Source organism: Sesamum indicum, linkage group LG4 (genome assembly GCF_000512975.1).
Source record: "Sesamum indicum cultivar Zhongzhi No. 13 linkage group LG4, S_indicum_v1.0, whole genome shotgun sequence".
Lineage (NCBI taxonomy): Eukaryota > Viridiplantae > Streptophyta > Magnoliopsida > Lamiales > Pedaliaceae > Sesamum > Sesamum indicum.
This window is the reverse complement of record NC_026148.1, coordinates 10,241,020-10,311,334: the sequence shown is the minus strand read 5'-3', so window position 1 is coordinate 10,311,334 and position 70,315 is coordinate 10,241,020. Positions and strand designations below refer to the sequence as shown.

Here is a 70,315-nt window from a genome sequence, read left to right as displayed (position 1 = left end):
AATAGAATTACAAACGTGAGAGCACAAAGGCACAAACAGAATAAGGAAAACAGAGGTGGGGGCTGTGTTCTTGGCGAGCTCAGGAGGAGACCAAAGTGCCCCACTTCAGGTCCCTCTGCCATTCTTTCTTTCTTTGTGGGAGGAGAATTTAATCACAGCTCCCCACATCCGCCTCTCTTCTTCTGTTGCTGATTCTCTCTCTCTCTCTCCTCTTCCCCGCCGCCCCCCCCCCCAAGGTTAGAAATATCCGTACACTGTCCCTCCATTTTCTTTGCATAAACTATGGAAAAAGTTTGCTTCTTTGCATGTTTTTGACAAAATTATGGATCTGGGAGGTGTTTCTTTTAGTCTAAATTTTGGTGGGTTTTCCTTGAGTTTCGTCTTTCTAGGCGGATTTCTTTCTCGGACTTCGTTATTTTGCTGTGCTGTCTGTGCCGTTAATTTTTTGTTTGGGGTTTCTTGTACTCGGTGTAATTGGTTTTGTAGTCTTTGATAGTTGTAAACTCCTGTGCTTTTGCATCTGGGTTTTATGAAGTTGTTGTTTCCATTTGTTTTGAGTGCTCAGTTTGAATTCTTTGTCCTTTGCGTTCATGAACTTTAAGTTTTTAAGTCTGCATCCCTATGTTGTTCAGTTAGAAATTTATGATGCAATGTGAACAAGACTGGAGTTTTCGTGTTTTCTGACAGTGAATTCTTGCACCTGCTGAATTTTCAGATCCAGGTAACTTCGGATGAAGTGAAGATATTTGAAGATATGAGTTACCTCTTATGGTTTCGTGAGGTTGATCTGATGAATACTTGTCTAGGCACATGGTATTACTTTTCCACATGGCTACCATTTTCAAAATCCACCAACTAGCATAAGAAGCTTCTGAGTCTTGTGACCTGGACTACGGTTTTGTATGTGTATATATTTGAGCAGAATCAAATATTTTGACTTGAATATATGCATAGCCTCTTGTGGTAAAGAGATTTTCTACTAATTAGGTTGTGACCGGAGGTTGCGGAACCATAAATCTGAGTTCTTGATAGGTGTTTCTGTATTGCTTGGGGGGCTGAAGCTTCGTATGGCTGTTGCTAAGAGCGGCAGCTATACTGGATTTTCATTTCCTTCTTGCAGTTGTTATGGAGACCCCAGCTTGAGAGAAAGTATTTTAGGTGCTAATGAGACAGGGAATCTGACTGACAAATATGTTCTTGGAGAACAGTTGGGCTGGGGACAATTTGGCATTATAAGGGAATGCATTGATAAGTTCAGTGGTGAAGTTCTAGCTTGCAAATCTATTGCTAAAGATAGGTTAGTCACTCGGGAAGATGTCCGCGGCATCAAGCTTGAGATTGAAATTATGACTCGGCTGTCGGGGCACCCTAACGTGGTAGATCTCAAAGCTGTTTATGAAGAGGAAACTTACGTACATCTAGTGATGGAGCTTTGTGCAGGGGGGGAGCTTTTCCACAAGTTGGAAAAGCATGGAAGGTTCTCTGAGCCTGAGGCCCGGGTTCTTTTCAGACACCTGATGCAAGTGGTGATGTATTGCCACGACAAGGGTGTTGTTCATAGAGATTTGAAGCCTGAAAACATACTCTTGTCCACAAAGTCCTCTTCGTCCCCAATAAAATTGGCTGATTTCGGTCTCGCAACCTACATCAGGCCTGGTAGAGTGCCATGTTCCCTGATATCCCTTGCTATTGTTTAATATGAATCATGGTCCTAATAATTTGCTTTTACCCAAACAGGACAGAGTTTGCATGGCACAGTTGGCAGTCCATTCTATATAGCTCCTGAGGTTCTGGCAGGAGGCTATGATCAGGCTGCCGATGTGTGGAGTGCTGGTGTGATTCTTTACATTCTTCTGAGTGGGATACCACCATTCTGGGGGAAAACAAAGTCACGGATATTTGATGCTGTTAGGGCTGCAGACTTACGGTTTCCATCTAATCCCTGGGATTTTATATCAGATTCAGCAAAGGGATTGATAAAAGGAATGCTTTGTACAGACACTTCCAAAAGGCTTACAGCTCAGCAGGTTCTAGGTAGGTTATATATCCTGTTTTCCCTGAATGATACGTAGCCAGTTGTAGTATCGAAATATTTTTAGTTTCAAAGTTTTATGTGATATTCCTTATTCTCTGGCTAAAAGAAACCAATCAATAGGAATAAGTAATTGTAGCATGAATGTTAATATAAAACGACTTATATATTCCACACAAGCTGTTTTGCAGGTCATGCAAACTAATTAAATCTATCCTCGGAATTCAGTCAGATCTCATGCATACTGACTTGGCACATGCTTAATTTATTTGTAATGACCCATCAAAAAAAGGAAAGAAATTGCCCACGAGAATTCCCAGGCAACAGATATTAACTTCAAACTTCTCTTATTATTCCTTATTTGATCAAACCAAGAAAGATTACACCGCAAAGAAAATGATTAATAAACCGGAGAAATAAAAGAGACAACATAAAATGCGTTTGCCTGAAGATGTTGTGCTTCTTTTAGCAAGTAAATAAAAAGTCTTCAGAGGTTCATTATGTTTGACTTAGATAACACCATAACTTTGTTGATATGAACCACGTGTTCTTCCTTCTAAAACTGTCACTGCATATACTTCATCATTCTTGTCTTTTATTGGATCTATAATACTTTAATGTACATATGACGTATCATTTATTTGGCTCGCAAAGAGACGCTTCATCATAAATGAATCGCTGCTGCATGTGCTTTCCTATTTGCTATTGTCAACACCTCTAGCCTAACGATGGCAACCTTTTACAGATCACTCCTGGGTGAGTGACATGCTGCCACTTTCCAGTGATCCACGTATACCTGGTGACCAAAGTTCTGGATTGGATTTGGGGCAAGCTTGTTTATCCCCCTCTCTAATGGCCAGGAGTCAGGATATTAGCTTTGGAACAGGATCACCCATAAGGAGTGAGGTTCAATCATCACTATTAACTTGCAAATCATCATTTTCTGCTTTCCTGGCGGATCCATCGACACCCTTGTTGGAAGCTGGTGGGTTTTCTTTTCATAGTAGTGCTGGATCAACTACCCTGGAATTTTCCACTCCCGTCCTCGCACTACCAAGTTTTGCATTCTTCAGCTCGGTCTGTGGGGTTGAACCAGAAAATGCTCTGCATCCCCCGACGATTTCATCTAGAATAGACTTAGTTCCTAGAGGTAATTACTTTTGCTCGATATGTCAACTTGGGTAGTCTTTTATTATATACAATAAATAAAAATAACACCAAATTCTCGTAAATCTTTATGCAGCAGGTGACGTAGTTGAGGATAGAAAGGGTGGATCTGGTGATGCTAGATTGTCAGGCATCCACGGTAAGAGGAACCACACCATCGGCCTTGGTGAATTCGAGCACCTTGATCTTGTTGTGACAGAATCAGTGATTCGATGGGCATCGTGCACTCATCTTCCAACAGCTACCTCATTTAGGTCTTCGCTCGTCTGCTAAAAAACAGAAGCAACTAATCTTTGTATCTGCTTTAACCTCGTGATGGGGTTAGATTCGCTCCCCTTTCATCTTGGTGTTCATGAACTAATGTAGAGCACAAAGTTTCAAGGAGCTTGCATGCAGAAACATTCTTAGTCAGGTATGGTTAAGTCTAGAAGCAAGAAGACATCCCCTTCTCCCCTTTTGTGTCTACGTCTTTTCATTGTCAAGAAAAGACGCTCGTCAACAGCCTTTCCACTTGTACAGAATGTGGTCCATCTAGAGTACTTTTCTCCCCCGTGTTAGGTGTCTAAATTCTTACTTGTTCTCATCCCTCGTAATGTGAAACGATGTTGGTTCTTCCCCTACGGTAGTATAATTTCCCCGTTCGTTCTTGAATTTGCAGTTTCATATGTAATGTAGCAAATGACTAAATTCGAGCTCTGTGTATTCATGAGTCGAGCAATCTAGTTTCTTCGCTTCAGTCTCTGAGCTTCATATTGCTGCATATTCCTCAACTGTATCAAGAACAAGGAAACATGGGGAACATCAATGGTGTTTGTTTACTTTTAGGAAAGTAGACATGTCTGTAGAAAGAAGTCATTACCAAAGTTAAATGTGGATTAGAGACAGGATTGTTTGACTTTAGAAAACAGTAGGAACGGCTAGTGGCGGGGCCATACAAGTTGGAGCACAACCTGCCCATCCATCCTCCACAATTATGATGTCTGAAACACTTCTCTCTGTGTCCCCTGCCTACAAAAAAAAATAAAAAAATTAATTGTATCAGAAATAGTCAAAAACATCATGAATGTTTCTCTACTAATTCAGAATTTTTTAAGTTATTTATCATATTTATCGTGTTATTGATTTAATTAAACTACACTTGATTTGGATAAAAAAAGTTCTAGAGTCAGCAAGTGGGTGATGACTGTTAAATTTTCTCAGTGGTTATTTGCTTATCAGTTTTCACCAGCAATCCAATAAAATTTTCAATCTTTGTGCTCTCTGTTTGTGATTAAAAGGCAAAACCACTTACTCCATTACGGCAAAAGGAACCTGCAAGTTGTGATTAACGGTCAAAATTATGCTTAATTGTTCTCCAAGACAAGCAGCAATCCGACATAGCCCCTGCCTGTTCTACCAGACATCCGAACATCTGCAGTTGGTGACGATGTTTTTCCCAAATCAAATTTAAGAATAAATTATATTGATATCTCTTAAAATTCATAATAATTTAAGATGTTTATTGTTAGTAAAAAATTATAATTATCTCCTTTCATTTAGATTTTGGTGAAAATTCTATGTGAACTTTCAATTTATTCTTTCATTAACGAGAAAATTATATTTACCCGAATTTATCAAATTTTTTGAATAAAAATGCCCTTCAAACTTAATTGTAAATTCTTTTCATATTCATTACAAAAATCCATCAATGATGGGACAGTACACATCTTGATGAATTTCTGCAGATTCCATATTTGCATACTCAGATAATTCATAAGTGAAGGGGTATATTATAGCCACATCTAATAAGGCTTAAAATAATTATATATACCTTTTTCATTATTTGAGAAATTAGAAATATTCCTAAATTAACGTCTGTCTAACAATGAGTCCTTATGTTAGCCTCAATTAGATTTCTATCCAACTCTTGTGGTAAATCGGTCAAAATGCCATTTTGGGTTATAAATTATTAGTTTATATTATTTTTTAAAATTATCTGAAATATTTTTATGTACTTATAGTCTTATGGATTATTTACTTTATGGGCTACATAATTATTTTTTATTTGAAGGAATTATTTATAATTTTTTAAATAATAAAGACATATTTATAATTATGACAAATATTAGAAGAGATAACTGCAATTTACCATAAATAAAAAAAGAAATTGTGTAAAGGACAATCTCAAATAGTCCAAGATAAGGACCGAACTCGTGTACTCAAATTGGCCTCATATCGAACTCTCACTTAAATGGAAGCCACAAAAATTCCCAACATTTAACTAAGTTATGAAAATCACTACACTATACTCTTCATATTTGTTACAACGAAACCAACATAAACTACAAGAACCAAATAATGGGGTGCCAAATTCACAGTCTGAATCCTCAACTTCTATCCAACAAGATCAATATTCAATCAAAACAATCGGCACGTTCTTCGTTCCGACCAAATTCTCAACTCCTCAGAACAACCCTTCTCTCGTCTTACAACAATCTAAACGAGCAGCAGCTAGTTTCGACAGCCACAATCAAGCAACCGCAAATCCCAGAATCTGATGTGTACAATGTTAAGTTCCAGACTCTAGGAGCTTGTAAACTCGGTATTTCTAGATACCCTGATTTTGAGTACAATGCTAAAGGAGGTTCAGGGTCTGGGACAGCTGCTAAAATCTTGGATAGTGGTGAAGTTTCTGTTGATTTTGACGTAAAACAACTATATATTCCTCCGTTGTCAGCTGCCACAACTAAGTTCTTGGGGTTGCCATTGCCACCATTTCTGAAGATTGAGATTGTCCCGGAGAATTTTCATGGAAAAATCAACCAAGAATCTGGCAAGGTAGTAGATTAGATAGATATGGTTGATTGATGATTCTGAATTGTATTCTACAACTCTTGGTAAAAAATAAATTAGAGTTATTGTGAACGTAGAGGCAGTTCTTGCATTCGATTATCCTTCTTGATGTCTTATAATTTCTTAACAGCTTGAGCTGTTCTTGTAGGTTGACCTCAAGTTCAGGGCGAAATTCTGCTTTTCAGTGGGGAGCGTGTACAAAGCTCCTGCTCTACTAGTAGAGACAGTATTGACATCCGAAGAATCAAAGGGAAAGATGAGAGGAGGAAGAGGCGACCGACTTGATAAAGACGGTGTTTGCAGGCTGGTTGGAGTGGCAACAGTTGAGCCAATTGATGACTTCTTCATGGATACATTCCTCAGCCTTCCTACTGAGTGCCTTGCAAATCTCAATGCCATAATCTCATTTTCAAGCACTGTATAGATACTTTAGAACCACTGAATTCTCCAAATTTAGATACAATTGAGTTTGTCTCCTTTTGACTCAGAAGGGAGAGAGCATCTGAATGTAGAAGATATATATCAATAAATACTCATGTACCAATATTCATGAAATGATACAAAGATTTGGAATATTTCTCCAACCAAGTGGTCCTTCCATGCCATCTAAGATCCTATGTCTAATCTTTGCAGTACTAAAACAACAGTAACAATAATCTCTGTGGGTAACTCCTTGTCTCCCTGTATGGGTTCAAATTCTCGTTGATATCGAAGCTTTAGCAGTTCTTCAGTCGGCAATAGGCAAAAGAAAAAAAACTTACATCCAGTATGGCAGCATAGGATTTTTGAGATACCGAAGGATATGGTGATTGTCACTCAAATGCAAGTCTTTGGGTGCCAACGAAAGAAGCGTATAGACCCTTCTTTTCTAACAACTCCGAGTGAGTTCCTAGCTCTGAAATCTTCCCATCAGAGCATAGAGCAATCTGATCGGCATTCTGAACCGTACTTAGTCTATGAGCAATCACCAGAGTTGTTCTTCCCTTCATTAGACGATTCAAAGCGTCTTGAACCAGACGTTCACTGACTGTATCCAGAGCACTGGTAGCCTGTAACACAGTCACGGCGAATTAGGCGGACAAGGTCTAAAGCATTTGATTGATATATTGTTAGAACTACCCGAGCTGCTTGAAACTAAAGAGAAGCGAGATAAAGATAAATTGCCCTGACATGGTCCGGATTGAGAAACATTTATAAAATTTAACATGTAACTGGGAACTGTTATCTTCCAGCAGAGACAGCAATAAGTGATCCTCATTGAGAAAAGACCCTTTACCATGATCGTTTGTATCTACTTTTTTTTTTTTGTGGTTGATTGGAAAAAACACACAAAAAGAATATTTAGTTATACCCGCTGACCAAAACCAGTCTGGCCCTGATAGTTTGATACTGAATGAACTCAGATGGGTATGTGGCATGATACATACCTCATCAAGAATCAAGATTGGAGCATTCTTGAGAAGAGCCCTTGCGATGGCAATTCTCTGGAAATGAGAAGATGGGATTAGCATATGAGTCCGAGATAGAGTGTGTGTGTGTGAGAGAGAGCAAATAAGTTGATAGTACCTGCCTCTGTCCTCCACTTAACAACCCTCCACGCTCACCAACTAATGTGTCATAACCCTGTAGAAGGATGAACGATTAGCAGAAACATGAGAAGTGACCATGTAGACTATTGAGAGGTACCAGACATGGCTCACCTGTGGCAAGGAAATTATAAATTCATGAGCATTAGCTGCTTTAGCAGCTTTTATCACATCGTCCTTGGAAACATAATCATCTGGGAGGCCATAAGCAATATTTTCTCCAACAGAAACAGAGAAAAGAACAGGTTCCTACAGCAGTTAGAAAATAGACTCATATCAGTAAAGCAGGAGATATGGTTGTTCTCGATGAAACGATCACTTATATAACTCTTCTCTCTGAATTAGTTAAACTTATCATCCATGAAATTATCCATGAGCGTCTGTGTGGATTTGTGTCCTTAGATTATAGCACTTTCACTTCCTCCACCAAGTTCTGATGGCAGATACGGGAAGTATATCGACAACAGATTCAGATGCATTATGCTTTAAGGTAAAACTTAAAACACCCAATGAGAAAAGATCCAGAGAATTACTTGATTCACTATGGAAACCACCCGAGCCCATTCACTCTTATCAAATGACCGTAGATCCTCTCCAGCAACGGTTATGCGACCTCTGGTTGGCTGCAAAATCGAAATTTGTTCTCCAGTTATTGACCAACGGTAATGTAAATTCTATCCAGCAACTGAAACTGATGGGACATAACCTCATAAAACCGAGCTAACAGCTGAACTACTGTACTTTTGCCGGCACCACTTGGACCAACAAGAGCAGTAACAGTTCCACATTTTAATGTCAGATCAAGACCTTGCAGGATTTCTACATCAGGTCTTAAAGGATATGAGAAATGAACATCTGCAAGACAATAAATTTGTGAAAAGAGTCAAACAAGGTGTGCATTTTTTCAGAAAGAAAATCCATTCTACACTGTGCAACCAAGTGTGATTCTCAAAAGAAATTAAGAGTTCTGCAAAAAATCTGAGATCACACAAAATGTCTCTGTTGATCTGATGAACAAAAAAATTCCAATCATAATCTTATTGTTTCAGCATCACAAGTTACTTTATCAAGTTTGTAAGAAACAGTTTGTCACTTTTGGTCTACCAAGCCAATTATGTCCTTGTTCCAAGCATCATCACTAAATCTCACAGCATGAAATACATCTAAAATGTATCAATGCTTACCTTCAAGGCGAATATCACCAGACCGTGCCAAGCTACGCACATTATTAGCAGATTTTAGGGAAGACATGTACCCTCCACTCTTCGTTTGCGTTCCCCCATTGGAACCGTTGATCAAAAGAGCTTCAAGGTTTGGATCAGGCAACTTCCTTCTCTTCAAGTCTTTTTCTAAAGCATAAGCTAGTGCTTCATCAATTTCAGCACCAGATAAAACAGAGTTAATTCTTTCAGCAGCAGCAAAGGCTCCACGAAGATCTCCAAAGGTGTTAACTACCCCTTGAACCTGGAAGAAATAGTTTATTTTTCAGTATTTGAAGGACCAGTATAAGAACAGATGAATGCAGCACAAAAGAGTACTCACAGCAAATGTTAATGTAAAAGTGTATCCGATAAAGGACACCATAGTTCCAACTGCAAGTTCCCCCTACACACAATAGATCAAAATTTGAATAGCCGCTCAAGCATAAGATAACACATCTAAGCCTGAAGGAGATCCACTGGCTAGCGATTGCACGATCAGGATTCCCCATATAAAAGATCTTAATGGGAATATTTTACATAAAGAATGAACAACATCCGTTCGGCTTCAAGAGAGAACAAGTATTTAAAATTTGGAAAAGTAGAAAATCTATAAATTCTTACAGCTTTTACTTTGCTTCCTCCGAGACAATACAGGGCCATTAAAGACACATAGACAGCAACTCTAGTGAGAGATTCATTGATGGACTTAAACATCCCGAGTGTTATCCCACTACTCTCGTACTCAAGAACCTGACAAGTTCGAATCGCATGCTTAGGCACCTAGAATCTGAACTTTAATAGTAGCATCGAATGTAATCTTATCTTGCTTTAGTAGCATTCAGAAACATATGTCGCAGGTTCTCTACCTGTCGACCAAAGAGAGCCATTTGGCGTTTTTCACCCCCAAATGATCTTACCTGCAAGAATTTGACTAGAATTAGCTGATACAGTATCCTATCAGATGCTATTAAGGGCCAAAAAGAAAGGAGACGTTATGCATGTACAAAGATAAGAGGAGCTTACAGTACGTATAGCAGCGAAAGTTTCAGTAACACAATCAGCTATTGTGGCTTGGGCAGATCCATGAGCTTTGAAGACATTTACAGTTGTTCTCTTATAGATAGCTACAAAATCCATACATGTTAATGGAGTGCTGTGGAAAATGATAAAAATCTAGGGAAACAAAGACCGCACTTCTTTTTAAACTATAACTAGACAGATAAGATCCACTTATTTAAACTTTCAGTTTCTTCTCCGAAGATCACTACAGAACACAAGTACAGGCTTCTGAAATTATGCACAAATGGGAAAATCTGGCCAAGCTGCTCACATGGTAAAAAGATATTTTGTTTAGGGCAAGGGCAGATAACTAGCACTCACTTTTCCCCAGTGGATGTGCAATGAAGCATTAACTTCTTGAACAGAAGTGCGAAAATATTGGTGAGATATTATTTGCTGATAGGAAGAAATGAATGGTGTCCTTTAGTTTATTTTCAGTGCAGGAACAGACAAAAAAACAATGATTCTTAGCATCCACACCAAAAAGATAGTCTGCTAATCACGATTTGAACTTATTCCAGAGAGAGAAAAAGAACACACTCTATGAGAAACATTTACCAACTAGTATAGATACTGTAAGCATAAGTAGGCCTAAAACTGGTGCCAGCTGGACGGAAAGAGCAAAGAGTAAGCACAGAGTGCCAATGACCTGCAAAGGAAAGGATAAACAAGATTCAAGTAAAAAGGTTGGCGCAAAAAGTTTACTAAACAGTATGATACTAGCAGTTGTATTTCGGAACTCAACCTTTCAGAAACTTCCAGAATATATTCAGAAAATAAGTGGTTTTAACAACTTAGTCTCTGATCAAAGAAAAGGTCGGAAATGGTATCAATATTAACATAAAGCTCACTTTTGCTTAATGTAGAGTAGCTTGCCTCAGAAATTGCCCTGAAACCACGATCTCGTGATACATTTTCACTCACAATGTTCTTCAGAGAACCCAAATCAGTTGTCAATAAAGCAGTTAGTTCACCAACCTACAAGAAGTACACTGAAAATCAGTGAACATACTAAGGGGACTGCAGGTATGGAGAGTAGACCATACAAAAGGCGAGACACTAAAGCAAGGAATATATAGATATACCATAGCATTCAAATAAGCAAAGAGATTTTAACTAATCTTTTATGAACGCACCATATAGAGGAATCTAATTTTCTATTTTAGAAATTGAAGTTTATGCTAAGGTTCTCAATTTATCTTGGCATTTATTGTATACGATAACTTGAATCATAAAAATCCTGCTGTATACAATGTTATTTGCAAACTACTTAAAGCATATTTAAGTAACCAAGAACCTGCTCTCTGGTGTTATTTACTAATTAGTAGCTCCACCTGAAGTCCTAACAGACCAGTGAAGTGGTTTCTTCAATTCACAATAACTTAGCCTCCTACCAGAATCCACTGAAGTCACAATGTCGAGACAATATAAGGTGAACACATATGAAAGATCTAAATTTGGTGGTCTAGAAAGTCATTGCATTTGCAATTCAAGTTTTTCAAAAGAGACATTAGCTAAAACGAACCATCGACACTGCCTCTTAAGAATAACAAGGATACTTATCAATCATCTGCCAGAATATATACATTGAGTAAAGAGTCATGTATGGAATAAACCTGTTATGAGATAATGAAGAGATGAATAATTAGACTAGTATAATACAGAAGAATCTTGAGTACCTTGTGCCTGTCAAAAAACTCCACCTGCAAAACAAATTAAAATATTTATCAGAATATGAACAGAAAACAAAATTAGCTGCACTATGTCATATACAAATTATAAGAGAGCAAAAGTATTGAATAATCAAAGCTCATTTCTTCAGTCACTGAATAAGTATAGAAAATTAATTTGTCCAAGAGTCAGAGGCCACTAATACTAAATTAGAAATTCCACGATGGCATCCTGTTGCTATTCTAGTAATGGTTGCTTTAGTATAGATAATGTCTGTTATGCATTTAATAACTCAGACACCTATGCATCTAAGCATCTGAATAGTTAACAGAAAATTCGATTTCGGGGAGAAATGATTTCGGGCAGAATACCAAAACAAAATTTTTACTCAACATAATGAAATTTACAATGTATATACGTGAAGCATGTTTTCATATAATACAAAAATGCTTAAGAGTAGCAAGCTAACATGATCTCAGGTAAAGGAAAATAGATGCATCAGTCATCATAAAAAAAAATGATTGTACCTTCTGAATCAACACCCTTTGAAATATTTGAGCTCTTAAGCTTGACATAACCTTCTCCCATATGCAATTCATGTTTATCACGAAAATAATTGTAAAAATGGGCTCCAACGTATACAGAATTCCCACTTTACTCAGCAGTTGCCACATAGGTTCTGGTCTTGCCCCAATTAGTACTTCGAAAAATCTACCTGTGATAACATTAGGAATTCATCTTCTTCAGTCGCAATGATTACTAGAGCAATAATAAGATGTTAAAAAGTTAAAAAATATGCACACACAATACAAGTTATCCCAGAACGTACAACTCCAACATACCAGAAAATATAGGCATGGCGAGAGTACAAGTGGTACAGCCCAAAAGAGTGAGAACCGAGACCAAGACTCTCCATTTATGCCGCGAAACAAGCTTCCACAACAGCCCCCATCTTATCACATCAATGGGCTGCATCTCCACAACCTCAGAACTGTCGATTTTCGGATCACTCTCCGACACGATAGCGTCGAAAGCGGGGCCCGAGACATAGGCGCGGCTGATGATTCCTGATGCTGTTCTTGATCTCTGTCCAGCTTTCGCCCAAGAAATCGAAGAGGGCAAGAAGGAAACTCTCTGAGCGGTGGGATTGTTGGCTAGTTTGAGCTTCAATCTCTGGGTTCTGCAGTTGGGGAAGTGTTTTGGGGAGTAGAAGTTGAGGGGAGGAGCAACGGGAGTGGCTGAAGCAGCTGCCATTTTCTGGTGGTTGGTGTAGCGCGTACTCCATGGCTTTATATAGGCATCCAAACAGGGGGAGTTGTGAATGCGTGTAAGAGAAAAAAAATTCTTGTTATCTTTAAAATTTTGGATAAATCTTTCATCATCTTTTTCTGATTATTATTATTATTATTGTTATTAATGCATGGGAAATTTAACCAAAATACATTTGAATGCATAAAAAATTGGGTGAATTACAATCAGCTTTTCCATAATTTGATATATTTTTATTTGAAAAATTATAATCACGCTCATATTTGATAAATTTATATAATCATTGAATGGAAGCCTAAAATTATTAATTTTGCTCTTATTATATTTAAAAAAATGAAAATGGATGATGTAGATGGAAATATTTGAAAAAAAATATAAAAATATATTGTCCACTTAGTTCATTTTGATCACAAAAATATTTTGGTCAGTTCATTATAAAATAAAATCTAATGAAGCCCAATAAATTGGGCTAATTATTGGAAGACTGAAAAATCAGAAATATCGATAATTTCTCTAATAATAATGGGTATTAATAATTATGCCAAAAGTCATGGACTTATTGTAATTTACCTGAAAATATTTTATTTATGAGCTTGGGATATTTTATTTAATTTTATTTAAAAACAAGTAATTAATATGGTCAAATGCAATTAATTATGATAAAATAAAATTATTATGTTGTGATTTCATTCTTAAAATATAACTAAAAAATCACATTTCAGTCACATGCAATAAGATGGTCAAAAGTTTGAAAAATATGTAATTAATATGGTTTTTTCTCTAATTAATTATGGGCTATTACATTTTGTGTACTGCAGTCCGTAATGCTTGTAGGTGATTTCCACTATTATTTTTTGGGTTTTAAGTCTTATTTTTTCAGGACTAAAGTATGATTGAGACCACTTGTATGTCCATATATTTAATAATTTAATTAATTAGGTCAGATTCTACCCGTTAAAATTAAAATATTTTAATTTGATGTGTATGTTATGAAGGAGAGGATATGATAAAATGTATTTGAATTACATAAATTAAATAATTAAAAGAATATACATTTATACAAAATATAATTTATTAAATAATCGAGTATCTTCAAATTAAAAGATTGATTTGATTTATTAATATTCTTTTTTCATAGAAAAATGAGAAAATACGCTAAGGGATGGATAAACATGATCTACCATATGTATTATGGGTTGCTCGATCAAATGGAATGGTTTGAATAAAAAACTATATACTTATATTTATAAAATTTAAACTCATAATCTTTTAATTAATTTTTTTTTTCCAAATTAACTGCTGGAGAAAGATGTGGTTGATCCCAGAAAATAATACTTATAAAGGGAAGTTTGAGGAATCTCTATAAATTGTGGTTGTTTGCGTAATTAAAAATAATTTTAGATAATTATACTAATCATTATATTTAAATTAATTTATAACTTACAATTATTATAATTGCTTAATATTTATATTCATGTACATATTTAAATTTGACAAATAAAATTTAGTATATTAGTCTTTCTAATGTAATTACTTTTTTTTATTTTTATATGTATTTTGATGTTTAATATATATATATATATATATATTGTTACTTTACAAATTAAAGTTCCCAACAATTGATTTGATAATTAATCTTTATGAAAATATAGGTACTTATCATCTTATGCCACCTTTCACGTATAGCATTAATATAAATAATTGAACTGTAAAAATCAGTTATATGATTAATATTTTGGCTCTATAGTATTTAATACTTACAACTTTATTGATATAATATGAGTATTCAAAAATTATATTTAAGGTCCATTAATGGTACGGATCATACATTAAATATAAAATTACCGTACATTTGTATGTAATTTGATCAAAGTTTAATCAATTAAAAATAAATATTATATTTAAAATCAAGAACTCAAATTTCCCATTTAATTGAAAATTGTAGGTTTTATGAATATTGTAATACATTGTGTGTGAGTGTCTTGTTGACGAATTCACAAAGCTCTCTCCTCCCACTCCAAAGTTGTTGCTGGCACATCTTAGCGGAAAAGGAAAAGGGAAAGGCTTTTTGCCAATTGTAAAGCATTGGATGGGAATGAACTGGAGAGGAGGAGTTGGGAACAGTTGTACCTGAAAATCTCTCGATCAGTACAACCCTCTCTTCGTTGCCTTCTCGTGCACCATTGTGTTCACACGCCCAAAACAAGAATTAGAAGGAAATACTGCTGTTAGGGACCCCTTTTGAATTATCAACAATCACCCTGGCCTTGATCGTTTTACCTATACATAGTTATTTTTTCCCAGTCAATGGGAAGTTGGTGAATTGAGAATCATATCTTTGTTTGATCAGTAAGTAGAGAAGTTGAAGCTTTCAAAAGCCCATTATTTCTCTGAGTTTTACTTCCTTTTCTTGGTCTCTGGCTCTGATTATAGTCACAAATCTGATGGAACGGAGGCGGTTTCTTCTTTTCTTGGTTGCCCTCCTTTGCTTTGCCGGATTACTCGAAGCGAGCCCCGGTGATGCTGATCCGGTGTATCGGTAAGTTTTTATTTACCAAGTTTTAAGCTGGGAATCTTGAAATTTTTGTTCTCTTCTTTGGACTTTTGGTATCTGAATCTGAATGTTGTTATGGTTTTTGAACTTCCAATAACTTTGGGGTAACTGCTCAGCAAGTGTTTGAAGTTTTGTGTGTGTGGACTGTAGCTTGAAGTAGAATTACTGGGTTGAATAATTTCGTCTGAATTATGTTAAACCAGAAAAGTTGCAAATGATTGAACGTTTTTCCTTTCTTTTCTTTTTTTTTTTTTTTCAATTCTTGTTGTAGATGAGGTGGTAATTATAAGTCTTCACTAATTTCTATATTGAACTTTGATCACATGCAAATAGCAGTAGCAAAACCATCCTAGATTCAAGTATTCGGGATATTGGGATCTGAATGACATTATTTGGTGTCCTAATTCTCTGTGATTGGTGCTGTACATGCTGATGAATCTATGATGCTTTTAGTGCTTCTTTAAGGTTCACCATTAAATCTTCATCTTGGTTTTTGAAATAAAAACAGTTACTATGAAAATAAGAAGGCTGTTGGCAAATGCATTTTTAGAGATTCCTAAGGATAAGTTTGTTGAGTAACTGCTTATGTATTTATAGCATGGTCTTGGATCTAAAAGCCAATAAAGACTTTCTGCTTAACTCCTTAATCAGAGAAGTAGGGACGATGTTTCTTGAAGACTCCATATCCGGAAAGGCCATTCTAGAAGTTGTACATCCCACTGCTTAGGAAGAACCAGTTCTCTGTCAAATTTCACAATGGGACCAACTGATTTGTGTACAATTTGGGACACTGCATCTGCTGACTAATTAATCAGAAAACTAAGATGACAGTTTGAGATTAGCACATTGTACATGAGTTGATTGAATCTTGTCAGTTGTCTACACAAAAACATTGACCCTTTAGCATGAGATGAGTTTCTTTTAAGATAATTAAACTGTCCCTACCCTGCTTCTGATTTTCCTGTCAGTTTTCTCTATTGACTATCCAAGAAGATTTATATGTTTAATGTATAACATGCTCTCAACTTAGGCTTCAATTCTTTGATTGTAAATTTATCAATCTCATCCTGCATTTGATTAGAAATTGGTGTCTTAAATGACTCTTTATCAGCTGTACGAATCATCTGAAGGAACTAGGGGGCGGTGCTGTTATCCTTTAACCTTTATGCGTTTGAAATTTTTTGGTATTAATGATAGAAGGCATATTTTCAATGGAATCTGTGTGAACCCAACCATAGCCTTGGCATTATCATCTTGCCTGTCTTACCCCATGTAACACTTCAAAATCCCCCACAGTAATTAGCCATTGCACGTGTCTTTATAAATTCTATCATTGGTGTCATGGCTCACTGTGCAGGAGTTGGAGGATTTGCCATTGCCTCTTTAGTTAGAATAAACAAATAGCAGCCGTTAGTCTTGTTTCGGTTGCCAGGTTTACTAGCTGCAATATATTGTCATTTAATATTAAAATGCCATTGTGCTCTCACTGGTTTCAAAGCTTTAGTTTGTCATTATTAATACAATCATGAAGCATCTAAAGCATTCCTACTTTCGTGTGCTTCATCGTGCCTTTTATTGTTAACATCTTAATAATATTGCATTACATGATTGTGATAATTGGCTAAATTAGAAGCAAAGGTGGGCTTCCAACAGTAGATATATCTTCATATGGTTCATCAACTCATGCCTCTGTTTATTCTTACTATTTGAATGTTCTCCTAGGGCTTGCGTGGAGCAATGTGAGAAGACTGGATGTGTGGGAGACAAATGCTTTCAACATTGTAATTTTTCCTCTGAGGGAAACCCCATTGATGGCCCATGGTATCTGCAGGAGCCACTTTACTTACAGTGGAAACAATGGGACTGTCGTAGTGATTGCCGTTACCACTGTATGATCTCTAGAGAAGAAGAAAGACAGAAACTTGGTCACAAGCCAGTAAAGTACCATGGGAAGTGGCCATTCAAGCGTAGTTATGGGATCCAGGTAAAATGAGGTGTTTCTTTGAGCACCAAACCCTACACCATGCAGTGTTGGCAATTAGCCACTTTACTGTTTGTGAGCACACTAAAATGTAGTTAATGTGATCAGGAACCAGTTTCCGTGGCTCTCTCTGCACTTAATCTTGCTGTACACTTTCAAGGGTGGGTGTCCTTTTTCATCCTTGTCAACTATAAACTGCCTTTTAGGCCGAACAAGAAGACATATTATGAGTACACAGGCCTGTGGAACATATATGCTATCTTTGCAATGAATGCCTGGTTTTGGAGCGCAGTTTTCCACAGTCGGTGCGTGTTGATTCTTCCATTTCTTTTCTCTCTCCTGTGTATCTGCTTATTCGAAGCATTGACTGAGAGGTTTTATTGAATTGTTCCTCACATTCAATGCTACTACACTACCCTTATATAATATGAACAAGACTTTCTGGTTTACTCATCAATCTTATGTTTAGAAGACACATGCATCTCAATGGAATTACGATGCTCTTGTTTCCCTTTTGTCTCTGTATCTTGAATGGTTGTCTTATACATTTGGCAGGTTGGTGCCTAAAATTGTTATATCTGTGTGATTATTAGGTTCAACTTCAACATGCTACAGCTTATTTGAGCCTTTTCACAGAGTGTGAGAGTGCGATGGTTTATGCAGTTTTCTGATTGAGACCTTGATAGTTTCATTTTTAATCTTTAGATCTTCTGAAATCATATGCAGTGATGTTGATTTGACTGAGAAGCTGGATTACTCATCAGCTGTTGCATTACTTGGATATTCCCTCATTCTAGCTATAATAAGAGCTTTCGATGTGAGGCTTGAGGCTGCCAGGGTCATGGTTGCTGCTCCCTTGATTGCTTTCGTGACTACCCATATCTTGTATTTGAACTTCTATCAGTTTGACTATGGTAAGCCCCGCTAGATATATTTTCTTTCTGGGTTACAGTAAATCTTTTTCCTATTATTCTAAACTTGTAGTCACCTGCAGTCAAGTTTTCTGTTTTTACATAGAGCAATCAATTTATCTATTATTCAGAACAAGATTATTCAGACGAGGATGTCGCTAGAACCAGTTTACATGGATTCATATTTCAACTTCTATTCCATCATAGAAAAATATTATTGTTGCCTTCTTGAGAGCTTCCAATAAAAGACAAGAATAAAAATAAAATAAGGTACACAAATATAAGAACTACTGAAATATGGTTGTATGTTTGTCAAAGTTAAATTCCAAGTCATGTAATATTCTGAGGACCAATCAAGCTATCTGCTTTTTGCAGGATGGAACATGAAAGTTTGTGTGACAATGGGTATACTGCAGCTTGTCGTTTGGGCAGTTTGGGCAGGTGTTACTCGTCACCCATCCCGTTGGAAGCTGTGGGTGGTGGTAATTGGAGGCGCACTTGCCATGCTCTTAGAGATATACGATTTCCCCCCGTACTGGGGCCTTGTTGATGCTCATGCTCTTTGGCACGCAACCACAATCCCTCTTACCTATCTGTGGTGGAGTTTTGTCCGGGATGATACCGAGTTCAGAACCTCAGTTCTCATCAAGAAGAAAAAGTAGCATCTTAGCTAGTGCAATTGTATCCACATATTCAGAGCATCATATCTTTGTCAGTCTTGTTCTTTTTCCCCTCGCAATTGATGCATTCCCTGGAATGCTAGTCATTGCGGGTTTTCTTGTCCAAGTAGATTGAGTTTATGTACTTAATTCCACTTGACTATGAGATAGGGTGTTGTCGTGCTGATAACTGGGAAAGGGTTAGGGGCAACCTTAAGCCCTTCAAAGCTTTGGTCTGTTTCGGATTTCACATTCTGCTGATGATTAGCTATCTGATATCTTTGGCACACAAACAAAGTTTCTAATTTGGGGATTATGTTTGATTCCAAGGTAGCCATATTTGCACAGATTCCACATTATCGCTTCATAAGCTCATGATTTTGTCTCTCATCTTTCTTAAACGTGAAAGCACATCACACTGGAGTAGGATACTTGTTATAACTAAAATAACTCACTGAAGTGAGCATTCTGTAAATATATTAGTTGATTAACACACACACACACACACACACACACACATATATAAATATATTATTTTTGTAATAGTGAAAAGTACACCGTCAGGCTTTGCTTACTAATCAGCACTGGGTTGGATATCCAGCCTTTTCTAAGTGAGTGGCCGTTAGCCTCGTGTTTTCGGCCTCTCTCAATTCACTTCCTCATTTTCCCCGAACCTTTTGGCTGCCAAATGTCAATTTTGTCCTTATCTTTCTCCATTTTTGGGCCAAATCAATCAGAGTACATTCATTGCACTGACACGATAAATAAAATTTTCAAGTGGCCTTATTTGTGGACAACCAAGTAAAAGCACTTTGTAATCCTTGTGGCAAAATGGCTAATAAAATGTTTAACTAGAATCAATATCATTATCCAATTTTAATTAAATATAACATTATTTACCCAATCCCAATCAATATAGGAAGTAATCCCGATTCCATTTAGGCACCTATTAATCTTATCCTGTTAGTAAATAAAGCATTAATGTCAAAATAATGAGTTTTGCATGATTCAATCTTAAACTAGCAAACGTCCTCAATAGCATTCAAGATTCTTAGCAATAAGTACCTACAAAGAAAGACATACTAGACTGAGTCTTTAACATCCATAAAAAGCTTTCACATTTGTACATACGCCTCAAATGTATGTAATATTGTCTAAATATATATTTTAAGAAATGCTTTTATATACTCATCCAGCATATGTATATATAACATAATCTGAAATAAAAGAATCGAATTGAATCATTTCAGTTGTGAACAAAAGGAGTCTTGTGCAAGAGTATATGTATGGGCCAAAAATGGAGGTCAAGATTCAAGATTAAGATGTCCATACACTAATAAATTTCTCTATTCTTATATTTACACTTTAATAAAGCTGAAAGCCGTATCCCCCTTCCGTACTGGCTAGTACAAAAAAGATCCCAAGTACGGTTTAAAAAGATTCGAAAAGATTTAAATTGAATAACTCCATAATGACACGTCAGCCACAGCTTCCACGTCATCAATGTACTGAGGAGGAGGCAGCATCAACCCCTCAGCCATTTCCTCCAGCAACCCATGCATCCCGAACACCGCTTCCTCATCAATAAACCACCCATCATCTTCCCTGCCTCCGCCTCCTTCCTCCCTTGTTTCACCCCTTGACTCCAATGCTTGTGGCCTGAAAGCCTCTGCCGCTTCCGCCGCCGCCTTCCTGATGTCCTTAGCATTCGCAGACGCCGGAACAGGCAGCCGCCACGCTGAATCCGCGAAGTTCAGGCAAGCCGACCGCCCTCTCAATGCCATCGCCGCCACGTCGTGCGCACGCGCCGCCATCTCCACAGTGGGGAAAGTCCCCAGCCAGATTCTTGATTTCTTGTTGGGCTCCCTCACTTCGCACACCCACTTCCCGGAATTCCGCCGCCGCACACCGCGGTACACGGGGTGCCTCGTCTCCCGGAACTTTTTCCGTCCCGCCCGCTTCTTCGGATTGTTAGAAGCTAAAATCACTTCTTCGTCCGAAAAGTTTGTGGCTGTGGTTGTGGGACTCCCACTTTCACACGATGATTCAGCTGACGATGTCGTCGTCGCAGGCCAGAAATCTTGCATACGAGGAAAAGTCTCTGTGTAGTAGCTCGCAACCATCTGCATCCTTGACAAGCTGTTAAATCCAAATAAGTGCTTTTGAGGCAACAATCAGCAGTAGTATAAATTAAGGTAAAAGCGAGTGATCAATATTCTTGAGTTGTGTTTGCTTCTTAGATAAGGAGCAAAAGTGATTATATAGTGATAAGCTGAAGTGATGAGTGAGAGTGAGAAGCAGAAGCTATAAGTAAGCAGGTAGTGAATTATTGATAAGCTGAAAGATTACGCTCCGGACGCGAACATCCACACGGAAAAGTAGTCCATAAGGCTCCAGGCTGGTACGGGAAGGGAGGGAGCTGCCCACGGTTTGTACCTTTTACTTTGAAAGTGATACGTGGAGAAGTTTTAACATACAAGTACCAGCTGTTTTGTGGACCAGGGTACAAGTGTCTAAAGCAGTTGAGTTGAACACGTGGCTAAATCTTGATGGCGCAACTTGTGGTGTTTGACCGTATCTGGGGATTTTGTCATGAATTTTGATTGAAATATCCCACGCAAGCGAAACACCCAGGAAGTCGCTTTTTAGTTCAAGTGTATCAGTTTGCAGCTTGTCAGAATTTTCCTCTTCGGAGACAAACTCCCAAGTGCGTCTCTATTGGACATATTCTTTTCATTGGAAAAAAAAATTATATTATATTTAATATATAGATATCAGGGCGTGTAAAATTTATATCAACCATATCTTTTCAAAGATTATTCACAAAATAAAATTTGAAATTAATTTGTCCAAATAAATTAATCAAACTCCACATGTTAAATATATTTTAATTTCCCACTTGATCATCTAGGTTGAGGTTAATGATGACCTAACAAGTTGAGGCAGATGGAATCCACTTGAGGTCCTCAAATTGAATGGTAGCATCGGTCTGCAATACAAATCGTTAAGCTAGCTGTTGTTCTTAGCTAAAACCCTCAATGTCTAAATTAGAATCTGTTTAAGATTTAATGTAATCGTAGAATTTTATCAAAGTGATTAATACATACCTTCTAAAATGGACCAATTGGTACTTATAGAGAGTTTGATGTACGAAGTCAGGTCTCCCTATGAGAGCCTTTAAATGGTGAGAGCATCAATGATCATCATTTCTAATTTTCGATAAAAGTTGTGGCGAAAAAATTCTCGTTATGTTTGGTGTCCTTGTAATTTTGGAGGGATAAAACTGTTAAGTGAATTTTTTTTGAACTATTTAGCCTCCATCACAACCTCTTTTCTAAGGGAACTTTTTCAAACTGTCTAATAAACACTTAATTGCATTTTAAAGTTAGAGGCGTATCACTTACCCTAAATCTCACTTCCTTCCATATGAACTTTTATTAATAGTAATCCTAAGTAATTCTTCTTAAAAACTACAACACTTGAGTAAGCAATACTACACCATATAATTCAGCCATTAATTCAAAACAAACACCATTTTATTTAATATTAACACACACGAAAATATTATTTTTTTGATTAATTATAATGATTCATGATGCCTCCTCAGATATCTTTTCTCAAGAGTCCGATGATAAGAGTGAGTCCCCATTGAGCAACCTAAATAGATGGTCTTTGCAGGTCCATAAACAAGGTATTAAGCCCATAATATATTTTCATCTTCACTAACTTGATAGGCCCGAAAAATTAGCTTAATCCAACAAGTTGAGTCAGCATACAGTAGGAACGATATGTCACACAAGTTGCTAACATCCTATGACACAACATACTGAAAGATATCCAACTAACTCCAACCTAGTTGGAATTAACTCCTTAACTAGCAAGTAACATATTCCCAGATTAACAGACTGGGCAAGCTTAAATCAAAGTATCGTACCCTTGTCTAAATAAGTTCAAATCACGAACCGTTGTTTTGTTCAGCAGCTAACATGTGTACTTGTCCAAAGGTATATGATTCACCTTAGTCACTCTCAAAATCTTACTCCACGGTCGTCTATAAATTGACTCTTTGTGTAGTCATTTTGGCAACGCATTCTATCACACTTTAACACTTATTCTTTCTCGGTTCCTAAGTTTCTTTTGGCTAACTTTTTGCACTCCACATGAGCTTTGTTACTTTATCGTCATTTTCAATTGTTATTATCACATTGATTCAAGTTTTCTCCTTTATTTCTTCAGTTGAACATTATTGTCTTAAGTATCCAAGTGTTAACTTCTATTTTGCAGGTTGATCTTCTTTAATCTTAAAATTTCTTAAAGATCCTTCGACTCTTGTGATCATGTAATTTGGGTTGAACTCCTCAGTGCCCTAGAGTTGATCCGACAATTATTTGGAACGTAACTTGGATGAGTATCTAGAGCTAGACTAGTAATGATTGGTTTGCACGCAAAAGTTGTTAAGTTAGTTGAGGTGGCCCTCAACTAAAATACTCCAAAGTTTAAGCGAGTTAGGTTCGATGTTATATGGGTCACGTAATACAATCTCGCTACTGAGTGTATTCTCATAGTAATAAATGCATACTTATAAAATAGACCCTTCATGTACTTATAAGCACTTATGTGGCAGAATTCGTACGAACCACATGTCAATAAGGTAGCCGTAAGAAAAGTTCCAAATGAATGACTACTTAGTCAGGTCACTGGGTCAACACCCGACCCACTAAAAAACATTTGAATCTTTGGAGTGTAAGGATATTTCTTTTTTTCCTTGAGTGCATTTTGGTCGGATGTATTTTTCTTATTACCATGGTAAATATTTTGATCATATGTAAAATTATATCAAATACTGATTAATTGTGATAAACAAAAATTAAGTCTTCACACTGATTTTGTTTTGACATAATAGATAATATTTATTTGCAAAAAATTCTAGTGTATGAGATAATATATTTTCTTTTAAAGTAAACCGTCGTAACCAGGTGATATGATAAATTAATTGAACTTACAATAAGTTTTTCTCTTTTCCACTGTATCTTAGATTGAGTATTAAATATATGCTGCTTAAAAGATTCTGAACAGCAATTTGTGATAGTGACCAATTGACATAACAAATGAAGGTCAGAGGAAGCTCCTTATTCTGAGTGTGGTGTGAGGCTACGAAACGGGTTTCGGTTGACAGATATACGTGCAACCCGAAAAACGACAAGGACAAGCTTTTCGGGAGATTTGACCCGATTTTTCTAACACACGGGGTTGACCGTTAATAACTGCCACAGCCTCCCTTGGTTTTCCCGCGGAAACGCGTGCGCACGTGTTAATTTCCTGCTCCTGTGCGCCCAGTAATATGTGTACCAAGGAAAGCAAATCATAGCCTTCCAAGTTCCAACTTCCATTAGCTGGCAATTTTTAAGTAGGTGGCATGTCTAATTATGGCCCTCAACAAAATCAAATATTTGTCGCCGATTAATTGATTGAATTGATATCGCTCTCTCATTAATTGAGAGGGTTCTGACTTCAGATTTAGATATTTCAATCCCCTATCTCAGGCCATTTTAGGGGGAATAGGGGGGGAGAAGTGAGTCTTTGCTTTAGTTTTTCTTTTACAAAAATAATTCTTTTTTTTTTCAAATATTCTTATGAAATTAATCAATGAGCACATCTCTATACTTATTTTACTCAAACGAGAAGAAATTGGTCCAATGGCATATTTAATTGTGAGTGTACAGTAAAACTAAATAATAATCGTATGCAATAATTTTTTATTTGAACAGACAATTCAAACCATTAATAAAAGAAACTATTTTGATTTTTGTGACTTAATTATATAACATCTGCCATTACAAGTGTGAGTATACATTTGTTATATGATTCTATATAACTATGTCATCTATAATAGGACCAAGGTTTCTTTACACAAATGAATTGCTTTTTCGTATAGTATAAGAGTAGGCCGTCATTCAGAGCAAAAGGTGTCTGGCTTGTCTAAAAATATAAATTTATTCTCTTTTTTCGGTAAGCACCCACGCTTAATTTTCATAAAAAAAAAATTCAAATAACTCCATATAAAAAAAATAAAATCTTTTTGAAGAATTTGTAAATATAAAATTATCTGAAGAAATTTGAAAATTTTATTCTAAGGACTCAATATTCTTATTTTTAAATCTATCCATCCAAATATAACGTGAAATTCAAAATCCTCCCATAATTTGTCTTTCTCTCGAGATTTTGACAACAGTCATTCAAAGATCCTGAGCCACAAAAACTCTTACAAATTCCTGTTTTTAGTTCATATGCCACAGGAGGTAAGGCTTTTCGCAGAAACTTAGGACAAGATAATAATGATTGAAGTGGATCAAAACCACACACGTACTCAAGGGACTGTTTGGAGAATGTCTTTTCTGCAATGACGTAGTGATTTGACCCGGTGAGCAAGCACACGGGTTGACAGTTAATAACCGCCAAATACCAGGTTGCTTTCCCACGGAAACGCGTGGACCACGTGCTAAATTGATGGGGATCTTTTCTGGGCCCAATACAAGGCCCAATGGCCCACTTCAAGAATGCCAGACTCTTGTTGGCTTCTGCTTTGAAATTTGAATCAATCATAGAGAGAGAGAGAGAGGGAGGGAAGGAGGATCCGATCCTCCAACTGGATTCTTTGTGATTGCATGATCTGATCATCAGATCTTTGGGCCCTTTTGGGTATGATGTTCAATTGCAGGATTTTGTTTGTTTTAGTGACTAATTCAGAATAATAAATCTTAGAATAATATTTTTAGCGAATATTTTATGTAGTTATCGACAATTGAGAGAGTAGTTTAAGTTCATATATATTATTTTTGGATCAATTATTGAAGAAACAAACTCTTTAAGTGCGATTCACGTTCTTAATATTATTTGGACCAATTATTGCATAAACAAACGCTTGAGGCCTTCTTCTGTTATTTCAAAAAAGTAAGGAATATTTAATTTATTTTTAAAATTTTAATAGACTTTAAAATAAAATTTGAGATCTTATAAGCTTCTAAGATCTTTCACATAAAGAACAACCAAATATCCTCTTAAGTCTATAATTTTGAATTTTGGCATGATACTGAATCACGTTGAATTGGTTGTGATTCATTCAACTCAGCCTGACCCGATAATATTTTACTTCTATCTAAAATACCAGTCTTGACGTTCGAATTTAATGTTCCAATTTCGCTCCAAAGGCAATTGAGTAATCATCCATTATATAATTTTCTTGGTTACCTAATAATTAGGTAAACATGTCAGTATTGATAAATAAACAATTATTGAGCAAAATTTACATTCCAAAAATACAACAAATCATCACTTAATGTGGTAATCATTATTCTTTTGAACAAAGTGTCATGTTTTCATCATTTTGAACATTTCCACGTCTACTAAGAATTAAGACTTGCTTGTCTCATTAATGGCAAGAAAACCTTCTCAACATCATCATAAACCCAAACATCTAATAAATCAACTTTTGGAGAAATGTCCAAATCTGTTGAATCAAAAGCACAAACACCCCTAGATATTCACCAAAAGTGGAAGGTATATGATATATATATATATATATATATATATATATTGTACCTTTTGTTTTGTACAGCAGCTTTTGCAACAGTTTGGCCCAGGTGAATTGAACTTACCCTTTTTAGGTAGGTTCAATATTTAATTATAGGGCAACTTGTGCCTATACAAAAAAAATTGTTGAAATCAGATTTAATCGAACTAAATTAATTAAAAGATAAATATATTACACTTTTTATATGATTAGTTATTTTTTTAAAATTGTACATTAATTACACGACAAGTGTATTGTATTAAGATAATTGATATAGGTTTGACCAAATTGGATTCAAACTAGAATTTTATGTACCGATACACATAATTTTTGGTCACCCTAAATTTTATATTGTAAATTTACCTATAAAGCATATTCATCAAGAAAAGAAAAAGTAAAATTGTATATTTAAGTATATATTTAAAGATCATTTATAGGTAACTTTGAATAAATTATTTTACAGTAAAATGAGTACAAACTAGTGGTGTTTTCTGGTCATCCACTCCTCTCGATTATAGTACGTAGTGGTAACAGTAAATGAAATAAATATTGCATCCAATCAATTCAAGAACTTTACTTTATTTTTTTAAAAAAAAATTATAATCTCGAATTATCCGATATATTACCATATTTCAGAACACATATAATACTTAAAATTTTCAATATAGCACTATAAAAGAAATAATTTTTTCGCTACATTATACATGATTATATGACTTAAAAATTATGAAAAATTAATATTATTAATTATTGTCAAATAAAATTAATACAAAAGATTTAAGTTTTTACCACGATTAATCCATGATTATCATAGTTGGTATTACAGAGCCATGGCTAATTTGTATTTGTCCTAATTTGATTATTTTTTACCAAATTAACTAGTGTAGCAAAAATATCATATTTCTTCTAGTGTAATACAGACTAATTTAATTAGTTAATTTATTTAGCAAGTTACAAGTTAGAACTATGCGATATTAAAATTTAATTAGAAAGTTTATTACTCATAGTAGTAAAATTTCAATCTACAGCCATAGTAAAAATATGGAAAATTCTAATTCGGACCCGATTCGATTGAATTTGAATTAATCATATAGCAAGAGTATAATATACTTGATATGTGATTAGTTGATGTACAGTTCAAGTAACCAATCACACAACAAGTATATCACAGTTGCTATGTGATTAGTTCGGTTCGATCAGACCTGATTCGAACAAGAATTTTTCGTAGAAATTGTACTAATCATGTTTCGTGTTGATATATATTTTTTTCCAGAGCTCTTTTTTTCAAAAGTGAAATCTTGTTTAATTAATAGAACAATATGAAATAACTTGTCAATATTGTTAATTTCAAGAAGAAGAATTATAAATATACAAGAAATTAAAAGGTCATTTATGATTTACGTACACGGACCACAATATGAAACTTCTTTACACTATCTTTATTGGTCCTTCTTTTTGTGGTCTCTAAATATGGACCATCCCCTTTATTATTTATTTTTATAATTAAAAATATTAGGATATAGATAAATGTATAAATAAATAACCCCCACACTCTACAGTATGGTGCATTATTCTCAGGCAGTACTATCACAACAACATCATTAGCTTGTAATCATTAATTTCCATCCTCCTCTTTTATTTTTACTTTTAATTAATGACTACAACATATATAGTATAATATTAGGAATAAAATATTAAATAATAATTTAAAAATATATATTAACTGATAATATATAATTTTGATCTTTTCATAATATAATGTCAGTTTGTCACTAATTATTTTTTAGGGATAATTTTTTGAATATTTTAAAATTAACTCATATTATTAGAATTATAAAATTTATTATTGTAACAAAATAAAATTTTTGTCACCAAATATTTGCACACACTGTTATCTTAATCAACAATTCAGATTTTGATCAAATTGAACATAGATTTCATTTCAATTTGTGTTGTTCGATACGAGAAAATAATATTCCAAAATAATATATATTAAAAGATAAAAGGATATATATTATTAGTTTGATAAAATGGAACGGATAAATTAAATACTTACATAAAAATATTTTTAATTATAATACGAAATGATATTTTGATTAATTTATCATAAAAAAATTGAATGAAAATTTAATAAAATTGACTCGCTATTAAATAAAAATATTTATAATTACACAAAATTTGGCCAGAATGGTATTGTACCACAGCATGTAGAACCACATGATCAGCATCACGCAATATTGATGAGGTACAACTGCAAGTTGATGAAATAATAATAGTATTGTTATATGTATGTATAATAATGTGAATTGGACCATTCATGAATGTGAACTGACAGTGGCAGCAGGACTACTCATAGTCACTGTCACTGTCACTGTCACAAGCTTCAAATTAACCCTACCACCTCAAAACTCCACCCTTTTATTTTATTTCTTTTTTTTTTTTTGGAAAATTACCAAAATCTATTTTTATTTATGTCATTTTAATTCAATTTTATGTTTCCATTTTTGCTCTTCTTTTAACTTTTTTCTACTATAGGATATCTATATATGTAAGAAAATGTAAGTAATTAACATTACGGCTAATTAATTATATTTTTTATGTGACATTATATTTTGTTCTGTCATTGCAATTATTTTAATTTACAGTGACAATTAATTATGTAATAACTGATAATGTCACACTACAAAAATATAACATTTAATTATGGTAATTATTACGATTAATAATAAATATGCGTAGCAAAAAATAGTTGACCACGGACACGTAATAGTTATTGGCCGTAATTTTTCTAAAGGTGGCTAGAACTAGACATAGCAAATATTTTAACACGTCTCTTGCTGTGGCAAATATATATTTTTTATGATGGAAAAAAATTAATTTCTTATATCTATTTTATTTAATCATAGTTAATAATAGTTATTTACACCATGATTTATATTCATAACTATTAATATTACAGCCAATAATAATTTTTTCTACTATTATTAGTTATACATAGTAATAAAAATAATACATAAAATCATCATTATAAACAATTCGTGACACGTATTTAGTAATTATATTCATGTAGTGACAATTTATATATATAAAATTCATGTTACTAATAAATTTATTAAAATAATATAGTCAAAAATAAAAAATATCGTCACTTAATATATATATATATATATTGTGATAATTTGAAGTTACAGTATAATATACAATTTTTTTTATAAATTTTCAATTTTATTGTAGCGTGAAATTTAATGAAACAACAGTACATATACTTAAATATATATCAATTTAACACTACTAAAAATTAAAAAAAAATATAGTAGCAAAGGAAAATTCAAATATATCAAATTTTTTTTTATACAAGAATAAAATTAAACACATCTTCCCACTTAAAAAATAGAAACAATAGTAATAATATTTTTATAAAAAAAAAAAAAGTACAAGTGAACATTGCTTACCCTAAGGTCTGCAAGAGTCACATAATAATGAGAAATTTTAATTCAAATTGAATATGACGATATTAAAATTAATTATATAGTAAGTATAATATATTTATTTTGTAATTAATGTAAAAATGATCAATCATATGATAAATATATTATATTTATTATTCGATTAAAATCTAATTTTGAAGAAGAATTGTGGGACACCAATAGTAACTTAGAAAGTGAAGTTTCTGCGTCCGAAAATGTGTTGGAGCTTATCCTACGTTGCTACCCACAACATCTCAAACTCATGTACAGACGTAGGCACCATATCAGCCATTGATTACTGTACGGACTTGTACGTACTGACCTTAGAATTAGATATTACACCTTTTCTCCTTCAGTACTCTGTCCACTTAGCAACTGTTTTCTAACACTGACCTATGAGTGTACGATTGTTGTTATGTATGTAAGACTTAACTAGAAAAAATAATTCAACAAATTAAATTATAATTTCAAATTAAGGCAGTCGGCTAAGAGGGTGTTTGGGTGAATTTATAATTTCTTTAAAATATTATATAAAAAATTTGAGATCGACTTATATGATATTATAAAGAAAAAATATTATAATTTTAGTCATGTAATTAAGGTGTGTTGTCCTTTTTAGTCCTGTATAAATTGATTTTTTTAGCAATTTAATTCTATAACTTTATAATTTGAATAATTTTAGTTATTTTTTTGGCTAATTTGATTGAGAAATTACATATAACTTGTACACTTCACAATTAAATTGCACTTTTAGTCCTGTAAATCAATTTGTATTGAAAAAAAAGTGTCAACTCTCCTAAATTATAGGATTAAAAATATCAGTGTCTCATAAATTACAGAATTAAAATTGTAACTGTAATGTGCATGTGACATACAATTTTTTGGCGAATTTGGTTGGAAATTAAAGGATGAAAATTGGCAAAATTTTAAAGTTAGATAACTAAATTGCGAAAATCAATTCACGTGCCACACTCCATAAATTACAGGACTAGAATTGCTTCTTATTTTTTTTCGTTATAAAGTGTTTGGTAAATATTTTAGGAAAATAGCTTATCAGCTCTCAAAATAAGATCTTAAAAGCTTAGAAAGCTCTTTAAAAAAAAAAAGTAAGGAGTTGTTAACTTCTTTATAAAATGTTAACAAATTCCTTCAAATTTATTACAAATCTGTCATTATTAACATCTTATAAACTCCATAATCTTATTTTATCTAAACAATAATAAAAATTTATTTTTAAAATAAGATATAGCATCTTATAAGCTATAAAAACATCTCATAAAATGATTTAGATATGCTTAGCCAAACACCCTCTAAGATGGACATATACGGTGAACGAATTTACGAGAAAAAATTCTAACTCAAACCAAGTTCAGCCTAATCAAACCGATTATAGAGTAAATGTGATACACTTACTATGTTATTGGTCATTTTTTCTGACTTAATTTAGATCCGATCAAACCCGATTTGAATTAAAAGTTACCCATTTAAAGATGGGATTGTAGCTAGAAGCTAATTAAAATGACTTATGTTAATCACTTAAACTATAGTCCCTGAATTATAATTAGGTAGAATTAATAGCAGACGGGCACGAGCTGTACTAAATTAGCAATTGATTATAGATATAATAAGGTGGTAATTAATATAGTGATGGTAGAAAAAAAGTAGAGAGATGTGGGTATTTATTATAGATGTATACACTAGTAAAAATTGCTTGCTCAAGCGTAAGCAGTTTTCACAGTGGAAGAGTTTCTGATGCCTTGGCAACAGCAGTAGTAATTAACGTGCAGCAGGTCTCTTCAGAAAGCAAGCCAGCTTCCCGATAAGCAGGTAAAAAAGCCACAAGCCAGCTTAAAAAAAGCTGAAAGAGGAAGATAAAACAAGGGTATAAACCAAGGTAGAGGATTTGGTCTTAAAAGGCAGATCCAAACACGCCCTACTACTGTACATATATTTATAAATATTCATCAGGAGATTTTGTTGATCCGCTTAGCTCATCATGATCTTCTCTTGATTCAGGATCAAGGGTAGCTCCAAAGACTATCGTTTCTTGAATAATTCTCCGGCGACTCCTCGTCCTCTGCCCCGGATTTCATCAGCCGCGGCGGGCTGACGAGCATTCCCTCCGCCATGTCCACCAGCAGCTTCGGCATGTCGAACAATGCTTCCTCATCCACAAATTCGTTTCCCGGCGTTTGCGCGCTAGATGAAGCTTCGTTCCCCGGAGGCTGGAATTGAATTTGATCCCCCCCGCTTCGTGGAGCCAGAGCGCGGCGGCGTGTATGTCTCCAGCAGAGTGGGAAGCGGGCAGAGGATACGAAGAGGCCAAACCAGGGAAGTTTATCAAAGCGTCGGGGCCTTTCAGCGCCAGCGCCGCCACATCATAGGCAGCAGCCGCCATTTCCGGGGTGGGGTAGGTCCCTAGCCATACCCGCGTGGTCTTACGCGGCTCCCGGATTTCCGACACCCATTTCCCACTCCGGCATCGGATGCCGCGGTAGACGGGGTGGCGGCGGGAGGTGGGGGAGGCAATGGCGGGCGGAGGAGAAGAGTATTGCTGATCAGAAGTGTCGTGATTTGTAGACACGTCTTCAGTAGCCATGCATCAAAAATTGGGAGGGAATGATGAGAAGGGTTTAGGGTTGTAATTAATTGGGACATGTGTGTGAGATATTTGGGGAATATAAGAAGGGGAAAGAAAAAGCGCGGGGAAGTCGCGGAGAGCACTCAATTATGTAAGTATGTGTGTGGGGTTAAGTGAAAAGGGGCGGGGACATGAGATAGAAATTTTAAGGAATTAGCTGTTAGCAGGTAAGGTTATGGGTCACAACACCCACAACCTTGTCCGCTCATCTCTTTCCTTCCTATTTCCAAATCAATCTTTCAACTCTACTCACAACCTTCTTATTTCCTTTGTTTTTTTTATCATTACTAAACCTGCTGTGCTCTACTCACTATTCAACTCACACGTGCATGTAACCCCACCCCCAGCTCCAGACCCCCCTCATTTCTAGTCCCCTATTATAAAAAGAAGAGGAGAGGTGTTGTAAACACAAAGTGACGGTTTCCATACATTTTTCATGATTCAAAAAATATCCTTCAATTGATAATTAAGGTAGCTGATTTATTTAGCTTTTCAAGTTTTACATTAACTTAATTGTTCAATTAATATATTTTTTGAAATATAAAAAATTATTTATTATGTTTATGTTTCTACTATGACTATTAAATATTAAAGTTGAAGTCTTATCAAGGAATATAAGATCATGCAACATATGTATATTATTAATTTGTTTAATGTGTGAATTTGATGAGATTTGTTATGCAATTTTATTTTAATTGGGGGGTAATTGTTATTTTCTTGTAATGATATTGGAACGATTTAACTGTTTATTTTTGTTAATTAGACATGCTACTAATTATTCTAGTTGAAAAAGTTAATTACTCCATAGGTTGAGTCAGGAAGAGCGATATATCGATATTAACAAATACGATACCTAAGAAAAATTCAATAGACGAAGTACTATTGATTTTTATGGATAATTACACAGTCCTTTCATGAGGTTTGGTGACATATAATTTTTTTATAATTTAAAAAATTATATTTAGTACTCCTAACTTTTATTTTTGTTTGACAAAAAAAGTGTATTCGTCAGTCAAGATTCACGGAATTTCCTGATATTAGTAAAACAATTCTATGAAAAATTCATATTTTTCCCGATTAACTTACTATAGACTTATTAACAGTCAAATAATTTTTTTTTAATTAAAAGGAATGTATAAGGGAAAAGATGTATCTCCGCACACATGCATTATCGCATCTGAAGATGTATAACGATAGTCTTAATCAAAAAATATTTGTTTGATCTACAATAAATAATTAGTAATAAGTCAATTAGCCAGGTAAATATATATTTATATTCAATTGTTTTACTAAGAAAAAAATTATTTTTTTCGTCCTTTAATTTTACCCTCATTAGATTTAGTCCGGTTTTAGTCCTATAAGTTTGCAAAATGATGAAATTAAGTCCGATTTAGAATTTTCTTGTTAATTTTCTGACAACTTTTAAAATTTATGCCGAAAATTGCACGAGTGGCAAATTTTTGTTGAATTGTCAGGCCACTTATCCAGTTGTATCCTCCACGTGTAATGAGTTTTGGAGGAAAAAGAATGAGGTTTCTCCCCTCCAAAACATGTCCATATGGCTTCCAAGTCAAGTCCAATGCCACATAATATTAAAATTCCTAAATATTTATACAACTCAGCTACCATGTCACTTTTTTTGAGCATAAATACAAATTTCCGACCACGAAAGGATTATTTGCCATTATTTTTCAAATTTATAAGACTAATTAGTTAATTGACATACTTGCATGATTAAATCTAATAGAGGATAAATTAATTAAATAACGAAAAAAATAATTTTTTCTTTTACTAATATCCACAAATTCGATGAAGTTTGACTAGTTGAGGGATCTAATTTGTTGGACGAAAACAAATATTAAGAATACAATATGTAATTTTTCAAATCACAGAAGGTTTACATGTAATTACATTAAACATCATGAAATGACAGTATAATTATCCTTAATTTTTAATAATTGTAATAATTAGCACAACAATAAACATGAATGTGTGCCAATTATTCTACTTTTTTTATTCTTTAATTGATAAAGAACTATAATTTCTAGTGTTAACTGGTTCAAGTTTAGGCCGTGGAATTTAACCTCACCAACCGTGCCTTCTTCTGCATTTTTTTATTTGACATTGGTAATCATGAAATATGTACGGTCAGAGACAACTGATTAATGGCCCTAAAAAGCCAGTTCTGTGTCATAATTCATCCAAACATTAAGAAACTACTTATAATTAGTAATCATATTGTCAGAAGGTGAAAATTGTGGCAATAATGTTAGAATTGGTTTACTTGAGTTGTTTTATTTGAAGAGTAATCAATAGCTGCTAAAATGAGGTTGTACATGTCTACAATAAAAATACAATTTCTAACACATAGAGAGATTTTGGATTAAAATCCAAACACTGTTGATGTTGGTTTCTATGATGTATGGATACGGATACAATAACTATGTAATTATTTTAAAAAGTCTTTGGGTATAATTCGATGCATGGACAAATGGCTGTTTTCACTATAAAAATATGATTTTTTTATTATATTTAATTATTATGATAAAAAAAAATTATGCTTGATACTGACCACCTATAATCGTGCCATGGATTATAATAGTTGTTGTTTTTGCAGTCGGGGTTATAACATTAGTTATAGCTAAAATAATATGAAAAATATTTAGATCATAATTAAAACCATAATATATATACATATTGATTAACTATGATCAAGATTTTCACATTTTGATATGGAATGAAAACAATATGATATGATAGGGAAGAAAAAAAATACAATTTTAGTCCGTAAGTTAGGGAGAATGAAAATTTTGGTCCTATTCAAATTAAACTTCACAATTTGGTTTTGTAACTTTAAAAATGGTAATATTAGTCATTTCAAGTCAATTTGGTCGAAAAATTCAACATCATCAGCCATATCAACACTTAAATTGGGGTTTTGGGTGAATTCAATGACATGGCAGTCTAATATATATATATATTTTAGAAAATGATCTTGCAAAAAGAAAATTACCACTTGATGATATGATAAATTTTTTCAAGTTGGTAATATATTTTTGTTTTGCCGAGTTATTTTGGAAAAAAGAAATAAATATGTTGGACCGATAAAATTCGCCAGAAGCTCCAATTCAAGTGTCGACGTGGTTGATGATGTGGAATTTTTTTCTGATCGAAGGATTAAATACGTGCATACTATATAAATATTTTCTTTTAATTCAATATTTGAAAACACGGTAAATAACATCTAAAAGGGCACCAAAACTTAGACTAATTAGCGCTATATCCTTATTTAAATACTGTCCAAAATAATTTTTTTGAAGTGTTCGGCCATCACAAAATATTGTGATGAACTATTCTTAATATTTAAGAGAAACTATAATATGTGGGTTAACTGGTCCAATATTGGGCTTACAAAACCAACCCCACCAACCATATATATGTGCTTTGCATATTTTTATTAATTTGGAGCAATTATGGAATATGTACGGTCGGATTAGTGCTTAATGGTCCTAATTAAGACAGCCCAATATTGTATTATTATTAGTATGTCAATAATAGCAAGTCTTGTTTGAGGAGTGTATATATAGTTCACCCAATGGGGAAGAAGCATTACCCAACTACTTATTATAAGTAATCGTATTCCCATAAGGTGAAATTGTGGCAACAATATTTTTTATTTGAGTTTTTTTTTTTAATTTTTTTAAAGTAATTAATCAATTACTATGCTAATAATGAGGTTATACGTACTTAAGTAGTAAGATTAATACCCTATACTTAAGAGCATTTTTGGGTTAAACAATTTCCTACTTGACCAATATGAAATTTGGATAAAATAAAGTAATGATATATAATACCCAATTCGTGGAATCACTCACTGTTCTTTATCTTCCTTTTTTTTTTAATAAAAATTAATAAAATATTTTTAAGTGAAAAAGAAGAAGTTCTCCATCACGTGTAAAATTAGAATTAAAACGAACTTAAATAATTCTTAATAATTATGCTTCTCATATTTAAATTTAATTTCCCGATTGGTTTTCCTAAATTTTGAAGTACGCTGATAGAGTGTTTGCAAAAACTTATGTTTTGAAAAAGTGATAATTTTAGAAGAAAAAAAATTGAAATAAAAGTAAAAAAAATATTTACAATGAAATTAATAAATTTCTTCCTTTATTTAATGCAAATTGAATTATCATAGTTATTATAGAATTCAAGTCCTAATTGTAAACATTAGAATAAATTAGAATAATCCAATCTTATTAATGCGCAAGGGAGTTCATGTTGCATATTGATCGAAAAATTTGAAGAAAATTCTAAAATCAAAGAAGGATTGACATATAAAATAAGAGTTAGCACTTTGATACTTAAGTTAGTAATTGAATTATCGAAAAAAGAATTGGGAAAACTTGAAAATAACATAAGATGTGTAATAATTGATGTGAAGTGATGAAATATCATAGATATCATCCAAGATTAAGTTTCTAGAGTGAAGAAAATGAGCAGGGAGCTTGTATCCTTGCTGTTTACGAGAGAAAGAGAGATGAGTGTAAGTGACTCAAAATGAGTTATTGTTTTAACTACACAATAACCTCTATTTATAGGAGGATTTGGAGCAGAATTCGTGGGTTTTTTTGGGGCAATTTGCATATATTTAGAAAGCTACAGATGTTGACTAATTAACAAAAGAATCGAAACGTGATTTGGACTTATCTAGATTGAGATATGACTGTTTGAGTGAGTCCGTCCAGTCCACCCAAAAATTTAGGAGTTTGTTACTATCTGATTGATAAGTATTGATAAAAGCGGAGTTAGTTGAAGATCTTTTAACATGAAGTGGCCTAAAATATTGAGAGGTTGTTTGTCGTGGAATTCCTATTGTTGGTTGAGTCAATTGGATATGTATTTGGGCTGTATCAGGTTAGTGTAAATAAATGCAAAACATATGAGCTTAATTACTTCATCATGGGCCGATAAGATCAGGCTGTTGGGCTAATCGATGGGAACCCACTTCTTTATTTTAAGCTTCTAGAAAAAAAAAAATACTTGATGGAGGTATCACTTATTTTTTTAAAAATAATTATTATTCATTAATATTTATAAGCATTTAAATAGTAATCCAATCTAAACATATCATCCAGCGTTTAAAAAATCTCAAGCCCAAGACTAGAATCAGTATTTATGAGGTGGGCAAGTTGTTCTGGTTAGTGGGCCGATAGCCCAAGAGAGAATGCTTTAGTGGGGTTACGTTATATTTACTTATTGAGCCCAATCAGCTGGCCCATTAAGTTTTTAATTACGATTATTTTATTTAAATATATTAAATGTGCCAACACAAAAATTGAACTCCCAGTGCCGATATTTGTCCACTAGAGGAGAGGTTCTCGCTTCATATCCCCTCATTGCCTGCAAAACCACTCTCTCTCTCTCTCTCTCACACACACACAGTGTCAGCATGAAAGCTTCGCCGTCTCCGTTTCCAATCTTCAGTCCGCGTCTCAGAACTCTCCAGCTTCCGCTCAAATCCCACCTCCTAAAAGTCACCCCTGTCACTATGTCACCATGCAAAGCGGCCTCCGTGGTGCCTCCGCCACCACCAGACTTCAACTTCAAGAATGAAATTCTTGATCTTTCCACTGCCGCGATAGCTGAAACCCACCCGGAATTACTTGATTTGGCAGAAAATGGGACCCTGGTCCTGATCAAGAAAAGCCAATACGGCCCCGTTCCACCCTGGAGAAGTGAGTTTGTGGAGCCCGAGGCTATTTGGATTATTGGGACTACGCATATTTCCAGGGAATCAGCTTCTGATGTTGAAAGGGTTATCAATGCTGTGAGGCCTGACAATGTTGTTGTGGAGCTTTGTAGAAGCAGGCAAGTCTTGACCTTTTCTTTTTTTTTTGTTCCAGATTCTTGTGGCTTTTAGTTCAGTTTTCTTTATTGTCACTTACAGTTGATTATTAACATTTTTGATTGATTTTGTGCGTAGAATCAATGTGGTGGTTACATTTTAACTACTGGATATTTTCAAGAATTTTACGTTCTGATTTATAGTTTCCATTTTTCAGTTATAAAGTTGAGGAACTTGTTGTGTTGGGGAAGTATTTTTATGTAAATTGAGAAGTCCCTGGTTATAGTGAACGGTGGTGGAAGAAAAGAAATGGGATATGTGACTGAGTAATGCTGTGACTTATCATTAATACATCTGCGATGCACATAGTAGTTGAAATTGAAAATGATCCAAATTTTATTATTCAAATTTTGTGTAAATTTATAGTAACAAGCAGTAGGATTTGTCCCTGCAATTAGATTCAGTTTACCAACATCAACTTATGGAAGGAAGAAACTTTTGGCATATTATAATTGAGCACGCTACTTATTAGTTATTTTGTTGTTGCTCCCAAATAAAGACTATTGAATGATATGGAGCAGTATATTGGTTAGTAGGACTGAATTTAAACCACAGAACTAACCTGAGCTTATGTGATAAAAGATTCTGCACTTAGAAGCACAAATTTGGTAGGAAGGATCTAGTGTATTACGTGATGTTAAAGCAACTATGTCGAAGTTCAGATGGGTTCACAAGGAGATAAGAAACCGTAAACCATAAAGCGTGGATGCAGTAATGGGGGATTTTGTTGGGAAGGGGTGTTTGTGTGTCTTATACTACTTGCCTTTGCAGGATAAAGTTACTTTCATTTGCATAGTAGCTTACGTTTTTACACTATTTGATTTTCAATCTATGGCTTAACTTCACCTGTTGCAGAGTTGTTTTTCAGAGCTGGGATCATGTACATTCCTGAGAACGCTGACCAGAATCCGCAGCTAAGGTCCAGTATGTTCTCTCTGAGTGGAACTGGGTTCTTTGGTGCCATTGGCCGAAGCATCAACCTGGGTTTGTATTAATTACTTTATCAGGTAAATGGACACAGCATTTTTCTGAAGGAAAGTTGTTTATACTTTTCGTGCATCGCAGGCGGTCAAACTGCTTTAGCATTACGGTTGCTCTTGGCAACTTTCTCTTCGAAAGTATCTTCAGATATTAATCGTCCCTTTGGTGATGAGGTAGATTCTTGTAAATAAATTCATATCTTTAGTAATTGGAATTCAAAGTTTAGTTTAATCAAGTAACTCCTAAGCAAGTTTCTGATGCAATTGATTTCCAGTTTCGTGCTGCTCGAAAGGCTTCTGAAGAAATTGGTGCTCAGTTAGTCTTGGGAGACCGCCCAATAGAGATAACTGTAAGCAACTTCTTGGGCCATATAACAGAAAACAACGTTTGTGATACGCAGATAATCTTGACTGATTTGTTCAGAAGGAAACTTAAAATGCATTTCACATTCTTTTCAGCTTGAAAGGGCATGGAGTTCACTGAAGTGGAAGGAGAAACTGAGCCTAGTCTCCTCTGTCATTCGTGGAATAACATCATCTGATCTCTCCAATAAGACGTTGGAGGTTTGTCTCTCAAGTATTTAAAGTCATTTGGAGATTAAACTTGTTTCTGTTACCTCTGTATCCTGTAAAGCATATGTTGGTTAGGTTATACTTTCTCAATAAAATCTTGCGCTGCCACATTTGATGATTCAAAGTTCGCTAGTGACTGTTTATCCTTTCTATCTCTATAGATCTTAATATCAATATGGCCATTCGTGTCTCAGGAATCTAGTTCAGGTGATAGCAGCTTCCAGCTGTATGAGCAGCTGAGTTTTTCATATCCATCGCTTCTGCCTCCTCTCGTACACGAACGAGATACAGTAAGTGTTTCCAACATTTAATTTCAACAGTAACCAAACAGGAGAGACGTATCACACAACAAGAAATGACTAAACTTCTCTTGAACATAACTATTTAGGCTACATCAGGTGACTAATTTTCTTCTCATCTTTCTCGTATCAACGTGCTCTCAGTTTCTTGCCTGGTCCCTGAAAAGGAGCAAAGCTGTGAATAATAGTAAGAAAGTTGTCGGAGTTATTGGAAAAGGCCACATGAACGGAGTCGTATACTCACTTGTCTCCGATACAGGGAACTTGCGCTTCAGAGACCTTGCTGGGAAGAAGCCTGGAAATGACTACGGTTGGGCTGGTTCCATTGCCAAAGACTTGTTGAGAGATACCGTAATTGGCGCTCTACTATGGCTAGCATATGAACAACTGAAGTTAATATTATAGAACACCGAGTTTACAATCCTCGTCTTACCGTTACAATTATGCAGAAAAATCTGAAACTGGAAAGGATTCAGTGATATTTCAGTTGGTTCTCTAATTTGATCATGATCCAATTTTACAAATACTTCACTCACCTACTTTCCAGTATTATCTAAAGTTGCAAAATTCGCTGCTGCTGATGCACAAACCTGAGCACCCGTAAGAAATTACCCTAACCCACTTGTTTAATTACGATTAACATGTATTTAAAAATATCACTAGCACAATGATTTAACAATTAATTAAATTATTGATTCGTTATTTGAATGTCACGATTTTAAATCTCATCGCAACCATATGATTTATAATCCTATAATGTGTACTATGGATTGGAGATGACCGCTTTATCTATAGAGACTAGACTTCATTCTATAGCAGGAATTGAGTTTTTTTGTCAGGGAAGAAACAATTCTGGTTCTATGACTACAGGGAGTGATACTTTTGGTGCTCTTGAATTTTTAGTTTGATAATTAGGATTATGATTAAACAAATAGGATATTTAGTTCAGATGGAGTTGGAAAATGTTAAATTCGTCTGGAATCAGCAAACATTTAAGAATTTCTAATTTTTGATTAGTTTTTCTGATGTGATAATTTTGCCTTAATGATTTTTGGACTAAATGTGCCGCCGACTCTAGGACCAACCTTGTGTTCATTTTTTCTTTCAGTAAAAGTGGCTAAAAAGATTAAAAATTTCAAATTAATTAGATCACGTCCAACGCATATAATAATTTCTGGCCAAACATAGCTTTTCCCACCAAGATGTCAACTAGATATGCCATCTTTTTTTAATTATAATCCTCAATCCCAATTCAAATCGGACAAAATTGAGAGTGCCACAACTCTATAATTAGTGAACCAAAATTGCATTCTTCCTTGTTTGGTCACGGACTAAGAGTGGATTTAATCCATAATAACTTTTAATGATAACTACACCATCCTCTTCTAAAATTTGGTATAATTACATATAGTTAGATCTATTTATTTGTTCAAACTCATCAAATTTGCTGATATTAACAAAAAAAAAATAAATAAAAATTCATATTGTCCTAAATTGACATATTAATGACTTAACAAATCTTTTATGACCAAGCTTGTGAAGATGTATAAGAATAGTTTGATCAGAAAAAAATTGTAAGTCAATCAGGAGTAAATATGAATTTTCATTCAAGTTTTTTATAAAAAATTCAATAAATTTTGATTAACAAAAAAATTATTTATTGTATAAAAACAAATAATAAAATTTCCGTATAATTAGTCCCATTCTTAAAAAATAAAAAAAATACTGCAATTATTCCTAACTTTTAATTCAGCAAAAAAAGAAGAAGAAAAAGAAAAACAAGTACTGTAAGTCTGTACTTGAAAAACATCATATCTGAGTTGTACGACTGAGTTAATTATCGTACATCACAGGTGACATCAGTGAATTCACAAGACATGAGTCAAAATATTCTTTGCACATAACCACCAGTGACGTTGGTGAGTGAATTTTTTACAAGACCAAAAACATTAAAAGCAGGTAATAGGTATTATTATATTATTATAAATTACTTGTGAGAATTTCCCATTGACTTTGTTCTCCTTTGGTGAGTGAGTGAGTGAGGTGGCAGTGGGGATAAGGATGTCTCCTCCTCCTCTGCTCACTCTGTCTTTACACTGACAACATTGTCTTCCCAACCAATTCCTAACTGCACAATCTCTACTTATTACTCACTAATCATCGCATATCTCTAAATTTATTTATCACTCTCATCATTCATACCTCAATTATTACAAAACCCAACAATACTTTCTTGGGATTTCCCTCTTTTTTTGTATAATTCTACACCTTTGTTACCTTTTCTGCCCATTTTCCTACTACTTGACAGCATGTAATTTAGGGTTAGTGTTTTTGCTATTGTACGAATTAATTTTAAAATTGAATAGAAAAGAACTAAGATTATTAAAATCTTAAACTTACATAATTAAATTGTAAAAATTAAGCCACGTCGGACAAAAAACATCATTTTACTAAATTACACGATGAAAAATGTATTTTTTCCCCCTCTACTTAACATCTCTTTGGAGCCAAAAAAAATAGAGTAATTATTTTTGTTGTTAAAAAGTAATTAGTTTTGGCAAAATATATAAATATTTGTGAGCTTATTAGTTGTTTCATTTATTTCCGACATTGTTGATGTTGTCGAGACTCTGATTCAGTGTCCGTACCTCAATTAAATATGTCAACGTACACTATAGTTGTCGCAAATGTTGTTGCTATGCCGATAGGTACTTAATATACACGACGACAAAAATAAAGTCATGGTTCATTTAATAATTCGACTAAATTTATCAGGCAAAAGTGAAAGTTCTTGACAATATTAATCAATTCTCTCAATGAACTTCCTAAGGCATACTAAAGAAGAACAATGTCCTCTTTTTTTAGACTTGGCACGAGGAAATCACGAGTAACTATATTCGTCCAACTCGTATAAATATCTGTCACTAATCTACTTAAAAATTCACAATTAAGAGCCCTTCGTAAATTAATATATCTAAGCAATATTACGATCTGACGAATTTAGGATTTGTTGCAAAATCTTCATTATATATATGGTACATATTTAATTAGAAAAAATATGAAACATTTTAATTTCCACAACCATATAAAAAATCATGATTATGTTCCAAAGAAAATGGATTTATTATATTATACATATATATATATATATGTATAATATACTCACACTTAAGTATGTCAAAATTGAAAAAAAAGAATTCCAAGAAAGGTAAATATTGAAATCCATGACACAATTTCAGCAAATCTTCTCAGAAAAGAAGCCTACATATGAACACGTTATTATTTGGTAAGATGCTTTAAATGTTAATTTTGTATTCAGATCTTCCAGAGTAATAACATCATGAAAAATTAAAAGCCCCACACTGGAAAATAATACTAATCTCCCTCTCAATTTTCAAATTTATTCTGAAAAAATGTAGTTTTATTACAAATGTAACTTCAATAGAGTGGGAAAACAAAAATAAGAATATGAAGAACAAGAGACAAACATCTATAAATTTCCTGTGCATCTCTTTTTTCACAGGCATTTTTTCTTGTATCGCCTTTTCTATATCCACAGGGTTGACCAAACTGCATATATATCCCTCTTTGTATATATCATCCTCGACAAAATTGTCAACCCCTCTTGACAAAAAGGAAGGACATGGAAGGTGAAACATTAATCACTTTAAGCAACTCACCTGAGTCTAGAAAAGCAGTCGACACGATTAGTATTTTGGTCGTGGATGATGATACGACGTGCCTCTCCATCGTTGCTGCTATACTCAAGAAGTTCAAGTATCAAGGTATACATATATATATATATATACACATGCATGAGACTTGTATCCTTTTTTTATAAAAAATTATTCTTTATTATAAGTTTCTTTTGAGTTGTTCAAGGTTTTTGCATGCAAGAATTTTTGTTTTTTGGGTTTTATTTCAGCCCCTTTCTTTTGAAGGGTCTGTTATCTTTCTTATCTCTCTCATTTTTTTTTTAATTTTTTTGTTCGTTTGACTTAATTAGTTTAACAATTATGAATAAAATTAATTAGATCAGTTCGTGTCCTCATCCAGCAGTGTATGCAGATGAGTTGTAATATTTATGACAAAAATTAAATATAGAAACAATTCAAATTTTATTTTCAAGATTGTCCCAAATTGAACAAGCATGCAAGAGAAAATGGCAAGAATACATTAATCAGGTGAAAATAGAAGTACCAATTCACATGATCTATGTTAGATTCTGTTAGAGATGAGTACAATGGTTGTGTTAGTTTCCTTGTACATTTTTCTTCAATATTGTGAATTAAAACTTTTCCTTTTATTCAACAGAATTAATAATTTTTCTTTTGTTCTAATAAATTGTGGTTTTTTCCACACAATTGAGTCCAGTTGTGACAGTGAAACACCCAAACGATGCTCTATGCACGCTCAGAATCAAGGGGGGCGCGTTCGATTTGGTCGTGTCGGATGTCCACATGCCGGATATGAACGGATTTGAATTGCAACGAGCCATTGCACAAGAATTCAACTTACCTGTAGTCTGTGAGTTTCTTTTTTATTTATATTTTTCCATTTTTGCCAAACAATATTTATTGTTTATGAATTTCTTCATAAATTTATCTTTTTATTTTTTGTGTCATTACAGTAATGTCAGCTGACGACAAAGAGAGTGTTGCTTTACAAGGGTTGGAGAGTGGGGCTGCATTTTTCATATATAAGCCGGTGTGTCCGGATGATTTGAGGGATTTATGGCAATTTGCAGCTATGAAAAAGAAAAGTCAGGTTGTGATTGAGGAGACTGGGAACTTCCCTGACGAAAAAACTTCCACAGACAAGAACAGTTCTGATGAAATGGCGATTTCTGCATCGTCGTCTGTCAGTGGAGATGTGGTGAATAAGAAGGAATCGAAGAGAAAATCCCCGCGAAAAGAGGGTTCTAATGAGATAAAAGGAGACAATTCTCAATCATCTTCGCAGAAAAGACCAAAAGTTATTTGGACTAATTCGCTACACAACCGTTTCCTCGAAGCTATTAGGAGCATCGGCCTTGATCGTAAGCATCAAGATCTTTTGCCCTATTTCGATATGTCGTATGCATGTAAACGTAAAGATTTATAGTTTTATTTATGCATGTGTATGTTCATAAGTGCGATACTATCGTAATGTATTAACACTCGTCATAAGTTCACGTATAGATAATCGATCCATGGTTATAGTAGTAAGTTTTGAAGTAAAGTTTTTTCAAATTATTAAATGATAATTTTTCATAAATATATACCAATTTTTATCTTACTATATCATGCATGCTCGATTTCATGTAAATAAGGCGATCGATGTAAACGTTTTATGGAAATAATAATGTTTTCATTGAGCGATTATGTATTTTTGTATCTTGTTGCTAAGTTTTCTTACCTAATCTTATTTATCTCATTTCTTGCAAATTTTATACAGGAGCTGTCCCCAAGAAAATTCTCGAAGTTATGGATGTTCCAGGGTTAACCAGAGAAAATGTTGCAAGTCATTTGCAGGTTCGAATTATCTATTAATTGCAAATATTATCCAATTATTGGGAATTACTTAATTTGCATAAAATCATTGCATAAAAGGAAAAAAAATCAAAATAAAGTAATTAATAAAATTCTAAAATATCTCAATTCAAGAAAAGAAATATTTCTATTGCTTTTCTCATTAAACCATTTTTATACTATTTTTCATACTTTAATATTAAATACCTCTATAGTTTCTGGTAATTTGAATTTTTATACGAGATGATTGTTCAGTACGTTTAGTTTCTGGTAATTTGAATTTTTGGACGAGATGATAGTTGAGGACGTTTCATGACAACTGCAGAAATATAGGATCTTCCTAAGGCGAGTTTCGGACGCAAGCTTCAAGATTCAATATTCATCCGAGAAGGGCTTAAGCAGGAACTACTCAAGTTTTCAGACATCAGCAACAAGCCCTTCAACCCTAATGCTCAACAGATTCAGCAAATTTCACTATCAAAATCCTGTCCAATTTCCTGCTCAAAGTGTTGCTGCCTTGCCAAATCTGGAAACTCCATCTGGTAGTCTTATTAGCCAGTCAGGATTCGGACAATCACGATTGCTTTCCAACAAAGGAAATTTGCTAAAACCCAACATTGGAAACGCAAATCTGATTCATCAGAATGATCGATCATATGTCAGACTCGCGCAGAATGATTACCAGACGGCCCCCTCTAGTACCTCAATCCAGGGGCATCATGCCAATATATCCCTTGACGATCCATCAACTTCCCTGTCAGCCAGTTCTGATTCTCCGTTGGTTGGCTCGACCAGGATGAATCCTTGTACTAGTTATGATCATCCGTCTCGGACAACTATTGGGACGCCAAATAGCGTATCTTTGGCCCCGTCGAAGAATTTCACGTACAGGACGAACTATGTGGGATACAGTATCTCGAACATCAAACACCTTGCTGAATCAGGACACAGTGAGAAATACAAGGATTTGAATTCTTGCACGAGTACGATAAATTTTCCCAGCAATGAGTTCCTGAGCAACAGTAATACTGTTCTTGCTGCAGCAGGGCCAAACAACAACGTTAACTTCAACCAGTTGGCTCATAATCTGGGGGCTTGTAGCACTTTTGTGACTAACAATAATGGTGGAGAACAATTGTCCGATGTCGTTGCTGATTACCTGCCCTCAAATCTACCTTTGGTTTGTGGTACTGTGGGAAATGGAGGGGACATCAATGAGTCTGCTGCTTTTAGTCCAATGTTTGATTTGTCTGAATTCGATATCTTGTCAACTCAACAAGCCCTGGAGGAAACTGATTTTGACACTACTTTCGCCGATCAAGTGAAAATTCAAAATCAGACACAGGTACTTTCTGCGCTTTACCTTAAATTCAACACAGGCCCTTGGAATATTTTTCTTAAATGTGCAGGTCAATTTAGCATTTCTCAACTTTGGATAATTTAATAACTCATAATTCACAGAAGCAATCTTAATTTCTACAATTCAATGTTTTCTTCCAAATGTTATAATTGATACATTTTTTGAAATTATTCATAATTAGCATAAAATACTTAACAATATTTTCTGCTCTTGTTTCATTTGACAGCAGAACGGAGGTGAAACTATTACAAGTTCCAACTTTTATGGCGACATGAGCCTCTGGGACAGCAACATTCGATCTTTTGGTCAAGCTCCGAATCAGGTAATTAAGTACTATATATAACTATTACTAAAGTTCTATTTCACATACTAAAAGTATTTCATTGAACTAAGTTTGCTGCATATGTATAATTTCATATTTTCACTTATTTACAGGTTTCTTTCATGTTTTTGTCTATGTATGTAGCAAACATTAATATAGTATTGCTTGTAAGATTTACTTTCTTTTTGCCTATTTATGCAGCAACAATGCAGCCAAAGTTTGGTTAACTCTCAAGATTTTGGAGCTTCATCTCAACACAATAAGACAGTACTTCTTCCACCCCCTCAGGCATGCTTACTGTACTATACTAATCAAGTTTAAAACCCTAATTACCATTAATCATCATAATTTTTAATTTAATTCTATAATTAAATTTGTCCCTTATATATATATATGATAGCTATTAATTATATTTAAAATATTTTTCTACTTATTCTTCTTTTGACCGATGGAACGTAACATCAGGCGCTAGTCTGTGAAGGTTTCGGCACTTCATCCCATCTCAAAGCCCTTCTATCTCCTGCTCATGAGGTATATGGTTGTCTTTTTACTTTATCATTTTTACATTAATTTAAATCAGTACAAGCTGTAAGAATTTCATTTAATTAAGTAACCGAGATTTGTTTTCTGTTTTTTTTTTTAATTTTTGTTACAGCGCGATGACGATGATTTTCTGGAATCTTTACTTGCTCCATTCGGAGAGGATCATCAAAACCTCGAAGGGATCTAAATACAGAAAAAATTGTATGATTGTACTAAAATAATTAGTGTGCAATTAGTGCAGTTGGGACGTAATTTTACTGTTGAAGCTGATCACCTCAATAGGATGAATTATTCCATAGTACTAATGAAATTAGACTTGTAATATTTTCCATGATAACATATAAATCGTGTAATGTCTATGTTAGTGTTAAGGAGGATGATTTGCTATCACATTTGTATAAATCATATTTGTAGACATTTTCAATTATATAAAATTTTGACTTGAAGAATGTTTTTTTTATTAAAAGGTCCTAAAGTGACTTACTTACTATATTAATGTCGAAGACCATTAATACATTGAGATTTTTGTTCTGCGTACGTATATATGTAGAGTAACTCAACTTATAGCTGCAGTATTATTTATTTAAGTTGCAACGACATGTTGATTTACGAGGAAAACAATCACATAACCGTCTCTTAATTATGAAATGAAATATATATATGCTCAAGAGAAAAGATGATAATAAATTTATGGCTCTAGCACAATCAAATCAATAGATATACACATTATTGATGACTATTTATGAATAACATTTAATATTATGATATATGTTACCAATAATGCGAATATCTTACTCCCATATTCTACATTTTTTTATTGTTATAATATACCTATTTTGGGCTAAATTTAGTAACTTACGGCACACATCAATTACAAGACTGATGCTTGAATGCAAAACTATATCCAATATTATTTTGATTAAAAAATCTAACTTGGAGCGAGCATGCACGTCCAATTCAATTAAAAGAATGTCAGAAAGTAAACAGGAAGACAAACTGTTTCCCTTAGGCCATGTTTACTCTAACGAATAGGTCGAATATTTCAGAATATCTGGTCTTGTTCCTCGTTTACTTGCTAGGTGGCAGGCTTGTGATATCGCCTGATAATTGATGGATTGCCGTCTCACTATAATCAAATCTGGGCAATGTGAGTAGGATTAAATGTTGCTATTCTTAATATATGAAATTGTGTAAGAACAACTTAGGAAAAACAAAAATTGTCACAAATTCACATCCCAATTGAGTCCAAGAAGCAAACATGAGATAATTCAGTTCCCTATAATTTTCCATGCAAATAAACATTCAATTGAATGTGATAAATTAGTTACTTTATCCATTTTTATCCCTTCCCTTTAAATGAAGGCGGGCATAAGTGGTATAGATGGGCTGGGCCAAGAAAACACAACTTAATGAGTCCAAATACCTTTTCTTAGTATACATGGGCTGGGCCGAGATGAACACAATTACCGGGTCCAAATAGGATTATGGTCGGGTAGGATCGGATCCGGTCCGCACATAAGCCATGGTTTCCAATGACCATTTAACCCTCCCTCTAGATATGATTACGTAGTCGTATGTATTTAGCTGACAATCTCATTTGCACAAGAAGATATTTTCTCTACCATCGAGTTCTCAACGGCTAGGGTTTCGACGTTACCGAAGGTATTCTCTTGTCCTTTGAATTCAACTTTTCTGTAGTAAATTAATAGTTTCTTTTTCCGTAAAAATGCTTGTTTTTGACGCCGATCTGTTATTCTGTAACTCTTGGCGTTCTAGTTTTATTTCTTTTTCCAATCATTTGTTAATTCTTTGTGGTTGAAGTGCTGTTTGATTTTGGTTGAAATTAATGGAGGTATCAAATTATTCTGAAGCTCTGAGTATTAGTTAGAGATTTTTTTTTCTTCTTTAGTTTGAATTTTTTGGTATAAATTTATACGTTTTGTTTCTTTTAAGTTTTTGTACTTCATCTCGGGGAAAAATATGTTTTGTTGGTGCTATCGATTTTTTCTCATTTTGATCGCTGAAACTTCGGATATTTTTTGCCTGCGATGTGGAGAAATTGCAAATCTAGAGATTATTTGTACTTTAAACTGTAGTGATGGTTGTAAATCTAGAGTTCATTTATATTTTAAACTGTAGTGATGGCAGTGCAGGGAAATTGAGAACTGAGTTCACTTACATAGTTTCCCTTCTGTAATCTTTCCGGAGGTAAAATTTTAAGGAAGATGTGGTTGCTGAAAATTTGAACAAGAAGCAGTTGAGAATATTGCTTGAAATATCAAGTCTTAAGAATAGTAAAGAGCTACTGGTGATTTTTTTTTTGTTTAACTGCTTTCGGATTACTGAAATTACTATAGTTTTCAGCTCTCATTTTACAATGTGCTGTTAAGATATTAGCTGGAAGTCTTCCAAATTGCCAACTGATTTTAGTTGGGCAATTTTTGATAAAATATTTCCCAAAAAAATGAAGTGGGTGGATGAATGCTCCAGGAGATGTTTTACTAGAAAGAATTAGAAATTGATATTATAAAAGATATGGCTTTTGATAATACTGAATTGTGTTCTCTCTGTGAATGTATGTCTTAGTATATCAGAGTTGAAGTGAAATGAGGCCGATTTTCTGTGGGAACTTTGAGTATGATGCCCGACAATCTGACCTCGAGAGGCTATTCAGAAGATATGGAAAGGTTGATAGAGTCGACATGAAGTCTGGTACGTCTGACTGCATTGAAATGTTTGTTCAAGAACATGTAATTTGTTTGCTAATAAACTTGATTTAAGGATCAAATTCAGTCATTTGAATCCTATGCAGTCAAGATTTTCTGAACATCTTGGTCATTTGTTAAGGGAATTATGCAATAATTTTCACATGCTCTTATATATCTATTGGAGACAATGCTCTTATATTTACAAAGTTTGGGAGAGCTTGATGGATTAGATAGACATACTCCTATACGGTATAGGCCTGCAATTTGTCAAATTAATGGAGGTGATATATCTGAAAAGTCAGATTATTAACTATTTCAATGTCATTAAAACTGAACCAGTTACATCAAATACAATGTAGGAGTTGATTATTCTATGTGAGTAGGAATAATACATAAATACGACATATATACATGCACTGTGTTTTGAGGGAGAAGCATCGCTTACCACTGGCTTGAGTCAACATCGCTTTCCACTGTATTGGTCTGCTTGCGTGAAACACTTTCGTGCCACTGCTGCTTCACAAGGTGTTCTATTGGAAAATTGGTTGAGACAGGCTTCTCAGCTGAATGAGAGACTGCAGAGACTGACTAGGTTCCGTGCCAGAAGCAGTATATGCGGCAAACTTACACATTTGATAATAAGAGTGACAGTTCTATTGATTTTGGTGTGGATAGTGACAGAGTGATGGTAAGTGTTTCTAATTCTGTTAGGTTCCATTACTTGTTTTCTTTAGTTATGCGGAAAAATAGTAATTATGCATTCCATAAAGTTTAATGTGCAGTTCTGTAATATAGACGTGCATAAAATACGATTATATCGTGGTTAAAAAAACCAAAAGATTTAGTGGATGCCGAGTATCACCTTCTCAGAGGACAAAGGAGTGCAAGAAGGCTGTCTGACAAGCTTTGGGAGAGTCCTGTGCATACAGGAGCCACCGCAGCAGACCACACATACTGCTTGCATGTTGACGACTTAAGTGTTTCCTTGTTGAGTTTCATGGGGTGTCAGGATGTGTTTAAAGCAAGAAAGTATATCTTTATAAGTGTGAGACCCCCATACTCAACTAATTCTTTGACGCAGGATCTCGTTGCATTGTCCATACGCTCCCTGGCTGATGGAAGGGTTTCTTCTGCATTTCATTTCCTGGCAGTCACAAGCGACCTCTTCTAATTTCCTAGAAGAGCCCTCTGATCATCCATGGCATCACCATCCCACATTTTCCTGAGTCATAATTGAATTCATTCCTCATGACTTTTGCCCATCCTTCATTTTTCCACGTTACACGCAGACCTAGAAGCTGAGGCAGCCGAATAAATTGGAGCAGGAACTCACTTTACATTGTGATGTCATGAGACATCCACCTTTGGATAGTTGTCCTCCATTGACATCACTTAGTTCACTGGCCAAGGTCTGTTACTGATTTAACTGGTCAGTAATTTTTGGATAGACAAGACTGGTCTTTAGTAATGTTACCTGGTGACATGGTATATGGATTTCTCATTGATGGGCTGGAAGAAACATTAATGACGAATGAATAATGTAATGGGATAATGCTTCATGCAGGGCACTATATTGACTTAGAAGAAGTGATTTTGATACATGGATGTTGTTTGTTTTCTGTTGGCAGGTTTTGCTTTTGTTTACATGGAGGATGAAAGAGATGCAGATGATGCAATTCGTGCACTTGACCGAATTGAATTTGGTAGAAAGGGCCGTAGACTCCGAGTTGAGTGGACAAAGGTAATAAAATGTTTCCTTCTGTCACCATAGAGCGGGTCCACTATTTTGAAATTTATGTTCTGAATGCTTCTTACTCGCTCCCTTCTGTTGTGCCACAGCAAGAACGAAGTAGCAGGCGGCCAGAGAGCTCTAGAAAATCTTCATCCAACTTGAGACCCTCAAAGACTCTGTTTGTCATAAATTTTGATCCATATCATACCAGAACAAGAGATTTAGAGAGACATTTTGATCCATATGGGAAAATACTAAATGTAAGGATCAGGCGGAACTTTGCCTTCATACAGTATGAATCTCAAGAAGATGCAACAAAAGCTCTGGATGCGACTAACATGAGGTTAGTTTAACCTTACAGATTTCTCGGAACTGCAGTTATCATGTATTGAACATGGCTTCTTTCCTATTGAATCATCTGCTATTAGACTAGTTGGGAGCTTGACTTTTACTGTTTGGGTATTCTACGCAGCAAATTGTTGGATCGTGTTATCACTGTTGAGTATGCTATCAAGGATGATGATGAGAGGCGGAATGGATATAGCCCTGACCGAATTCGTGACAGATCACCGCGGAGAGGCTATGACAGGGTCAGGTCCCCCAGTCCATACAAGAGAGAGAGAGAAAGTCCTGATTATGGGCATGGTCGTGGCCGTAGCCCGAGTCCGTATCGCCGAGCAAGTCCTGACTATGCTCGTGGGTCTAACCGGAGTCCCAGTAGGAAAGAAAGGGATCCGAGGCGTGGTCATGACCTAAGTGCAAGTCCCAGGAAGGAGAGAGACTCTGATTACAAACATAAACACAGCCCTAGTCCTCAGAGGGAGAGGTCCAATGGTGATATTGGTGCTCACACCAGTCCAGGAAAGAGGGTAAGTCCAGATTATGGCCGCGGTCCCAGTCCAAGCCCTCAAAGAGAGCCAGGAGAGAGGGTACCAAGCCCTGATGATTATGCTCGTGATAGAAGTCCTGCTTACAGTGACGCAGAAAGCCCTAGGCCTGAGCGTTACGGGAGGTAGACCATCAATTTCTGGCTTATATGTTATCTTTAAGATCTGAACAAAGGGATTGCATAATAAACTCATATTGGTTTAAGAATCAAAATTATGATTTTAGTGGAGGTAAGGTAGTTCAAAGTCGAGCTTGAACAAGCTTGTTTTTAGATGAGCTGAGTTCAATCTCGTTTTTAATTAGACTTGACCCTGAGAATTTTTAAAGCTCAAATTGCTTGCTGCCCTAGAAACACCTACATTATTAAGCTATCAAAATGATATATCTATTATGCAAATTATTTACTGGTTCTTTAATTTGGTGATGCAGTCAATCACCCCCAGCACGGGAAAGGTCTCAATCATAATATGCAAGGCTTGCTGTGTCATGGAAGCAGATGCAATGTGCTGCAGTTCACAAACTTCATACAAGCATGGCAACGTAATCATACCCATGACTTAGTCGTTAGCATATTTTAGATCCTCTTTGGTTTTATTTTTGTTAGCTCTGTGTTGTGAACTTTGCTACACTGAATGTAGTTTGTGTGCTGTCTTTGGTCTTTGCAACAAGATTTTGAACTGCCCATACCTTTGCTCGGACATGTGGTGTATGTATCTCTATCGGAGTCTTTGTTAACTGTGTAAACATGTTACCAGTACAATCCCCTAGTTAGCTTAATGATGGGTGGAAGGGCGTAATCGTTACCAATGTCTTATTCGTTTAGGGACAGATCCATTGCGCAGATGATGAATTCAATGCTATCGAGTTCTTACATCATAAGGTGTTGAATTCAATGCTAAAAGAGCTCATATATAATAAGTTCGCATGTGATGCACGTTTCTCGAGTTAATCTTATTATATACAGCTATGGAGGTTGGGTACCAAAAAACTGAAAGCCAAATTTGTTTCCTTCTTATTAGTGTGAAATGCGAACATCTTTCCTGCCAGAGGAAAGCGACTGTTTTGGCGTTCTGGTGGTTTTTTGGACTCTCTTTGCAGTCGACAAGTATCCTATCTGTTAGGAATGTAGTACGGTGCTTATAATCATTTCCAACTGGTGCTCTTTCTTTAACAATCACTATGAGCAACATCCATATTCTCTAGTGTGGTAGCAGTATTATATTTAAGCTGGGCGTTGTTAGAATTTTTTTGATTTCATTCATCATCTTCTTCTTAATGTATTTAGTGAACTGAGAATTTAAAAAAGCTTCACAATTCCCTCCTGCGGCAATATTTTCACATTTATGATGCAGAAGATAGAGGCCCACTCACAATGACACTCGAGACTTTTCTGAAACCCATTTCTCACTTGTGCACTTCTTTTCAGATTTTACGTAGAAACGAGAACCAAAATAGGCCAATCAACATTTACAGATGCAAAAGGATACATGCCAATGGCCCCCCCCTGAAAAGAACTCCTAACCCCTTTCTTTTTTTCCCATTTGAATCGACCACAGGAAAAGTTACGGGGACTGAATGGTACTGATGCTGCTTTCGCAAAAACATAAATGGCGTTTGGCTTTTCAGACGGCATATTGCAGGCTGTGCAAAAGTAGTTCAAATTCATCAAACATACCGCATTGGTGGTGCATTGCATGTAATGAGAGGATAACAGGCTTTGCACCGCACGTATGTCAATCAACCCCCCTGCCCCTGTCCACTCACTATTTATGGTTGTGGTCTGGATTGAGACTCCACTCTCTGCCTCTTGGCTCTCATATCTAAGTCCTACTGCATACTCCATTCTTCTCATGCCATGTTTCACATTTTGCTTTTTGATTTTTTAACAGGAAAAAAAAACATATATTATATAATATATATTTTCAATTGTTTCAATACATCCCAACATTTTTTTACTATAACACTACGTAAGTTGGATGCCATCCAACATACACATGTTTATTTATATACACGTACCCAGTAATTAAGAATATAATTAAACTTCCAAGGCGTGATGCTGATGCATATATGAACAGGAAGCATTTTAATTGTTTTCGATGCACAACAATCGCGATCAAAATGGGGCAGAAGTCGCTGTCTTTTATTGCAGCTGTACAACAGTCTTACATCATTGTCTCAAGACACGTTTCGAAATATGAATAGAGATATACTGTACTTTTTCCGGTTGTAAGGGGGGTAAGAATCTTTGGCAACTGTATGCACCTTATATACCTCTGGTTATATTTTCAGCAACCTCCTAATAATAGTTTGAAATTCTGAGAGCCAAATTGAAAGAAATTTTGCAAACCATAAACATATTATTTGTCTTTAATTTGCATTAAGCATTTAAACTCAAGTATAGTGACTTTTTCAATATGACAAAGAACATCCTAATTCTCTCAGAAAAATGTTATTAGTTTGAAAGGGTGTATGATCATAATAATGCCGCTACTTTCTTGGGTTGGGGGGCGGTGTTGGTGGTCAATATCTCATGATTCAATCTGATTCAAATGTTTGTTTTTGTAGGCAAACACATCCCCCCAAAGCTTCTCACCTGCTACTGTAGGGTTGAGAGAACTCAAGTATACGACAGACGTTGCGTTTCTTATAGGGATAATTATATTGCACTCTTTTAAAGTTTGGTGTAAGTATATGTATATTTCTCGTGGTTTTGGAGGTCACATATAGTATTCGACCCGTTAATTAAATTTACAGAATTTACTAATAGCAGTAAAAAAAATTGACTGATAATTCATATTTACCATCGAGTGACCTATTACAGGTCAAACAAATTTTTTATGACCAAACAAGACTTATAAGGTGAAAATATAGTTCTTACATGCATTAGCGTATAAATATATTTAAGGATAGTATGGTTACAAACAGATCTGCCCGTCTTCAAACAATTATCATAAAAAAGTAATATATTAATTGTTATTAATAGTATGCTAATTTCAAATATTAATTGTTTCCTTTATCCAAATAGTCAATAAATCAAAAAATAAAATAAGAAAAAACAGTGGAAGAAGATACACAAGAATCCACCTTTTTCTGTGATGAGATTTTCAATCTTGATCTCTACATGTGAATGTAATGATCACATTCGACCAACGTATACATATTCCCACTTTTTTTGAAATAACAATAGTATTATCATTATTTAATGTTGCATCCATACTAAAATCCAATGCAGTGTTCCAAAATATTGCAACAGGCGCGGTCTGGTCAGTCATGTATTATTAGAGCTTTATTGGAGTTTGCAGAATTCTTATGATTGTAAAAAATGTCGCATCAAGAAATTTTGCACATCTATTCACCAATCACCCACCTAATCCATACGTCATAATAAGTGCACAACGTTGCTACATTTTCATTTTTATTAATTTATACTCGTCATGTATATAAAATTTATATTAGTTTTAATTAAATTTATAAAAAGACTCAACATACATTACGTACATGTATAAAATAATATATATGGGATAAATTACATTAACGTTGCTTGAGGTTAAATTAAAATATACAAATATTTTGTGTCTTTTATAAAATTATAAATACATGACTTTTGATATTATAGTCGTAATTAAAATACACCCTTTCTTTAGAACCAAAGTTTACACAAAGGCCCCTAAAAAATATTACTAACATTTCTTAACATTTTATAAAGACAGTGTAATTTGCCCTATAATATAACATTTAATATCAATTTATAATAAAATATTCTAATTGGACCTCACATTTTATTTGTAATGTTCAATTATATAAAATTTAAAAAAAAAATTATTTCTTTAAGTCATGAAATTGTGTTTTTCGTATAAGTCGAGGTATATGTTACCTCCCGCGGCCCACGTTAGAAATGCATGAAAAATGAAGGGTTGAATAAGTATAATAAAACGACCACTAAAGTGGTACATAGTCCATTTACTTTGACTTATTTCATTCCACGACAAAGTTTTGATTAATATTTTTTAATAATAAAATTGTGGATTCAATAGTCTCATTGTCTGTACGACCGAATAATTCTGAACCCAACTACTATTTTGAAAAAATGATAATAGCATAATTGATCTGAACTACAGGTGTCGACTGTATTTGCTCGAAAAATCTAGGATCAAGTGTTTTTTTAATACATCATAAATGGTTGTTTTTTAATTAAAATTTTGTTACGTGAAAAGGATCAGACGATATCAAGTTTTCAAATTATGAAGGACAAGGATTTATATATGGTCCAAATTAATACTATATTATAATAGCGTAAATTACAATCGATTCTTTTAAAAGTTGTTATGATTACAAATACATTCTCGTTGTTTGAAAAATTATATATATATACACATATCGATTAAAATTACAAATATTCTAATAAATACTCTTTTTGATAGCCCATTGTAGGCTGTATTTGTTAGGATATTTATAATTTTAAAAAAGTATGTACAATTTTTTAAATAATGAGAAAGTATTTATAATTATGATAAATTTTTAAAAAAATTATGGTAATTTACCTTTTATAATAGGATGACCCTATTTTCCCCAATTGGAAAAAGGAGAAACAAAATTCCAACAATAAGTGCATGGCATGTTTTAGATTCAAGAATCTAGAAAGGGCATCGGACATGTGTACAATTCCCAAACCACAACAAAAAGGCAGTAGCAGCGGGACCAAATTGGTTTCACACTTCTTTTGTTCTCTATTGTGCCGGGGCACGACAGCTATGATATTTATGAATATCAAAATACAATTAAAAATTTTAACATCTCATATTTAGATTTGTTGCCATCTTATTTTGTGTAAATAAATATAAATGTTGAGAAATACACACGTACTCATATATATACATATTTAGCAAATCTATTAACACACTTCTATAATTGTGCTAATCTGTTGGCTCAGTTGGTAAGGATAAATCACACTATTTTACAACATTGGCGTGAATGTGGTATTCTGCACATTTTTTAAAAAGGGCTAATCACGCTCCCTTCTCCTGAGTTTGGTACATATAGACCCTCTGTGGTTTTGAAAATTACATTTAGTATCTTTGAGGTTTGCTTCAATCTAATAAATAAGTCCCTCATTTAGTTAAAATTTGTGCATTTGTTGATATTAACAGAACAATGAAAAAAATTGATATTTACTCTCTATTGATTTATTACCAACTTATTGCAAGTCAAACAAATTTTTAGTGATTATACTACCTTTATAAGGGTGAAGATATCCCTCCTCATATGGATTAATGTGTGAAGATGTATAAAGGTAATTTGGTTATAAAAAGATTTATTTGATCTGGAATAAGTTAGTAATAAGTGAATTGATGGTAAATATGAATTTTTATTCCTTTTCTTTAATACCATCAAATTTAGTGAATTTGACTAACGAAGGGATTTATTTATTAGATAAAAACAAACCTTAGGGAAGCGCGCTAAGTGTAATTTTATATTGAATTTATGTGTAATTACACTAAACTTCACAAAAGCGCAACGCAATTATCCATTTTAAAAGTTGAGGAGGGAGGGGAGGGGTTGTAAATTGGTGTTTTTATTTTTTCACACGAGGTTTTCTGCCTATTTTCCATATCACATATAAACAGACTGTAATTTTTCTTCAATTTTATAGTCGTGTGTTCTTGATTCTCTCTGTCGACGTGAAAAAATACATGTGTGATAATATAGAAGTATTTATTATAAGCAATTTATGATTTAAGGGGCATATCCTAACCCATGACAGTATACAATAAGAAAAAGAAAAAGTGTATTACAAAAAAAAAAGATAGATTTATATAAAGAAGCATAGTAGCAGAATTAATGTAATCAGTATTATTACATCTTAATTTGCTTGTTTTGTAACGGAAAGATTGATGAATAGCGGCTGCCAACGCCTATCTATTAATGATGTGGATGGGATGATGATGTACAGTACATGTACTGTCTGATCAGTTCACGTTGTGAATCCGTCAAGAATTACCTGTCGTCGAACAGTCCAAAAACGGAAACTCTGCTTGTTACGTGTAGACGACAGCACAAAAGTTGAACTGCAAAATGAAAATCACACATGGGCCTATTCTTTTTTTTAATCTTGTCTTTGTTGTTTGAACAAGAGAGGCCTTGTAGTCTGAAGGCATTTTTGGAGGATTCTCTCTCTTTTTCCAAACTTCTCTCTCCCTCTCTCTTGCACACGCTTTCTAATTCCATCCATTCTGCCCTTGATTTGCTGTTTTATGGAAGACTGATGATGCTACTACTGTATCTTTCTTTCGTATTGATTATAAATGAGTAGCTTGTGGAGCTTCTGTACTCCAAAACTTGGTCTCTATACTCTACGCAATATTTTAATAGATGATAATCGTGAGACTCGTATGAAATTAGAACGAACAATATGTTACTCGATAGGGACCAATTGCATTGCATGCACATTGCATTATTTGGGACTGCTGATGATTCTGTCACGCATCTCACATTGATTGCAGATGAGAAAATTCCAACGACTAATAGGTCTTAATACCTTATTTCCATACGACAAAACTGCAAGACCTAAATATAACTAATTATTGAACATGGCAAAATATACTTTTATTACTACAATCTATTTCCTTATGGTATGCCAGAGCAGTTTACTAGACTTTTTTGGTATAAACAAAAATTGTTCACATGTAATTAGAGGGATATATTGTGATAAGACTAATAATTAGACATCATTTGACCCGTCGGTCCACACAAAGAAGCCCATGACTTAGTCCACTTTTTAACTATATATAAACAAAACCTTAATTAATTCCACATTCTTAATCTTCATCATTGTCTCTTTGATTGGCGTATTTATGGTCTAAGATTGAGCAGAGATCGATCACACATTTTCTTACATTCTCTTCTTGTCGGCTGTTTTGTCATTAAGTTGTGCCCTTTTAAACCCATTTTTAAATCCATGCAATTTTCATTTCTCAAATTTATTATATGGGCAACTATATTATATTTTACCATCAAAATTATATTCATTTTTATATTTTGCTATTTTTTTTTTTGTCAACTTATCATTTCATTTTTTGCAAAATTTGCACTTTGCGATATATAACCATTTTTTTGTTGATTTTTTTGCTAAAAAAACATCGCATGCAATGCACATGTGAAAAACATTACATCACATTGTCTTTAAATATCACATATGACTACATATGATTCTTTTTTTTTTGAGCAAAAAGTTTAACTAAAAAACAACTATATATGACAAAATGCAAATTTTAAAAAGTTGAGATAGTAAATTAACATAAAAAAAAAAGATGACAAAATAAAAAAAAACGAATATAGTTCGAATAGCAAAATATAATTATCCTAATAATAATTGTAACTCTGAATGATATCTTTGTTTGGTGACTGAAATTAGTGTCCTGTGAACAAACTTGATATCATCATGAACTCGGGTCACGAGACGTGTGGGTATTCATCTATGAGCTTATTATATTTTATTTTTATTAAGTGCATTAATGTATTGATACCACGTATTCTTATGCTTATTTAAATATTAATATAATCATGTATTTATTTTATAAACAAAAAAAATTGATTATTTCCTGAGTTATAAATTACTACGCCTTAATTCATAATAAATCAATACTATCTACTACAGGCAGATAAAATCAATATCAAAACTTAAGTTTCAACGACGATTAATCAAAATTTGTCATAATTTTACCTATAGCTAAAATATTTTACCATTGCAAGTGTTTTGACCTAAATACTCATTATGCAGTTACGATTAATTAATATTTATCATAATTTTGTATAATAATTAACCATATTGAAAAGGCGCATTTTTCTAGTGACACCATTTCAAAAGGATTGTAATTACTAAAAGAATAATACGGTGAAATCCTTGTAATTGGTTAGAATGTGGTGCAACTGAATTTGGTTCGAATTTTCGAGGTCAATATACTCAGAATTGAAAGTTGAATACTGTAAAATTTAAAATAGTTTCACCAACTTTTCAAATTTTACTTATTGCAATTTGTACCCAAAATGTCATAAAAAGATGGAATAATAAATTTAAAGTACAATTCCGCCGCATTTTATAAAAACTCAAAGTCATACACCAGTAAGGTTGGGACCAAGAATTTGAGGTTAATTCATACGAGATCATAGGAATGAAACCCCCTCAAACCTGTGGATCTTGATCATTTTTTTAATTTTTAGACTTAAACATGACTTGATTTAGTGTTTTTAAGTAAAAATGATCAATATTTTTTTAAATAAATCAATTATAATTATCAATATGAAATATTTTTTTGGATAATTATTTTTAAACGTTATTTCTTACTATTTTTAAATTATAAAGTGGATCTAGCAGATCCAAATCGTGGGATCCGAGTTAATTTTTAGGGGGTCGTTGAACACTAAATTTTGATAAATCCCCCATTTACGAATAATATTCTACTTTATGATAATTTCCTTTGTGTTTCACTTATATAATTATTTTGATTTAAAAACTATTGATATAATTAGTTAATTTTTAAAATACATATCGAATGATCTAAAGAATTATTTCCATTTATAAAAAAAAAAAAAACAAATGGCGAAGTCAACCACTCATAGTCATGACCAAGTTGATTTAGACAAAAATGTTAATTTCAAGAGCACAATGGAAATCAACCACTTTGGACGCTTCCTAATAATGGAAGTAGAGTCTTAATGAATTAGTGGATTTAATTATGTAAAAATATTAAATACTATGAATATTTTTTTTTAATTATTGATATGATGATTTAATTTTTATTATTTAAAATTTCCAAGGTTTGGTGCATATAATTTTTTCTAAAAGTGGTGTGAGAAACCATTTATAATTTAATGGAACCATCGTAATTAAATTAAATATTTTAGTAGTCAATTTATGTGGTAAAATCGTGAATGTCCTCAGTCGCGCTTTTCTAGATGTTTCAGCTACTTTTCTTTTGATCCTTACTATATTTTTAAAGTTTAATTTTCGTCACTTTGATTCAAGAAAATTGACGAAATAATGCCGTACCAACTGAAAAATTCTTTTATTATTATTATTATTATTATTATTATTATTTATAATATAAAAATAATTTCTTTGAAAATGGTGCTTTTAAATCCTGCCAAATAAATTAGTCATGCATTACGTTACTAAAACAAATTAACTGTTAATTAACTCATTGTGTTTCTTTTCACTATACTATTTTAAAATTTGTTCTTGCATTTAATCAATATTTGAATAATGTACGAAAATACAAATGAGACTGCTAATTAAAGATGTCGTTAATTATTGGACCAAAAATGCATGCGGATTGAAATTGAAAAATATAATAATATAAAAGATGTCGTTAATGGTTTGTAATAATAATAAATAAATAAAATAATGTGGAATGCACCTGAAATAATGTAAAAGGAATATGATTAGTGAGGAAATATGAAGTGATGAAAATCGGTGGGTAAAGTCAACGAAACGAAGGGGAAGTCTTAGGCATGCAAAATTTTTGCTTCTTATTCAAATTTCCACACGCTTTATACGACCAAACCATTGTTGTTACTTGCTAAACCCATAATCTTGTCTGAATCAGCTTCTGTGTTGGTGGGTCCACTGGACCCTGCACGTTAAGGCCAATTGGACTCTCCCACTCAGCGTGGGTGAACCGCGAACTGCCGTCCACTTGCCCCTGGAGTTGGCGCCACTGTTGCGCCGTTGACTGGTTCGACCATATTAGTATAGAAGTACGACTTCATGTGATATTCCCCCACACCTGAAGGTTTACTTCAAATTTTGAATTCGAATCGAATTTGATCATATTAAAATTTCTTATACCGTGTATTTATATGATAATTATATATATCATATTTGTCATATAATTAATTTTATTAAATCAAGTCTGATTTGAATAAAAAAATTTCAGTCTGACTTATCTCTCCTTATCCGTTATTGAAGTTGACAACTTTAATTCCATTGTAACTCCCATTTTAAGCCACATTCCTTTTTCCTTTTTGTTGGGGTTGTGAGTTTATAAAACCCGTACACAATTAACTATCAAATTAAACCTAAAAAAAACTCATATCTTAATCATTGTACGTAAAATACTAATGTTGATACAGTATTTGGAATTTACAAAAAGCACACAATCCAATTATCTTCAATCAATATGGGAAGCGACCACATTATCAAATATCTTTCTAAAATCATGTTATTCATAAATAGGGTACAAACATCAATTCAAAACAATAAGATCAAAGGATCAATAATTGCAATGATTTGAGTTAGAACAAGGTAGAGCTTTCTGAAATGGTTTCAAGAAACCGAAGCAGCAAGCAAGGCATATATAGAGACCTCGACACTTTCGGTGCGCCGTGCCACAACAAAAATGGACTAAATTCCGGCTGCTATATCTAAATGCCAACACTTTCCTTTTGTCCATTGTGTGGATCAAATGTACAGCATGGCTTGGGCCCTTAACAGGCCGCTGCTTTGTTTCCCTTGGGTCCACGTGTGACCGTCCACACACATTTTGTCTCCTCATTCTACTCTTCAAATTGTCTTCTTCATCCCTTCCAACCCTAAACCTTTGACATTATATTTTCTGACTCAAACTATACCGTTTTGTATGTATAATCACTAGCCGTTGCGTTTTTTGAATTGAAATTTTTCTATTATAAATTAATGTTATGTTCGATATATGAATATTATGTTGTATAAAATTTATGTTGTCTGTATGGAATTATCCGTCGTTGGGATTTCTTCTTCGTGTGAAGACAAGAACCATGTAAGAATGAATATAAGTGGTTTAGTGGCTTCACACGGTATGGGGTACCTATGTCGACTGGTGTAAGAATTTAACAGGATTTATGTTGATCATGACTCACTAAAATCCTAATTGCTAAGTGGAGGAGTGACAAAGAATATATATACTACGTAGAATCTTAGTTCGATTAAATATATGGTTTGTGTATCGTAGCGCGTGGCGGCCGGTCAATACAGTACTGAAGACACCCACTACCCACCAAGTGCTCTTTAACACCAACTTTCCCAAGCCGTCCCTCTAAACACTATATATACACCCCTCCCCACCCTTTCTATAACCCCCCAGCAATTCCTCTCTCTCTCTCTCTAGATATAAATATATATATATATATTTATATCACGCATACACATACACACGAAGTGCCCGTAAAAACACACACAAGAATGTGCCAACAGACAAGCAGCACATCGTCACCCGTTATGAAATGCTACACAGCAGATGATGATCATGAACCAAACCATAATGATCATAACCACCCCAAGAAAGCCCAGGACACCGACATGTTTACTTCTTTGATCCCCAAAAGCGCAACAAAACAATCTCAAAAACCCCACAACCCCACAACCCATCTCTCCCTTGTCATCCAAGAAGCCATCTCCTTGTCCGGAATAGCATTCCCCATGATCTTAACCGGTCTACTTCTGTACTCCCGCTCCATGATTTCCATGCTGTTTCTCGGCCGGTTAGGAGACTTAGCCTTAGCCGGTGGCTCCTTAGCCGTTGGCTTCGCCAACATCACCGGCTACTCCATCCTCTCCGGCTTAGCCATGGGAATGGAGCCCATTTGCGGACAAGCTTTTGGAGCTAAAAAGTATACCTTACTCGGGCTTTCTCTACAAAGAACAGTGCTTTTGCTCGTTTTAACTTCGTTTCCAATATCCCTTTTGTGGCTCAACATGAAGAGAATTCTTCTGTTCTGTGGGCAAGACGAAGCCATTGCCACACAAGCTCAAGCTTATTTGTTCTACTCGGTGCCCGATTTATTCGCTCAAGCTCTCTTACATCCGCTGAGAATTTACCTCAGAACGCAGTCAAATACTTTGCCTCTAACTTTCTGCGCCGTTGTTTCAATTCTTGGACACATACCAATCAACTATTTTCTTGTTTCCAAGCTTAGTCTAGGCATAAAGGGTGTGGCACTAAGTGGGGTTTGGACCAACTTCAACCTCGTAGCTTCGTTGATCTTGTACATACTCTTGTCGGGAGTGTACAAAAAGACATGGGGAGGTCTGTCAATGGAGTGCTTAAAGGGCTGGAAATCACTGTTGAATTTAGCCATTCCGAGTTGCATTTCAGTTTGTCTCGAATGGTGGTGGTATGAAATCATGATCTTGCTTTGCGGGCTGCTATTAAACCCCAAAGCTACAGTTGCATCAATGGGGATATTAATCCAAACCACTTCTTTGATCTACATATTCCCATCTTCTCTAAGCTTCAGCGTCTCAACAAGAGTGGGCAATGAAATAGGAGGCCGAAGGCCTGAGAAGGCGAAGCTCGCCGCGGTTGTCGGGCTTTCAGGAAGCTTTGTGCTGGGATTCTCTGCCCTGTTTTTCGCAGTATCAGTTAGGAATATTTGGGCCAGCATGTTCACTCAAGATAAAGAGATTATAGCATTGACGTCCCTTGTTCTGCCCATAATCGGGCTCTGTGAGCTCGGGAACTGCCCGCAGACTACGGGCTGTGGAGTTCTACGAGGCACTGCCCGGCCCAAAGTAGGAGCAAACATCAACCTGGGATGCTTCTATTTGGTGGGAATGCCGGTTGCGGTGGGCTTAGCTTTCTTCTACAAAATGGACTTTGAGGGGCTATGGTTGGGACTCCTGGCGGCGCAAGCATCGTGTATGGTGACGATGATGGTGGTTCTGCTGCGGACGGATTGGGAATTTGAGGCCCGAAGAGCGGAGGAGCTGACCGGAGGATATGAAATTCTTGATGAAAACGAGGGAGTTGATGATGAGAAAGATCAGCCAATTAAAGCAGAAAATAAGGGAGATTGTTTGTGTTAATTTTATTTTTAAATATTTAATTAGGGACTTAATTAGATAGCATAGTGCTTTATAACAGATTTTTTTCTTTCTTTTTTTTGGGGGGGGCAACTATTGAAATGTAAAAAGGGGAGGGAATTAAGGAAATTAAGAGGAGGGGTAGTCTAGGTAAGATATAATTTTGGTAGGGGCAAAGGCGAAATTTCGCTTTCTCCTTAGTGGGATTCAAAAGTTAATTTGACGATGCAATTAATTTTTGAATATCATAATTAATGGGAGTAAACATATTCTTACAGCCTTCAACATTCATTCAACCGCCTATTTGTCTCCTCTACTGCATACCTTATTTGTGTAATAGAATATAAAAGTTCAGCATTTCTTTTATTTTTCGAGATATATACTACTATTTGTCCTGAATTATTTTAACTTTTCTACTGATATCTAAGTTGATTATGTCCAGTTCGATGATAATCTTATAATCTAATTGGAACTATTCCATGACGATCTTGCAATTTAATTGGAATTCATGTGATTTTAGACGTCTAATCTTCAAAATGATTCAACATGTTTATATCTTCGAATTAAATAAATAATCATATTGACCAGCAAAACAACCTAATTATTCCTTCTCATGCACATGAAAAAATGAGGCTAATAATATGCACAATTCATCGTATGTGCCTAGGATATATCATGCATGTATAGTAATAAAATAGAATATTTAAAAGCCTTATCAATATATAAATAATTTCATATCGTATTAATTTGTTTACAGGCGAAAGCATTTTTTTTTAATATTTAAAATGTTCCATGTTTCTATGGAATAAAAAATTTGAAGATTTCAAAGTCCATGGTCCATTTTTGAACTACTTTTCACAAAAATAAAGACAAAAGAAGAAGAAAAATCTGAGACATAATTTTCCTACAATATGAGCCCTATTTTTGGCCCTTCTCCGAGTCATTCAACCACCTTATTTATTATTAATTAATTTTGAATATTATTCTATAATCACTTCCTCATTTTTGGTCAAATCCCTTTACAAACATAATTTTTTCTCACAAAAGAAAAAAAAAAGTTGATCAAAATTGATGCACCCGTCTTCCAATATTACAACAATGATCATGAACGAATATACTTATTAATTTAATTTTAATTACCCGTTGCGGGATCTAATTAAAAATAATAATTAATAAATTGAAGGTAGGAAAAATGATAAATGTTGATGATGTGGAGTGGAAATAAAGAGCAAATTAAGCAGCAGCCATGCAATACGCATATCAATATATATCAATCATTCCTTGGAGTTGGAGGGAGCAACATCTCAAGTCAACTATTTCTTACTATTCTGGGCAACATTTTTTGCTACAATTGTGATTTTCTACACCTCTTACATACCTTAAAATACTTTGATTTTCGTGCATTTTACTACAAATATTATGGCTCTCACGGTAAGAGAAAACCCATCCAACTTGCCAAAATTAACTCTGCCATTTGAAGTCAACCAGATTCCACACACCCAAAAATTAGATTCCTTCCTTTTTTTTTTAATTTTATTTTCGTACTGTTGGGAAAATAATAAATTTATAGTTAACTGATCTTTATTTTTTAAATAAAAAAATAAATTATGTATAAGGGGTTGTTTGGTCAACGGTGGAAGTGGGGGGATTACGAGAGCTGGAACCCGTGCATCAATTAGGGTGCGTATCTGGTGAAAATCCGCGTACGTGTGTCCTAAACTACTGCGTGCAGGCGCGCAATAATACACGCGGAGTGATTTGGGGTTGTCTTTTTTCATGTTAAACATGTTGACTGCTTTTTTCCTCCACAACACTTTGAATTTTTCTCCATGTATTATAGTCTGAGTGTATATTCAAAAGAAATTAACAGAGTATTAGTATAAATGTAATAATATTAAAATGAATTTATTTGAGTGTAATATTTGATGTCTTTTATTTCATTAGTAAGTGTAGCATAAATTCACAATAATTAAAAAAATAAAAAAAGCAAGTATGCAATTATACTGGCTCTGTGTCAAGCTTATTAATACAATGAATAAATGGTCTCGGAGGACAAATTTGCACTGCGAAAAAAGAGAAAAATACTAAACACTCTTGAGATCCACGTCTTTTTGAGTGACTCCATCCGCCTAACCAGATGATTGCCTTACTGGTTGGGGATTCACGATCATCCGACTGTTACTAAGCCGACACATGGCCTAAATTATGACAAGTCTATATAAATATAATTGCGGTCCATTTCGCAAATGTGCATGTATGTATATAGTCAGATCGCACTTTAGCACCTCAGCAAACCTAACATTCTGTGTGCAAGCTAACCAATATATCATTGAGCCCCACCAAGTCATCACTAGCCATCACTTCGATCTGAATTACTTATTTTTTACAATTTCACTAATTTATCAATGGCAGGTTTACGAATTATAAATAAAGGATAACAAGCTCGGGGACGACCTATTCGATTTCCACAAGCCATCCCCATACATACATGTATTTGGTTAATCACATTTTATCCCTTTGTGAAAACACTAATAACATATATAAAAATGAATTTGATTAATAAAACCAAATTTCAGTGCAGAGAAATTTATAAAGAAATAATTTATATAGACGTAGGCAGCAGCAAGATTTTTGAGCAAATGGTTGCGCCTCGAACAAGGAACAGCAAGATCATCATCATCATCATCAATCCAAATTAACAGCTAATCAAGATATGGTTTACAGTTCACAAAATTAAGGTTGCTATTGTTTCCTAGGATGGGGTCCGCAGTATTACAACTCGCATGTTTATGTTAGTAATTATCTTGAAATATTAATTTTGTCTTATCCAAGAATTTCCTCACCTTGCATTACTACTATCTACACTATACTCCAAACACTTAATTACAAATCAAGCCTAGCCTTGCTGATTTCACCACACATTTTTATTTTTTATTTTTTTATAAAAAATATATACTTCTTATTACTAAAAAAATAAATTAATTTAAATATTCTCGTTAATTGATGTAATCAAAGCAATAGGGATTCGGTATCTAGCTTAACTAAAAAAAATTAAATAAAATATTGTATAAATATAATCATAAACGGCAGCTGATCAGAAGCATGTCCGGAATTAAATTACTTGAAACTCAAAAGTCAATAATTATGATTTTTCCTTAACGATATCAAGCCTTATATCTGCCTCGAAAGGTCAGAACCCAGTTGACCCTTTAGGCCTGAAAGAATCAAGAATTTTAAAAATAAAAATTAAAAAAAGACTAATTAGTTAATTAATTTCATAATTATTAATTAATTAAGAGAACTGCAGATCCAGTATCTATATATGATGCTTCTTCACTCATAATTTATTAATCTCTTAGACGCAATCTCTCACATGTGTTTTAATTATGCAATTTCGTCACTGCTTCCTCTGCAAAATATATTTAATTATAAAAGAAAAAGTACATTAATTGTCGCCAATTGACGTCGACTATATACCTTATTAATTAAATAATTAGTTAATTAATAATTAAGATTGAGGTCTCACAAATAAATTCGAGTCTCATAAAACGTGTGGATATTTATCTCACTCTATGTGAGCCTTTTTCTGATCTCATATGAGTTGTTGTAATTTTTTAGTCTATTAATGTATTGTTCTTTTTATCGAAACGTTGATATAATTATGTATGTTATTATTACTTAAAAAGTAGCTAATTAATAATTTATAGTCTTATGGGAATTTGATAATATAATAATTTTCATGCCACCACATAACAAATTAATTATTGTACGTACATAATGTAATGCAGAAGATTTGATATGCTATATATATATATTAACTAATAATGAGAATTGACATAGGAGACAGTGTCCTATTATGATAATAATATTAATTAACTAGTACTTTTGATATATATATATATATATATATATATATAGTTTATCATGAAATCTAGTACGGTACATTTTCAAGAGGTTTGAAGGTTACCTTTTGCAATTAATTAATAACAATATGGATTTTTTTTTATGTATTTAAGTTTACAAGGGTCATTATTAAACCCAATTGAAAAGTTGAGAACT

At 34.1% G+C, this 70,315-nt stretch overlaps 10 protein-coding genes across 19 annotated transcripts in view; 7 read left to right on the top strand and 3 right to left on the bottom strand.

Annotated features, from left to right (window-relative positions):
- Positions 1-3,940, top strand: part of LOC105160527 (calcium-dependent protein kinase 26-like) — a 3,948-nt gene extending 8 nt beyond the window's left edge. The window contains exons 1-5 of one of the 2 annotated variants that reach the window (XM_011077945.2): positions 1-236; positions 716-1,656; positions 1,738-2,034; positions 2,778-3,182; positions 3,279-3,940. The exon at positions 1-236 is cut by the window's left edge and continues 8 nt beyond it. In XM_011077945.2, coding sequence (XP_011076247.1) covers positions 1,068-1,656; positions 1,738-2,034; positions 2,778-3,182; positions 3,279-3,472 — 1,485 coding nt within the window. In that variant the 5' untranslated portion in view covers positions 1-236; positions 716-1,067 and the 3' untranslated portion in view covers positions 3,473-3,940. Of the gene's footprint in view, positions 237-715; positions 1,657-1,737; positions 2,035-2,777; positions 3,183-3,275 lie in introns of both variants that reach the window. The other variant, XM_011077944.2, reaches the window with a different exon arrangement.
- LOC105160525 lies at positions 5,332-6,606 on the top strand. Its single transcript, XM_011077941.2, has 2 exons — positions 5,332-6,016; positions 6,180-6,606. The coding sequence occupies exons 1-2, from the start codon at positions 5,537-5,539 to the stop codon at positions 6,453-6,455; spliced, it is 756 nt and encodes a 251-aa protein (XP_011076243.1). The 5' UTR covers positions 5,332-5,536; the 3' UTR covers positions 6,456-6,606.
- LOC105160526 (ABC transporter B family member 28) lies at positions 6,528-12,827 on the bottom strand. Of its 2 annotated transcripts, none has more exons than XM_011077943.2 (16): positions 12,392-12,827; positions 12,077-12,264; positions 11,558-11,581; positions 10,755-10,856; positions 10,437-10,527; positions 9,843-9,943; positions 9,686-9,736; positions 9,441-9,569; positions 9,160-9,222; positions 8,802-9,081; positions 8,324-8,472; positions 8,151-8,240; positions 7,732-7,866; positions 7,598-7,654; positions 7,459-7,515; positions 6,528-7,080 (listed from the first exon to the last, which is right to left on the bottom strand). In XM_011077943.2, the coding sequence occupies exons 1-16, from the start codon at positions 12,801-12,803 to the stop codon at positions 6,844-6,846; spliced, it is 2,166 nt and encodes a 721-aa protein (XP_011076245.2). In that variant the 5' UTR covers positions 12,804-12,827; the 3' UTR covers positions 6,528-6,843. The 2 variants fall into 2 exon arrangements, with proteins under 2 accessions (XP_011076245.2, XP_011076244.2); XM_011077942.2 differs by having other exon boundaries at positions 6,940-7,080; positions 7,602-7,654.
- LOC105160524 (post-GPI attachment to proteins factor 3) lies at positions 14,833-19,239 on the top strand. The gene is made up of 5 exons (XM_011077939.2): positions 14,833-15,357; positions 17,095-17,356; positions 17,462-17,658; positions 18,080-18,267; positions 18,640-19,239. Exons 1-5 carry the CDS (start codon positions 15,263-15,265, stop codon positions 18,924-18,926), a joined length of 1,029 nt encoding a protein of 342 aa, XP_011076241.1. The 5' UTR covers positions 14,833-15,262; the 3' UTR covers positions 18,927-19,239.
- On the bottom strand, positions 20,190-21,215 carry LOC105160523 (dehydration-responsive element-binding protein 1D). Its single transcript, XM_011077938.2, has one exon. The coding sequence runs from the start codon at positions 21,050-21,052 to the stop codon at positions 20,375-20,377; it is 678 nt and encodes a 225-aa protein (XP_011076240.1). The 5' UTR covers positions 21,053-21,215; the 3' UTR covers positions 20,190-20,374.
- LOC105160522 (ethylene-responsive transcription factor ERF025) lies at positions 31,623-32,628 on the bottom strand. The gene is given in 2 exon segments (XM_011077937.2): positions 31,623-32,229; positions 32,232-32,628. Coding segments are annotated over 2 exon segments (579 nt in total). The 5' UTR covers positions 32,560-32,628; the 3' UTR covers positions 31,623-31,978.
- LOC105160521 (traB domain-containing protein) lies at positions 37,955-40,889 on the top strand. The gene is made up of 7 exons (XM_011077936.2): positions 37,955-38,469; positions 39,375-39,490; positions 39,572-39,660; positions 39,762-39,836; positions 39,946-40,050; positions 40,254-40,349; positions 40,503-40,889. Exons 1-7 carry the CDS (start codon positions 38,051-38,053, stop codon positions 40,761-40,763), a joined length of 1,161 nt encoding a protein of 386 aa, XP_011076238.1. The 5' UTR covers positions 37,955-38,050; the 3' UTR covers positions 40,764-40,889.
- On the top strand, positions 43,997-48,280 carry LOC105160711 (two-component response regulator ARR10-like). The gene is made up of 9 exons (XM_011078190.2): positions 43,997-44,143; positions 44,733-44,885; positions 44,989-45,396; positions 45,795-45,871; positions 46,194-47,213; positions 47,455-47,550; positions 47,752-47,838; positions 48,016-48,081; positions 48,206-48,280. The coding sequence occupies exons 1-9, from the start codon at positions 44,002-44,004 to the stop codon at positions 48,278-48,280; spliced, it is 2,124 nt and encodes a 707-aa protein (XP_011076492.2). The 5' UTR covers positions 43,997-44,001.
- Positions 49,619-54,243, top strand: LOC105160520 (serine/arginine-rich splicing factor RS40). 8 transcript variants are annotated; one of them, XM_020693213.1, is made up of 7 exons: positions 49,722-49,755; positions 50,680-51,489; positions 51,883-52,210; positions 52,430-52,542; positions 52,641-52,876; positions 53,006-53,545; positions 53,851-54,243. In XM_020693213.1, exons 4-7 carry the CDS (start codon positions 52,447-52,449, stop codon positions 53,885-53,887), a joined length of 909 nt encoding a protein of 302 aa, XP_020548872.1. In that variant the 5' UTR covers positions 49,722-49,755; positions 50,680-51,489; positions 51,883-52,210; positions 52,430-52,446; the 3' UTR covers positions 53,888-54,243. The 8 variants fall into 8 exon arrangements, with proteins under 8 accessions (XP_011076231.1, XP_020548872.1, XP_020548870.1 ...); XM_020693211.1 differs by having other exon boundaries at positions 51,572-52,210; XM_011077929.2 differs by lacking the exon at positions 51,883-52,210 and having other exon boundaries at positions 49,619-49,755; positions 50,680-50,805.
- Positions 64,519-66,622, top strand: LOC105160519 (protein DETOXIFICATION 49). The gene has a single exon (XM_011077928.2). The coding sequence runs from the start codon at positions 64,637-64,639 to the stop codon at positions 66,257-66,259; it is 1,623 nt and encodes a 540-aa protein (XP_011076230.1). The 5' UTR covers positions 64,519-64,636; the 3' UTR covers positions 66,260-66,622.

Coding starts and splice junctions, on each gene's coding strand:
- LOC105160525 (XM_011077941.2), top strand. CDS start 5,537: ATGGGGTGCCAAATTCACAGTCTGAATCCTCAACTTCTATCCAACAAG. Junction 6,017..6,179: donor TCAACCAAGAATCTGGCAAG/GTAGTAGATTAG, acceptor CTGTTCTTGTAG/GTTGACCTCAAGTTCAGGGC.
- LOC105160526 (XM_011077943.2), bottom strand. CDS start 12,803: ATGGCAGCTGCTTCAGCCACTCCCGTTGCTCCTCCCCTCAACTTCTAC. Junction 9,223..9,440: donor GAGGAAGCAAAGTAAAAGCT/GTAAGAATTTAT, acceptor TATTGTGTGTAG/GGGGAACTTGCAGTTGGAAC. Junction 7,867..8,150: donor TGGTTTCCATAGTGAATCAA/GTAATTCTCTGG, acceptor TAACTGCTGTAG/GAACCTGTTCTTTTCTCTGT.
- LOC105160524 (XM_011077939.2), top strand. CDS start 15,263: ATGGAACGGAGGCGGTTTCTTCTTTTCTTGGTTGCCCTCCTTTGCTTT. Junction 15,358..17,094: donor GATGCTGATCCGGTGTATCG/GTAAGTTTTTAT, acceptor ATGTTCTCCTAG/GGCTTGCGTGGAGCAATGTG. Junction 18,268..18,639: donor CTTCTATCAGTTTGACTATG/GTAAGCCCCGCT, acceptor TGCTTTTTGCAG/GATGGAACATGAAAGTTTGT.
- LOC105160523 (XM_011077938.2), bottom strand. CDS start 21,052: ATGCAGATGGTTGCGAGCTACTACACAGAGACTTTTCCTCGTATGCAA.
- LOC105160521 (XM_011077936.2), top strand. CDS start 38,051: ATGAAAGCTTCGCCGTCTCCGTTTCCAATCTTCAGTCCGCGTCTCAGA. Junction 38,470..39,374: donor GTGGAGCTTTGTAGAAGCAG/GCAAGTCTTGAC, acceptor GTTGTTTTTCAG/AGCTGGGATCATGTACATTC. Junction 39,837..39,945: donor ACCGCCCAATAGAGATAACT/GTAAGCAACTTC, acceptor CATTCTTTTCAG/CTTGAAAGGGCATGGAGTTC.
- LOC105160711 (XM_011078190.2), top strand. CDS start 44,002: ATGGAAGGTGAAACATTAATCACTTTAAGCAACTCACCTGAGTCTAGA. Junction 45,397..45,794: donor TAGGAGCATCGGCCTTGATC/GTAAGCATCAAG, acceptor AATTTTATACAG/GAGCTGTCCCCAAGAAAATT. Junction 48,082..48,205: donor TTCTATCTCCTGCTCATGAG/GTATATGGTTGT, acceptor TTTTTGTTACAG/CGCGATGACGATGATTTTCT.
- LOC105160520 (XM_011077929.2), top strand. CDS start 50,700: ATGAGGCCGATTTTCTGTGGGAACTTTGAGTATGATGCCCGACAATCT. Junction 50,806..52,429: donor TAGAGTCGACATGAAGTCTG/GTACGTCTGACT, acceptor TTCTGTTGGCAG/GTTTTGCTTTTGTTTACATG. Junction 52,543..52,640: donor TCCGAGTTGAGTGGACAAAG/GTAATAAAATGT, acceptor GTTGTGCCACAG/CAAGAACGAAGTAGCAGGCG.
- LOC105160519 (XM_011077928.2), top strand. CDS start 64,637: ATGTGCCAACAGACAAGCAGCACATCGTCACCCGTTATGAAATGCTAC.